Raw genomic sequence first — 72,089 nt, 5'->3', positions numbered from 1 at the left:
GCTAGGCCTCGGGATAACAGATCTCACACCCTCTGACTCCTTCTTCTGGGGTGTGGTACCTAGTAGGGCATCCAAACCGCTTGGAGAGATCACTCTACCAGTACAGTTTGGCACGACAAGCAACTACCGCATCGAGCACATCAACTTTTACGTCACCGACTTCAACACTGCCTATCACGCCATACTTGGTCGGCCAGCTCTGGCCAAGTTCATGGCTGTACCGCACTATGCTTATCTGGTGCTGAAGATGCCTTCGCCTGTAGGAGTCCTGGCCCTATGGGCTAGCCTCTCCATCGCCTACGCCTACGAGACAGGGAGTCTCGCCCTCGCCGAAGCCACCCACCTCTCCATCCAGATGGCCAGTGTGGTCACCGACGCCAAGATGGTGCCCGTCGATGACCTGGAGATCCCATCGCTAGAACCTCCTCGCGCCTCTGCCAAGTCCAAAGAAACCAAGGAAGTAGGCCTCGACCTCAATGACCCCTCCAAGACCATGAAGATTGGGGCTCACCTTGACCCCAAATAGGAAAGCACGCTCATCTCCTTCCTACGTGCCAACGCCAACGTGTTTGCTTGGAAACCTGTAGACATGCTGGGGGTACTATGGGAGAAGATCGAGCACTCCTTGAATGTCTCGCCGACCGCCAAACTGATCAAGCAGAAACTCCAACGATTCACGCCAAACAAGAAGGAGGCTATTAGGGTAGAAATAAAATGGCTCCTAGCTGCCGGATTCATAAAAGAATTGTATCATCCTGAGTGGTTAGCAAACCCTGTTCTCGTTCAAAAAAAGAATAAAGAATGGAGAATGTGCGTTGATTACACTGATCTTAACAAACACTACCCTAAAGACCCCTTCGGTCTGCCTCATATAGACGAGGTTGTAGACTCGACCGCCGGCTATGAACTGCTCTCCTTCCTCGATTGTTACTCCGGCTATCACCAGATCTCCCTCAAGGAAGAAGACCAGATCAAGACGTCGTTCATCATGCCTTTCAGTGCGTACTGCTACACCACCATGTCCTTTGGACTCAAGAACGTTGGGGCAACCTACCAAAGGGCCATCCAGATGTGCCTCGATCAATAGATCGGCCACAACATTGAAGCTTACATTGACGATGTGGTCGTCAAGTCCAAGACCGCTGATAATCTCAACGCCGACCTCGAAGAAACATTCGTCAACCTAAAAAGGTACCGATGGAAGCTGAACCCTTCAAAGTGCATCTTTGGAGTTCCGTCCGGTATACACCTGGGCTACATCGTCAGCGCACATGGCATCGAACCCAATCCTGACAAGGTCTTCGCCATCACCAACATGAAACGACCAACATGCGTCAATGATATACAGAAGCTTACAGGTTGCATGGCTGCTCTCAGCCGCTTTATATCATGCCTCGGTGAAAAGGGACTACCGTTCTTTAAACTCCTTAAGGCCTCTGAGCGCTTTTCCTAGTCAGAGGAGGCAGATACAGCTTCCGAGCAGCTCAAGTTGTTTTTAACAAAGCCTTCGATCATGACGGCGCCTCGACCAGATGAAACTCTACTGATCAACATTGCTGCCACTTCTCGTGTCGTTAGCACAGCTATCATCATTGAGCGCGAGGGGGCTGGGCATGCCTATAAGGTGCAACATCCGATCTACCTCATCAGTGAGGTCCTTAACGAGACCAAAACTCATTATCCTCAAGTTTAGAAACTGCTATATGCTATTCTGATCACCTCACGCAAGCTCCACCATTACTTCAAGTATTACATGATCGCTGTGGTCACCGAGTTCCCTCTGGGGACATTCTCCGCAACAAAGAGGCCAACGGCTGCATCATCAAGTGGGCTGTCGAGCTTGACGCTTACTCCATCGAATTCAGAAGCAGGCCTACCATCAAGTCTCAGGCACTCACTGATTTCGTCACTGAGTGGACCGAGATCTAAGAGCCCATCACCACTACTTTCTCCAAGCACTGGGTGATGTACTTCGACTGAGCCCTCAACATCCACGGTGCTGGTGCGGGCATTCTGTTCATTACGTCGACCAAGGATAAGCTCCGATACATTCTCAGGATACATTTTCTGGTCTCCAACAACGCCGCTGAATATGAAGCGTGTCTCCACGGACTCTGCATAGCCATTGAGCTCGGCGTCAAATGCCTCATGGTATACGGGGACTCCACGCTGGTCATCAACTAGCTCAACAAAGACTGGTCCTGCTCCAGTGAAAAGATGGATGCATATTGCGCTGAAATCAGGAAGCTTGAAGGAAAAATCTACGGTATCGAGTACCACCACGTGGTACGAGATCAAAATCAACTCATCGACCACTTATCCAAGATAGGCTCCTCTCACGCCGTGATTCCACCTAGGGTTTTCGTTCAAGATCTTTTGGCTCCATTCATTAAGGAAGAGAAGGAAGTTCAGGAAATTCCCCCCGTCGAGTAGCTGGTACTCATGGTACCTTCGCCGGTCGCTGATTGGAGGGAACAGTTCATCAAGTACCTCACCAGCGCTGAAGTACCCACCGACAAGACTGAAACCAAATGCCTAATCCATCAAAGCAAGCATTACATGCTGGTGGACAACAACTTGATGAGGAAAAGTGCCAAGGAAGGGATACTGTAGAAATGCATTACCCAAGAAGAGGGAGTGAAACTACTTCTCAAAATTCACTCTAGCTCCTACGGCAACCACGCAGCCTCAAGAAACCTGGTCGGCAAAGCTTTCCAAGCTAGTTTTTACTGGCCCACGGCCATCTCAGATGCAGAAGACCTCGTCCGACGTTGTGAAGGTTGTCAATTTTTCGCTAAGCAAATACATGTGCCGGTACAAGAATTGTAGACCATCCTAGCATCTTGGCCCTTCGCATGGTTGGGACTGGACATGATCGGGCCTTTCAAGCCAGCGCTAGGTGGCTTCCGGTATGTGTATGTCGCCATCAACAAGTTCTCCAAGTGGATCGAGTACAAACCGCTTGTCTCGGCTACTGCAAAGAAAGCAGTCGAGCTTTTCGAAGATATCATCCATAGATTTGGTCTCCCGAATAGCATTATCACCGACCTCGGAACCACATTCACTGGGCATCATTTTTGGGACTTCTGCGAAGACCGATGAATCTCCATTAAATACTTCTCTGTTGCCCATCCTAGAGCTAATGGCCAGGTCGAAAGGGCAAATGGCATGATCCTTGATGCCCTCAAAAAGAGGCTATATCAGAAAGAAGAAAAGCATCCGAGCAGATGGCTCAAAGAGCTACCAGCTGTGGTCTGGGGAATGCGTACTCATGCTAGTCGTAGCACCGGTGTGTCTCCATATTTCTTGGTCTATGGCTCAGAAGCCATACTACCAGCGGACATTGCCTTCTGAGCACCTAGGGTGGAACATTATGATGAAGAGCAAGCCATAGTTGTTTAGACAGAGGACGTCAATAGGGCCGAGGAAGAACGCCTAATCACCTGCGTCCTCATAGCCAAATACCTAGAAGGCTTGCGGAGGTACTACAATCGCAACATCAAAGGTCGTTCATTTGCTGTCGGCGACCTCGTTCTCCGCAGAAAGCAAAAAACCGAAGGGATGCACAAGCTCTCCTCCCCCTGGGAGGGGCCTTATGTCATCAAGGAGGTTACCTGACCAGGGTCCGAACGGCTATGTGACTTGGACAGAATTGATATCCCCAGTTCATGGCACATCGAGCACCTTATACGTTTCTATCCTTGAAACACTCCAGATATGTATTCTCCACTCCATGATGAATAAAGTTTTGGTCGCCATAATTTGTCTCCATTATTTCTCCATTACGATTTAATCTCCACTTACGGTCGCCGACCTCTACTCCTTAACGAACTCCAATACGAGATCACCATAACTGCTCCGCCACGTTTCTCCATATCTCCAACATGAGATCGCCATAACTGCTCTGCCACGTTTCTCCATATCTCCAACATGAGATCACCATAACTACTCCGCCATGTTTCTCCATATCTCCAACATGTGATCGCCATATACACTCCACCGTGTTTCTCTATATCTCTAAAATATTTCGCCGACCATCGAGCAGCACACGTTCTGTTCTGTGCTCTATGGAGAAGACTCAGTCTCTGATCTCTCCCTACACATGCTACGGGCTCCACGCTCTGCATTATGGGTGGTCGGCTGCGGTTCCTTGGTCACACCTATTCCTCCTACATGTGCATGGGCTCTGCGCTCAATGTTATGGAATATGGGCTAGCCAAGGCCGAGAGCTCAGTGAAGAACTAATTGCTCGGACGCCACTTATACTACGTTTATCTCCGAAATGTTTCACCGACCACCGAGTAGCACATGTTTTGTTCTGTGCTCTATGGAGAAGACCCAGTCTCTGATCTCTCCCTATACATGCTATGAGCTCCGTGCTCTATGTTATGGGTGGTCGGCTGTGGTTCCTTGGTCATACCTGTTCCTCCTACACGTGCACGGGCTCTAAGCTCGATGTTATGGACTATGGGCTAGCCAAGGCCGAGAGCTCAGTAAAAGAACTAACTGCTCGGACGCCACTTATATTACGTATATCTCCAAGTTAATTCACCAACCGCCGAGCAGCACATGTTCCGCTCTGTTCTCTATGGAGAAGACCCAGTCTCCGATCTCTCCCTACACGTGCCATGGGCTCCGCGCTCTACGTTATGGGTGGTTGGCTATGGTTCCTTGGTCACGCCTATTCCTCCTACACATGCATGGGCTCCGCACTCGATGTTGTAGACTATGGGCTAGCTAAGGCCAAAGATTTCAGTAATGAACTAACTGCTCGGACACTACTTATACTATGTATAATTGCATTAGGGTTAATACTACAATGATTTCTTCACCGCAATACTTGCAAATTGCATAAACATGCACATGTCAACATTTATACATATACATAAATGTATGTCTATGCCCTTGCGCATTTTAACTATCCTATTCAGTTGTTACAGCATGTTCTCCAAGCAGATCATCGGGCTTCGCCATCGCCGTCCATCTCACCGAACTGGACTATGTCACTGGCTAGCTTCTTCGCCACGTCTTCCACCTCATCTTCCAGCTGCTGATGCTCTATCTCGCCTATCCCTTCGGTGAATCTGGCCCCTATTGCTTGAAGGTCAATGGCTAGGTAGTGGGATCGGGCCACCACAAGGGCATGAGTAATGGCGATAACAATGGCATCGCGGTTGAAGCTCTTGAAGTTCTCCCACGCCGCCTTACACCTCTCGATGATGGTGTCCAGACACAGTGGCCTACCATTGGGCTAAGGAGCCACCTCTAGGTCAATGCAGTCGAGCACCGGCTTGATTCCAGCAACAATGGCGTTGAGCTTGTTTCGCTGGGTCCTGGCATCCTGCTCCAGCACATCAAACTGCGCCTTGACCCTCCGACGGTAGTCTGCAAGAATTACAAGGTTCCATCAGGCAAGGAAATTACTCCAACAGTAACTCCGACCAAGAAGTACTCACCTTTCAGCTCTTCGGCCAGTTTGTCTGCTCGCCCTGACTCCTTCGCCTTCTCCTCTCGGAGTTGCTTGATAGATTGGTGCAGCTGACCGAGCTTCGCATCTTGCTCTACAAGCACAACAATCATCAACAAGAATATGGCTGTTCAATAATACAAAGCACATTCATCGATACGCCATACCAGCTTTCTGCTCAGATACGTTCTTGAGCTGCTCGGAAGCACCCGTCAGCTGCTTGGACTTTCCACGTAGCTGCTCGAACACGGTCGCCAACTACTCGGATAGGACACCCTTCTGGTATTCTAGGTCCTGCACATTGGACTCAGCAAGGTCTCGCTCGCGATGGGCCCTCTAGATGTTCTTTTCCATAAGCTTCATCGCCTCTTTGAGTTTCTCATTCTCCTCGGTGAGGGGCTCCATCGTCTTTATCAGCTGGCGCCACTGCTCAACAGTCCGAGTTATTCCTTCCAAAAACACCAAGATTATGAAGAAGAACAATCTCTGTAATAGAACCGACCAATTATACGAAATTAAGTAAGAAAATCATCTGCCAGAGCAGACGATTTAGCAAACTTAAGCCCGTATAACCCGGTAGTCCATGAAATCATGAAGGATTTCAAACCAACTCACATCCTAGCCAAGATCGTAATAAGTTTAGCGGTCACCATCACATATTACATAAAAGTTTGCATCTTAGATACATCAGAGTTTAAACATAGTTATTACAAAACGAGTTCAAATAGAAGTAGCCGAAGCCATTTGTTCAAAACCACACGCACTCACACGGAGTTCAAATATAGTGCCAGCTAATGATCATCTCCAACAAAAGCATCAGACGAGACGTAAGGAATGACCATGCCCATGGTCCTAAGCAACACCCATCGTAGGATAAAGGCAGTTGATACAGTAGCCGTAATACATCTGCCCATCTGCAACAAGTGGGAATAAAACCCTGAGTACGAGAAGGTACTCAGATAGACTTACCCGACATAACCGAAAATAAGTGACACCAAGGATTATGAAGGCTTTATAGTAGGGTAGCGGACTCATTTGCAAAAAGAAGCATTTTTAGCATTTCCAAGAACCTTTCCAAAAGCATTATTGTCATGTTAATTATTATTAACCTGTCGACTAGATTTGCACCTATACTAGAGAAAACATGTGATTAAGCCAATAACGATAACCAATGATCCTTAACAACTGTCCAAGTGTTCCATTAACATTACTACGATGAAGTAACTCAAGTCAAGTGCTCACTATCCAGGAGCGATGGCGATTCGAATCGATTCCTAACCAGCTGGTGATTTATTCCTTATACAAACCTCACTCACCCACTAAAGTGAAATATTGATCACCAAGTCAACTATCTAGGAATCTCGAGTTTGCCAGGAACCACATGTACCCGGGGGCCGACCGACTGCACTTTGGTCTTATCATCTCGCCTCCATGTCCTACCACACCTGCTCCGGCACAGTGCGCTGCGGGCAATCTACTCGGCCCGAATAATCTCCCAGCTTCACGGTTAGAAGGTACTTTATCCGGCTAGCTAAATGTAAGGCATGCGTTCAACATGACTCGAGGCCCAACAACGGTCGGTCCTTAATCGACACAGATGGAAAGCACTACAGTCCAAAACTCTGTAAGTCTCCGTCCGGTCTCAACTTCATTTAACACTTAGTTATACCATGACTACATAGTTATCCAAGTAGATCCAGGTAATCACCTATAGCTCGTAGGTGACAGGAAATCACCTGACTTCTACCGGTCTAAGCTAGCTAAGCATTGACTCGACTGTGGATACCAGGGTAACAAGGATACAGTATAACAAAGGTAGACAAGGTATAATGCAGCAATGGTTGTAAACAACTCCTGAACATAATGCATCAATTAAAGTAAAGCATTTAATTAATAATTTGCAAACCAGGGAGAAAATGCTCCGGGGCTTGCCTCTCTCGAAGGAGCTCGGGCGGTGATTGGGGCACTCCGGAAGTTCCTCAACGTCCTCCTCGTCGGCTTCGGGCACTTCCTGCGGCTAGGGATGAAAACGGTACGGATATTTTCCGACCGTATTCAAAACCGAATCTGTTTAGAGGGGTTGAGATCTGTCCGTATCCGAGTCCGGATATCCAACATCCGATACCGTATCCGTATCCGAATACTCAAATCGCATATTTATGATGTCGATATCCAATCGTATCAGATCCGACATAGTTGACACTATCCGTATTCGAATCTAAATCCAAACAGAAATATAAAAACAAATATAATATCGGTAATATCCGTCCGTATCCGATCCGTTTTCATCCCTACCTGTGGCTGCACCTCGAGCTGCTCCTCGGGCTCCTCGGGTATGACGACTGGGTTCTCGGTTTACGATCCTATATGATGCAATGTGCGTAAGTGCTTATGCAATCGGTGCATCGGATGAAATGAATACAATGGATATGCTTGAATGCAAGGTAGTCAACATCATCCAAGAACATATACTACAAGCACATGTCATCTACTGCATTCTCTTCTACTACTAATATGCTAAGTCAACACATCTTATTAATTGCTTCAAAGATACACCAAAGCTTCACTAATTTCTTAATCACACATAAAGCCACACTTAATTAAACCCTAATTAATAATAGGTTTGAATAGCAACATCTATTTTTATTGCTTAGAAAAATCTTAGAAAATTACCATAGCACAGTACTACCCTAAGTAGTCTACCATCAGATTTTCATGGTGTTTGAATGAGTGGATTAGCCTACACAAAAATAACAAGCTATGGCATGATTATGAACATGAAAATACTTTGTACTGTGAAAAGTGTCAAACAACAGAGGAAATATTTTTCCTATGTTCTACACAGTAAATAATCACTGCACAAAAATTATCACATGCATGTTTTATACAAATTTTGCTCTCTAGCAAAAATAACAAAAATCAGCCATTAAAGGCACTGGAACTACACCTCATAATTTTTCTATAGCACATGCATGACACATATTTTTTCTAGGAAGTACATTACATAAGAAGATTAACAAACTTGGAATCCTATTTTTCTGAAGCCTATAGGTTTTTCTACATATTTTTTAAGTTATCAGCAATATCAAGGATTAAATAAAGCTCTACAGAAAAGTATCTCAAAAATGACATGCAATATTTTTATCATGTAGATCTGGTAACAAGGAACCTAGAAAAATTTGTTTCAATAGATTTGGAGCAAATTTGAGTATACAAACATTTTCCAAATCATTTCTCTTTCCAAATAATAAAAGAAAACTAAAAAAGAAATCTTCCTATTACTACTGGGCCGGCCCGTGGAAACCAACTGGCCCACGGCCACATTCGGCCCACGCAGACCGAGCGAAGGAGAGGGCGGCGGCCTGGCTCGGGGCTTTGGCCCAAGCCAGCCTGGCCCAGCTCGGCCGGGCAAAGGCCACGCCACTGCGGCTGGGCCCTGCGGGTCAGCGACCGAGAGCAGGGGAGGTGCTCCGTCGGCCGGTGCTCATCGGCGGCAAGCCCTTCCAGTTGCACAGGTGGTGCCAGCGTGCATGCCTTGCTGAGCCGCACCGGCTGGGATGGTGGAGGTGGCCCGGCGGCGTGACGAACTACCTGGCCGCGGCAGCGTGCTCGCCGGAGAGGAAGGAGGTGGCCGAGCTTGGTCCTTACCTCAACAACGACGGCTACAAGCGAGTGGAAGCGAAGTAGGGAGGCTAGGCGGAGCTGCTGGTGGTGGGAATCGGGGAATGGAGGTGTGGGAGGGTATGCCGCCGGAGAGGCGCGGCGCGCGGTGGCGGAGCTCGTGGCGAGTGCGGGCGCGAGCTGCTGCTGCTAGCGCTGTGCCTGAGAGAGCGGGAGGAGGAATGAGGAGGAGGCAGCGTGGTCGGGCAGAAGAAGGCGCGCGCGTGGAGGCGATGCTAGCCGTGGCTGCCACACGGCGGGCGTCGTCGGCGCATGGTCGCCACGCAGCGGTCGTGCCCTGGCGTGGTCGGGACGCGACGCGCGGGAACGGCGCGGCGCAGCGCTGGGGCAGGCCTGACGCGGCGCTGGGCTGGGCCAAATGCGAGGCGCGTGAGCGGCGGGCGCTGCTGCAGGCTAGGCCGGCTTCGGCCGTGGGCCGAGAAGGGAGGCGATGGCCCGTGAAACTAGAAAAGCATTTTTTTCAATTTTTGATTTTTAAGAAATTTCAAATACCAGTTTTCAAAAATCATTTTGAGCAAGAAAATGACTTATTTTGAAAATGGCCCAACAATAAAAGTTGCTTAGAATTTAATCCTCTACAACTTTGCTTTTATGACCAAAGTCCAATTCTAGCTAGATTTTGAATTATAAATTAAAGTCAATTTTAACTCAAAACCCTAATTTTGGAGAATTATTTTTAATGCAAAATTTGGCAATAATTTGAATACAAACTTTGCTCTAAAAATTGTGCTAAATAATTCTAGATGATTTACAATGATAGCCAAACATGTTTTACTAACCTAGCAAGCATAATTTGGGCAAAAACAACTCTAAACAAGTGTATGCAGCATTCATGTTTCACGAGCATGTTTCATATGTTTCGAAGCATGGTTTCAGTTATTATTTACATGATTAGGCATGTATGATTAGGATGCTTGATGATGCATGATATGCATGATTTGCAGTGCCTAAATGCTGGCATAACACCGGGGTGTTACAATCTCCAACATCAAAGATGAACATTACAGATGCAATACTGACCTTGATATGCTTCATCACTACTGGACAGGGCAGACTCCAGCCTCTTGAGCTCCCAGGTGGTGTCTTCCTCCTCAACAACCACCACCTCGTTGCCGCATTTGGGGAGGATTCGGACAGCTTGGGGTCAAGATTCCTCACTGTTTGATCTCTTCCACCTCGTCCTTCTCCGCCAGTAGCTAGAGGCACCACCGGGGGGGGGTTATGGCTGGATAGTGTGACCGACCACGCCCTTCGACTGCCTCAAGGAGCGCCGTCTGCTCCTCAAGAACTAGTAGGTTTCTCCGCTCCTAGCCTCTGACAGTGGCATCGACTGACTCCAGCCTCCACTCCTAAAGACCCGGTGGCTTTCGACGTTGCCCCGGGCACCTGTCAGCCGACCCATCCACTGTCAACGCCAACCTCTCAGCCGCCACCAAGTCCATCAGTAGCGGTGGCTAACTCCTCTGCTGACTGCCGAGCACCCGAGGACTCTAGGATGGGAGCCGCTAGCATTGCCTCCACCTTAGGACTAGCCCCTGACTGCTCATCAGTCTGGGTGGGCGGGGTCAGATCCTCCGCACGCCTCGCACTGCATCAGATTAGCTTGTTAATCGCCAAAAGAGATAAGGGTACGACACCAAGATAATTCCAAGGCAAGGATGCTTACGTGTCGACTTGATGTTATAATTTCCTGAACCGGCGTTGCCTTCCAAAGCCCCTAGGTGTGGCCTTGGGGTTGACTCCTATGCCTTGGGGTGGACGTCTCGCGGTCTCTGTCGTCGGTCTCTCCTCTACCCGTTGCTCCAGGACTCGCTCTAGGACTCCCTCACCTGCTGCTCGGGGACTCCCTTCGCTTGCTGCACGGGGACTCCTGTCGCTTGCTGCTTGGGGACTTCTTCCCCTCCCTTTGATTGCCCCTTCAAGCGCGTGTTGCGCGGACGCGCCTTAGTGCTCGGTGGAGGAGCCATAGGCACTTCGTCATCATCCGACCACTTGGGCATCGTGATGCTCCATGTCCGAGTGGTCCAGTCACTGCCAAGCGAGATGCCACCTAGCTTGAGGGGAGCGGCACCCACTGTCTTTCTCTTCTTCCGGGTCAGCTCGTCTGCCGCTGTCCTCTTCCCTGGACATTCTCCAATGCTGGGGATGGACTCTCTGTCCGACCAGCATTCATGCCTTTGGACTCCGATGAGATGCTGATGGCTCCCTCCTCAGGCTGTGTTGGTGGCCAGGCATCTACTGCTTGTGGCCAAACGCCCCTCGACATGCCTAAGAAGTACACCGCTCTTTCCTACGAATGGATCTTTGCATAAGTGAATCAGTCCACTGCACGACAACGACAAAGGATAAAAATCATCAGGAACACACAATTGAGATATTTACCTGAGGAGGTAGATTCTTGCAGTGAAAGGGTCTCATCTGCCCTAGCAAGTTGAACGAGGCAAGTGGAGCGAATAGCTCTGTGGCCCGCTCTTGTACAACATCCCTCAACAGCATCTCTGTCCTCTCCTGGGTGCTGTCGGTCTCCCCCTTGAACTCAAAGGCTGTGTGGGCCCTCTCCTTGTAGGGCTAGATGCGGCGCACTATGAAGCTCGCCTCCACCAGTCCACCGTTGGTCTTTATGCCCTTTATTAAGCCAAGTAGCTCCCTTACCTGCTCCATATCGGCCCTGCTTGGTTTCTCCGACTAGCTCTTTTGGCTCTCCGGGATGTGGTCGACGTCACAGCGGATTGCAGGGTGGCTCTGCTTCATGTGGAATCACCTACCGTTCCACCCCTTCAAAGAAGTATTCAGTGGTAGAATGATGTACTCACTCCCCATTCCATCTTGGAGTTGCAGATATACGTCGCCGACCACCTTGGAACCACCACCGTCCTTCTTCTTCAACTAGAGTCTAGAACAAGTGTCTAAAGAGGTTGAAGTGCGGAAGAACCCCCAGATGTGCCTCGCAGAAGTGGATAAAGATCAAGACGAGCAAGATGGTGTTTGGGTGGAGATTGCATAGACTAATCACCCAGAACTCCAACAGATCCCTCAGGAAAGGATGAATAGGAAATCCCACCACGTGCCAGAAATAATCCTCAAACACCACTACTTCATCAGTATGAGGCTTTGGGAAGGGCTCACCGCTAGCCGGCCGCCATCCGGCGGTGACTGCGGTCTGGAAGAACGCCCGCCTCCACCAATTTGTTGAGCTCCGCCTTCCCCATGCGCGACGATGCACCCACTCTTTGTCATGGCTGCCTTCGGTGCTTGCCTTCTTTGGGCTCACCTTCTTTGGGTTCATAGCTCCCCTCTTCGGTGCCATCTCTCAGATCTAGGATTGGGGCTGGAGGCGGAAGCTGTGTGCGGCTATGAATCTAGAAGTGCTAGGGTTGAGGAGGAAGATGAAATGGCAAAGTGGCAAAGGTGGGAGTGTGGGGTATGGCAGGCGCAGTTATAAAGCACTCCCCACCTTTTCGCATTCGAGGGTTTTTGGGAAACCATTCCCATGATTTGCGCCTCTCCGAATTCTCTGCAACAGCAAGGTGGGCCGTTACCTGGGCTTTCGCACAACTGCGGCCCGTATCAGCCCATTTATCTCCGCAATATGTTATAGCTCGCTGAATATTCACTGACTTTTTCGCCAACCGTTATGGCTTAGTAATTACTACTGTACAACCATTACTCTGGTATTTTCTCCGCGATTTGTTTTCTCCAAGATTTCCTCTTGTGGCTCGGGGACTGTGTCAGCATTACATTTTGGTTCCTCACCACATTAGGGATTTTCTTCTGTTGATTGCTAGTTTCTGACCCTGGCACCACATGACCATGTCACCTACTAGTCAGCCTCAGGGACTAAGTAGGGCACACTTCACCTTGTGGTGAATGTGCTTTTTCTCATTTCGGGGCTATGCCCGGGGATTGGCTGTCTACTCAGATGGTCTTCTACTTTTCTTCTACTTTGGACCCTAGTGCCACATGACTACATCATCTACTTTCAGGCTCAGAGACTAAGTGGGCACACTTCACCTCGCGGTGAATGTGTTTGTTTATTCTAGAAGACTCCATGCCTCTTGAAGCTGAACAAGACTATCTCTCTTTCTCGTGGCCAGACTCTAAGTGGGCACACTTGGTCCACTGCGAAGAAATTTTCGATTCTAAATTTGAGCTCCTTACACCCTTATGGCAAGCCGTACTTGGGTTACACTGCTCGACGATGGTTCACGCTGCTTGGCAACTGCTCACAACTGCTCGGCAACTCATCACGGTGGTCGGACCATGAGTTTGACTACTCAGCTTTGTTCAGTACCTGCTCGGACAAGCTCAAGACGGCGTTAAAAATGGGTACAAGGCGCTTAGGGACTAGCTGTGGGGGGGTACGACCCCTAGATACCTATGGCAGACCACATGGGCTATGCCCCCAGGGGCGGCCTAGCCCACAAGACTGAAGCCTTGCAGGGCACAATGCTGCTCGATGCCTCCCACGAGACACCGGGAAGATATCCTGAAGATACTACAAGATCTGTTAGGATACATATGATCCCATGATTCCTGTAATTTGTTATTACTTTCTGGTTATCTCTCAGATCTAACCGACTTGTAACCCTACCCCCCCTGAACTATACAAGATGGGAAGGGACCCCCTCCAAACACATGCAATATCATACGATAGCCAATATAATCCAATAGAACACAGGAGTAGGGTATTACATCATACTAATGGCCTAAACCTGTCTAACTCATGTGTCTCTATTACCTTCTTATTCTTGATTACACGCCTCTCTGCTGATCAATCTACCTTCATGGGATACCCCTTAGAGGACTGCCGATGATATTCTGCCGACAGTCACCACGCTCGGGCGCATGCCATCGCCGCGCTGGTAGCTCACGTGTGCGCGTGCTGCCACGCATGGCCGGCCATGGCTGCCTCTAGCCTGGTCGCCACTAGCCTCTACCGCACGGAGCCGGTGCTGTTGCTTGCGTGGTCGTGCGGCGCTGCTAGCTATCCCACCGTGCTGTCGCACTGCCGACCCGCCCCACGCCACGACACAGTCGCTGCCGGATGCCGTCGCCTCACCGTCACAGTCCGCACTTCTCTCTACACCTCTGCGTCGCTGTTGGCCCTGTTCGAGGCCGCCACTACCATACGCAAGTGATTGTGCTCGCTGTCGCCTTGCCATTTATGGCGCTGCGCTACATGGGCCATGGCCAATCGGGGACGCATGTGCTTGTCCTTTTGTGTCTGCGTGCTTGCCTTCCTGGTCGCGCCAAGCACGTCCCGCAAATGTGAGGCCATGTTGTGCCACCTACCGACTGATCTCTCTCTTGCTACCGTAGTCGGAGTCACACCCCACGCAATTGACCATCGAGTGGTTATCTCCTTTCAATTCCGCGCGCCTATGTCTCCGCCATCAAGTCCTCTTGCTGCCCGACCCTGCCCCGCCTTGAATGGCGCCCGGTCGAGCTCCAATTGGGCATTTTCCCGCCACCATGCCGATAAAGCCACGTCCGGCCATGGACGAGGGCAGCCCTCCTACCATCCCTCTCGAACCAATTCACCTGCACCACTTGTTTTGCCTTGCCTCCCTCTCCACCTTGCGCATGCCAGTGGAACCACTACCGCCTCCCCGTCGCCACTGACACGACCGCACCACCACGGTACGCCGTCGCATAGCTCGGCCACACATGGCCACACCTCCTCCACCATCCTCCACCGAAACATCACCTCGGCTAGGTCCATAGTAGTCTACTGATGCTCTCTCGCTAGCCAGTTAGGTTCTCAGGTGCTCTGGATCGTGGGGGCAGCTGCGTCGCCGCTGTGGACGGACGCGCGTCACAGCAGCTCGCTCCTGCGCATCTCGCCGCACTACGTTGCTGCTTAGTGTAGGCGGTTGGACTGTAGTTGAAGGTCAGCCCAGCCAACGGGCCAGCGCGAGCCTTTGGTGGCCGGCACGGTCGCGCCGTGTCATCGCCGCCGTGCCGTCGTGTGCTGAGTCGCTGGCGGTGCATGCGGGTGAATTAGGGAAAAGTCAGGGGGTTAAGTGAGAAGGTCTGAGAGAGGAGAAAATAGTGTTAGTACTTAGTTATAAATTGGGAGGAGTTCGAAGTCTTTTTTTGCAAAATCAGCAACGCGCGCGGGACTCCCCCGCCACCGGCTGCCACGCGAGTAGGTCGGCCTCGCGTGGGCCGCGCTAGCGGGCTGCTACGTGCACGCTGTCTCGCGTTGGGCCACACATGTGGGCCGCGCGGGAGATTCACTTTTTTGTTATCCTAAGGAATTAGAAGTAGTTTTCTAATTTAATTTCTGAGATGATCTTTGGTAATTAATATAAAATCATGTTGGTATCCAAAAAATTATGAAACAAATTTTGTTAGGTTCCTAAAATTGTGCTCTATCGGTTGGTGTATTTAGTTCATGTTTATACATGTTGACATTAGGAGCTATTAAATCATTTGAGGATGCTTAATAATATTAAGTTAATTATTGTAGGATTTTTTGTGGTAAATTGGTGATAGCTTTAGTCCCAAAAATTTTATAGTAGCTTCATTGTATTATTATATGCTCACTGTAAATTTTGTAGCCTTAGAATAGACTAAGCATTAAGGTAGTTAAATGCTCTTTGTTTCAATATACATTAAATCACTAATAGAAATAAAGATTTATCCTTAAATTGCCAAGCTAAAGGTTTGTTAGTTGAACCCAACTCTTTGCTTGATGAAGATGGTAGTTAGCTTAGTACCTTAGTCATTAGAGCTAGCTTAGTAGCTTTGTATGCGTATTCTTGGTTTAATAGTTGTTGTTGCTTGAATGCTAAGTGTTGCATCATCATCGCATGCATGTAGAGAACGAGTTGCCTAAATACTTTTTGATGAGTTGGAAACCTTCATGATTTTGGAAAGAAATTATTAGAACTCTAGGAGATGCTCTAAACTTTTAAACTTTTAACTTATGACTTATGAGAGATGTATAACTAGTACTCTATAAGTTCTAAATTATAAAATGTTTTTGACATTTCTAGATACATAGTTTTTATTTTGTATCTAGACATAACTTCTATTTTGGTGCGTAGTAAAAACTATTAAATCTAAAAAACTAAATTATCTTATAATTTGTAATGCAGGGAAAATATATCAAACAAATAGGGCCGGCAAGTCAAAATCCGTGCGCCCACCGCAGCCCACTCGTCGATTCCGCAGTCTGCATCCGTTCCCTATGCGCCCCACAGGCCCACACCCTCTCGTTTCATGAAAAAAAACAGAACCCCCACCCTGCACCGATCAGCTGCTCCGCTCCCCCGCCGACATCGCTGCCACACCCCTTCCACACCCGCCGCCCGCCGCCCGCCTGTGCCTGCCCCCCACCGACACCACTACCACAGCCCTATTGCCCATAGTGCCCTGTCCCCTCTGCCGCCGCCGCACCATACCTACCCCTGCCCCTGTCCTACCCTACCGACCGCCCCTAGCTATGCCACCAAGGCCACATGGAGGCCCTGTCCGGTACGACGACATTCCCGTCAGTTGTGCATGCTTCCTCTAGTGGCGTAGCCGTGCATGCTCTTGTGCGTCAACGACATCAACGGCACGGCCGTCCGCTGTGCTGCTGTCGGCGGCAATACAAGCGAAGCCACGGAAGCTGGAAGGGAGCACCGACAGCCGTTCATGGCATCTCGGCCATCTACACCAGCATTCACAGCCCTAGCAGCACCCACCTCCAACACCAGAGACTGGACCCGACGTCAACATCGGTAGCGTACAGGAGGTGTTTGACGTAATGCCCATGAGGTAAACATGCACGTCCTTCGGTCTCCATCTGTATGCCATGAATACCTTGGCTAGTCTGGCTATCAAATGTACCAGCACCATATGTGTGTTTTGTTTATTAGCATTTCAGTTTCAAGTTACAATGTCAATTTTTCATCAGTGATCTTATTATCTGTCAAAATAAGGCTAGCATTGATATGAAGTAGTGATTCTGGAAGAGTGATTCTATTAGTTAATATTAAAGGCATGCCCTTCTACTTTCTTGGTGATAAGTAATGCAATATCATTATTCAATACATCTCCCAACTATTTTTTTGTGCGCACGTTATCTTTTGCCACCAGGTATATCTTCCAAGAGTGTTTTTAAACGTTCTTTGTGCAATTCAACATCTCATAAAATGAAATCACATGTTATGTCATTTGAATTTTGGTGTGTGCTAAGTTTGTTTTGCTGCAATTGCCCAACAAACTTACATATCAAACAAGACCTATAGATTAACAAAAATGACAGTTGGCACCATTGTATTTCATTTTCACTCTTGTAAATCATGTTTTTACTATTTCATTTTATTGTTTCCTTTGGGCTAGGGAGTGGTGCCCTCACTTTATGCCAACAAGATCATTTCGATATGTCAACAACATCACTGGCTACCTCCTCATTCATCCATATTACTGATGTCAGGTACGTACCGGAAGCTTGATTTCAATAAATTGGTTGTGTTAAACTATCACATGTATACATCAGTTAATATATACATCCTTTGTGCACCAAATATACATGATATTTTCTCAATGTTCTAATACATACCGTCTATATTTGAGAATGGAGGGAGTATATTTCATATCATGCTTTCTTGGAGATCTCTTGGATGACCAAATTTCTTGACCTATGTATGGTGGGACCTCACCATACGAGAGCAGTGCGTCGAGATCTCATGGGACAAGATGTCGTCGGGGCATGAATTTCTGCATCATCAAGTAGGGTCTCCGAGAGGAGCTTCCTTGAACCTCGCTGAGAGGAGAAGGGCCACCGAGGACCTCACCGAGAGGAAAGAAGTGCTAGGCGAAAGGAAATCCATTGCGGGAGAGGGATCTCTGTCAGATAATCTACTGCTTCCTTGTGTGAACACATAGCAAGGGAAGGCGGCGTCGAAAAGGCTCCCTGCTGTGGTACTGTAGCCGATGTAGAGGCAGGCGCTGAATGGCTCACCCGTCGTACTGTAGCCACATGCAGGGACAGGCGTAGAAGTCAGTCCTGCTGTGTTACCTAGTCACTGTAGCAGCATGGCAGCTGTATTAGGACTAGATGGATAGAGTTGTATAAATTGTTTGCCACTGCAACTCAGTAAAGAGAGTTCAGATTTGCCATCTCCTATACAGGGCTCCAGCCAACGCTGGTGTCTCTGCCATATGTGTATGCTCTGTTCTCCCTCTTCTTCTACCTCTGACCATAGTGTGTGGTCGGACATCGTCTATCGTGCTCGGCTGTGGTCGGCAAGACTGGTGAGTGGTCAACTCACCTAAGCCGGTGATCTTGTGGGCTAATAAGTGGCATTGGAGCCATACAAGCGCTATTGCCGGACTAACCGCTGGCGATGACGAACGGTTCGAAGATGGGCGACAATAGTGGCACTGCTGTGGCTGCCAATCCATGATAGGAGGTCATTGTTTGCACAGTGTGGGAGGTTAGCAGCACCAGTTGGCCAACGTTGACTTGCACCAACTATGGAGAGTGGTCGGTGACTATGAAAGTCAAGCTCAAAGCCCGACGGCTCTAGAATGCTGTTGACAAGGGCATCGGCAATGAGGAAGATGACATATCAGCGTTGGAGGCTATCCTCGCTGCTGTACTAGTGGAGTACAAGGAACCGTTGGGGTTGAAAAGCTCTGCTAAGGAGGCGTGGGAGGCTATTGCGACGATGCGCGTCGATTCTGACCGCGCAAAGAAGGCGACGACCTAGCTTCTGAAGCAGTAGTACGCCAACCTCATGTTCAAGGATGGTGAAATGGTGGAGGATTTCTCCCTCCGCCTGCAGACGCTCATCAGCAAGCTAAAGAGCCATGGTGTCACCATGGACGAAGAGGAGGCGGTCTCCAAGTACCTCCACTCCGTGCTGGCAAAGTACATCCAGATCGCTCTCTCCATAGAGACAATGCTAGACTTATCCACCCTCACCATTGAGGATGTGACAGGCCGTCTGCGGGTGATGGACGAGCGCCTGGAGCAAGCGACAGCAATGAAGGACAGCGGCAAGCTGCTGCTGATAGAGGAGGAGTGGGCTGCTTAGAGGAACTCCAGGGTAGCCTCCTCTAGCCACGGTGGCGATGGCAAGTGCTGCGGCAAGGCTTCTTCAAAGAAGAAGAAGCAGGTCGACCCCAACGCCTGCCAGCACTACGGGAAGATGGGCCATTGGGCACGAGAGTGCCCAAATCGCAAGCAGGAGAAGAAGGCTCAGACTCATCTGGCGCAAGTTGATGATGATGATGAGGCCACTATCCTGATGGCGACATTCTATGCATTGCACGACGTCGAGGGTGAGAAGGGAGAGGTGACGATGGTGGAAGGACCTGGGAAGGCCCTGAAGGCTGTCAACCACAACGAACTGCGCACCCAAGTCCACCTCGGACGTGTGGGCGCCGACCAGGAGCAGCGGTGGTATCTGGACTCTGGTGCTAGCAACCACATGATGGGCTCCAAGGAAGCATTCTCCGAGCTCAACGACGATATTACCGGTACGGTGAAGTTTGGTGATGGCTCACGGGTGGCTATCCGAGGGTGCGACACCATCATCTTCTGGTGCCAGAACAGGGAGCACTGCACGCTAACAGATGTATATTATATCCCGCAACTACGTTCGAGCATCATTAGCATTGGTCTGCTAGATAAGCGTGGTAGCGAGGTTCTGATCAAGGACGGAGTCCTTAGGATTAGGGACCGGGAACAACGACTTCTTGCCAAAGTGAAGAGGTCCCAAAACTGGTTGTACCTACTCGACCTGAAGGTAGAGCAGCCGGTGTGTCTAGCGGCAAGGCACACCGAGGAGCCATGGCTATGGCATGCCCGGTTCGGACATCTCAGCTTTGACGCGCTTGGTCGGCTAGAGAAGATGGTCTGAGGGCTACCCCACATTGAGCATGGAGGCGAGCTGTGTGACAGCTGCCTGGCCGGGAAGCAGAGGAGGCTACCATTCCCAAAGGCGGCCAAGTATCACGCGATGGACACTCTCGAGCTCGTCCATGGCGACCTATGTGGGCCGATCACGCCAGCCACAAATGGTGGTCGGCGGTACTTCCTCCTACTCGTGGATGATTGTAGTCGCTACATGTGGCTGCAACTCCTAATGAGCAAGGACGAAGCGGCGGTGGCGATCAAGAACTTCAAGATGCGCGCAGAGGCTGAGAGCGGCAAGAAGCTCCTCGTGCTGAGGACTGATCGGGGCGGTGAATTCACTTTGGTGGAGTTCGCTATGTACTGCGCGGATCAGGGTGTGCACTACACCACAACCCACCTTTCCTTACAATTATGTGTTGGTAAATCAAGGGTTTTGGCAACACATAATGTGTTGGCAATTCTTTACCTTTTTAGTGTCACTTAAACTATTGGCAATAGTAATATATGGCTACAACTTATATGTCGGCGTTTCTCCTTCCAACACATAAAGTGTTGGCGAAAGTTTTTAGACAAAAAAGTGTCATTGTATCCTACCTAAACCACTATCCAAGTGTCGGCGAAGGGGTAGGCCCCAAAGACAAAAACAGGCTGCCACCCTTGGTTCCTTACTCCCTTTCCACTCACGCAGACTTCAGAAAAAAATAAAACCTCGCTCTTGCGAGGGCGCAGCCGCCGGGTGCCACCACCATAGCTTCGCCGCTGGGCGCCGCTAGTAGGGCTCCGCTGCCAGGCATCGCCAGGAGCCAGTGCTAGAGGCTAGCACCCGACGCGGTCGCCGCCGCTGCATCCCCATTCCTCTCTGCATCTAGGTGCGTCATCTCCGAATCCCCTTCCTCTCATCCCCATTCCCCTGAGTGCTAGGGTTTTGCCACAGCTTAATTTCTTGTATTTTTTTTCTTGGTTGTAGAAAGGAGTAGACGAAGGTGAGAAAGGCTAGAAAGATTCAAGGTTTGGGTTACTTCTGCTGCCAAACTTTCATTCAGTCTAGATCCGCCCTCTCTTCCCCTCTTTGGAGAAGGCTCGATTTAGATTATTAGATGTGATGTTTACTACCTTGGTTGATTTTGCAGAGGAACTAGTAGGATTCAAGATCTTGTACTCAACACAATCAATCAGGTTTCATGTAAGTTTTCTTATGCTCGATCTGTAACTTATTTGTAGTATATGAAGGCAAAGTTCACACTGATGGGAATTCATAGTCTTTTTACTTTGGTCCTTTATGCAAAAAAAACATGCTATGACTGTTCTATATAAAAAGACAGAGAAGGGAATCAATTGAACTTTAAGCTGTAGGTGAAATTATAAGTTAGTCTCGAAACTAATGAAATGCATACATGTCTCCTTGTTGTAAAAATATCAGATCTAAGTATTTCTTTCTTTCTTGTGTATGAAGCTGTTATACCAGTGCCATGTAGCATTGTAGCCACTGCTGTACAGCTCTTGTGGAAATACAAACTTTGACATCTGTGGCATAACTTGCTTGGCATTTTATGATTACCAACATTGTCCCACTACCATACTTGTTGGTAGCTGATCTAAAATGTATGCTGCATGGATGTTTGTGTTTCTCTTTCTGCCACATCTTCTATTATTCTACAGAAAATGTGCCCTACAGATAGTTTACCACAAAGCATGGGGCATGCATATTGGCCAGTATTTAGTTCTAAATATGAGTTATCATTGTTGTAAATCTCTGAAGAGAGTTATCTTCTTTTCTTTGAGACTCTCCTGTGTCCTGTCAGCTAACTGATAATTTGGTTGCATCCTTCTTCATGCCAACATCTAACACTTCTATAGTTTTGCAGTGTATGTCACCTACTCATCTAGAGCACGGTTAGCAAGCCTTATGATAATGAAAATATGTGTCTTGTACTCTTAAATGCTATGCCTGGATTTCTAGTGGTAGCTCTACTGCTAAATTTTTTTCTAGCTGTGGATTCAGAGGTTATTCTTAATCTGTGGCCATTCAAAATATTATACAAATCCTACTGCCAAACAATTGGTAGTTCAAGGTTTGCACTCCAGAGCCACTTGTTGTGTGACAAGAGTACATAACCTTCTTTAGCAGTATAGCTTTGGCAAAACTTAGCCAAGTTTCAGGGTTCCAGGGAAGTCTCATACATTTTCAGTCTAAATAGATGATGTGTGAGAAAATCTCCTAGTGCTCTAATCTCCAATCCCATATTAATGATTGATGAAACCTATTCCCTGGAGATCATATCATGTGGGTGGATTAACATAAAATTTCACTCTACCATATTTTAGTCTTCCATAGAACATGCAGTCCCTATCATATGTGCTTTTGGGTAGATCATGACGAATGCTTTACTTCAAGTTAAAATAACGCATCAGATTACTTGGTTCATAGGAGATGCATGCTAGCTTAGTATACTTAAGTTTACACACAGCAGATAAAATATTTCAGAGGAAGATAAGATGAGATTATGAAACATATATTCATACAATATTTAGCCTCAATCATGTGAGATGTTCAGCTTACAATTTTTTTTACAACCCATCCCATTTTTTCAGTTCAAGTAAACTGCTTCGATGGTACAAGGCCACTAAAACATAGGTATAGATATTTAGTTTTTCATTGGGCTCACCTCAGAGAAAGTGGTTTCAATAAGTAACTAGATAACTGTGTTGCTCCTTCTCCCATAAGAAACACTAAACATCCCATGCTTTTTTTATTAAGGAACTGGAGAACTGAGGAAGCATGTTTGCTCCCTGCTAGCAACACGTATGAACAAAGACATTGTTTTCCTGCAAACTTTCTCAAGACAATGTAAGTTTCTATGCCTAAACTTCCCCATCGACAAAAGAGTCTTCTGAGATGTTCCCTATCCTCATCATGCTTTTAGATTCATTTCTGTGATGTCAGCAAGGTGGCTAGCGTGTTTTCTTTTTTGATATAGCTTTCATGATCAATCTTTATTTTTAGTTCATTATTCACTTAATAGTAATGAGAGAGAGCTATAATTACTGTTTGCTAATCTGCTCTGCCATTCAATCCTCATATGCATAGGTGTGGTGCTATTTAAACACCACATATTATTTTCCTTCATGCTTTGCAAGATTGCTGCTATTGCCGCTGATTCTTTTATGATATCTGTAACGTGTCAATTCTATGAATGACTTACCTCTGTCTAGCCATTTTCTTTTTTCTGTTTCCTAGGATAAAATGGTACTTAGGTAATTATGGTACACCTCAAAAAAGATACCATACAGGGTTCACAGCTATCCATGCCCTTCTTTAATATGCTCTGCCATTCAGCCCTCATTTGCATAGGTGTGGTGCCATTTAAACACTGCTTATTCAAAACATTTTGTTTTTATGTTTCATAGGATAAAATGATACTTAGGTAATCATGGTGCACCTCAGAAAATATACCATACAATGTTCACAACTATCCCATGCCCTTCTTTAATTGATTCTACTGAGCTCTGTTTAGGGGACCGCCTTGGAGATTCCAGTTCTTATTCTGCACCAGAAGTGCTATCCTTTTGGGATGCTAATTATTGCTTCCATGTCTCATGTGTATATGCTGCCTCTGAATTATTTTTATGTGAATTGGTTCGAGGACAGCAGAAGCAGGCCAACAAGTCTGCACTTGCTTCCCAACGGCAGCCAACAACTCTCAACATGATTCCTTTGTGCCATCCTTTCTGATGCAGGTTATTGAATATATACGGCTTTTGCAAGAGAAAGTGCAAAAATACGAGGCAACATTCCCAGAATGGAACCAAGAAAATGCAAAGATGCTTCCATGGGTAATTGCTTCGTTCTCCAAAGCTGCAATGCTTGCTACTATTGTTAGGAAAGGAACAGTCAATTCTTGATTGTGTCTGAATGTAGTTTTACATTTTTGCAGTCAAATATGTATTTTCGATCATTCTGGAAAAATGTACAGGCAAGTGTTTGTTGCTAAAAATGCATTTGCCTTACTGAATCATTAATGTTGTATCGATAGTTTTCAACCAACATCTTATGCATGCTTGTTATTCTTGTGCTGCAGAGTAAAGGCCAAATCCTTGGAGATTCCCCGCCTGACCCTTCACATTTCATGAGAAATGGATCCTCCCCTGGATCTAATTTCACAGGGAAACTCGATGATAATCACAACATAGTGACATCTGCAGCTGCATCAGGGGCATAGGATCAGGCAGAAACTGATCACATGGCTAGTGGGTGCTACAGATCAGCAGATACATCAGCGAATATTACAAGTATGATCAATGGTTCACATATATTTTGCATTATTCTCAGAAGTGCTTTCTGAGACTAGATGCAGCACTGGTTACTTACGAGTCTTCTTTATATGCAGACAATGCTATATCTTAGTCCCAACCTCAATGGACAGGTCCATCCCCTGTGGATGATTCTGCAGTGAACAGGGAAATGCTTAACACCCAGCAGTTGGCGATAGATGAAGGAACGATCAGCGTGTCCAGTAACTATTCCCAAGAGTAAGTCACAAAGAATATAAGTTATTTATTGCTCACTCTGTTCAAATATGCTTGTCACATTTGATTATGCATAGTCGTCGGTGCATTTCTTTGACCAATAATTTCTTCTGCAACGTATTCTTAGAATCCTTCAAATTTATGATATTTTGCTAGTGTTTTTCAATACAACTCTACACATATAACTTGCATACTTGCAAACCAAGTAATTTAAATGTTATTGATGTTTGTTCTTTTTAAGGTTTGACTAAATTTTGTCCTAAACAACATAGTTCTATAACCGGACATAGTACCAGTTGTTTTTCCCCATACCCAAGTGTTTTAGGCCTTAATGTCAATAGCTCTCGTAGTTTTCATTCTTACTGTTAGTCTTTTTTTCCTTTGAGTGGGCCCAGCATTAGTTTTTCCCACTTGAAATTTTTTGCTATTTCGTTTGTACCTAGGTCCTTTCACAATATTGAACTCAGAAAGCACTTTGTGTTTAGGCATGGGCAATTAAGGATTTGTTATCTTTGTCGAAGATAAACGTATGTTGATACATCTTCTTTTCTTTTATTTGTAACAGGTTACTTAACTCATTGACTCACGCCCTTCAAAGCTCAGGTGTAGATTTGTCCCAAACCAGCATCTCTATGCAGATCAACCTGGGAAAGCCAGCATCTCTGTGCCAGCATCTCTTTTGTTTGCACCTACTATCATGTAGGACAAAGACATGGAACTGTTGAATGCCACTTTTGTGCCCAAGTCGTGATCTATTGATCTCTTAGGTTTAGTCATAACCAATTAATACAAGACTTGTAGTATGTCTATACATGTCTGTAACTGACTAATCTATATCTTGGACCTATATGGCTCTATGTACTATGATCATCACTTGACCTGCTATATATATATATATATATATATATATAAGATTTAATATATTATTTATACAAAAATCAAGTTAATTTGTTCAATGTGATGCCTTCTATATGAGGAAAAGTGGATTTGTCAAATTATTTTAATTGTAATTATATCTATGCAGTTTTGTCGATAGTTTTTTTTGGATAGGGTATGGTTTGTAAAATACATTAGAAATGGTTTGGCCAATATACAAACTGTCGGGAAAGGTCTTAACTGTCGGCGTAGGTCTTAACTGCCAACAAAGGGTTAACTGTTGGCAAAGGTTTCAACTGTCGGTGTAGGTAGACTGTTTCCCTACACGTAAAGTGTCAAGGATTCTGTTAACTATCGACAAAAGTTTCACCGACGACTTCTAGCGCGACTGTTTCTAAACTGTCGGCAAAACTACAAAGAATGATGGAAATTAAGTTAGGTCATGGTAATGGAGATCGATTGGGCAATCAAGGTGATCATGCCCCTACGATGGAAATCGTTTCAGTTTTTTCAAAGGATGGACGACAAGGTTAAGGATGGACTAGTTCTAAGTGTCAATTGGTGTTGAAGAGACACTTAGAGTAGTTTAGAACTTTGTTTTTCCTTTGGCCGTAACTATTAAGGGGGGTATGGATGGGTAGCTTGACCTAGGTGAGTCTAGTGAGTTAGGTATAGTGCACACTTGTTAAAACTAGCACTAGGTAGATCCAAAACAGCCCTTAGATCCAATGGAGCAAACTTCATTCACATATGATCGAGAGTTGGAAGTGAATGGAGGGTCAAATACTGATCGGACGCTGGTTCCGGGTTGACCGAACGCTAGCGCAGAGTCCGGTTAGTTCATTTGACCAAGGTGAAATCGTCTGGCGCGACCGGACGCTGAGAGGTGAAGTGACTGGACACTGAGAGCCCACGTCCGGTCGACTCCAGTAAGGTTCTAGAGAGGGAAAATCATGACCGGACGCGTCCGGTCACACTGTAATCACTGGAGTTCGGGGTGTACTGACCAGAGCGTCCGGTCACCCCGTAGAGGCACATAACAGTTCGTTTTATAACCCATGTTATAAATACCACCTCTATTCATGTGTGGGGGTACTTTTGCTCATTCCAACAGCTGAGAAACACCTTAGAGAGTGCCAAGAAGAGCAAGGTCCTAGTGAGGTGATTGAGATTTGAGAATCCCAAAGAGAGTCCTCATTAGTGAGATCAAGAGTAGCAAAGTGTGCATCCACCCTTCTCATTAGGCTTGTCATGGTCAAGTGAGAGTTCGTGCTTGTTACTCTTGGTGATCGCCATCACCTAGACAGCTTGGTGGTGATTGGGAGCTTGGTGATCATCCGGAGAGCTTGTGGATGACCCAACTCAAGTTGTGAGCGGTTGTGGGTGATTCACCGCGACAGAGTGTCGAAGAATCAACCTGTAGAGAGCACTTGATCCTTGCGCGGATCAAGGGGAGCTACACCCTTGCACGGGTGCTCCAACGAGGACTAGTGGGGAGTGGCGACTCTCTGATACCTTGGCAAAACATCGCCGCGTTCCTCCTTCTCTATTTACTTTGAGCATTTACTTTGAGCATTTACTTTGAGCAATTCAATTCTTGTCTTTATATTCATAGAATTGCTATGCTAGAGTAGGATTGGAACTTATGTTGTAAGTCTTTTGTGCGGTAGAATAATTAGAAACACTTTCTAGGCATAAGGGGTTAATTGGGCTAACCATAGGATTTAATTATTGCAAAGAAATTTAGAATTAGCCCAATTCACCCCCCCTCTTGGGCATCTTGATCCTTTCAATTGGTATTAGAGCCTCGTGCTCACGTATTTAGGCTTAACCGCCTAGTGAAAGATGTCTCACGAGGATGGACCTCCTCCTATCTTCGAGGGGGATGTTTGAAAATCCGTATGGAGGCGTATCTAGAAGCTCTAGATGTTAGAATACTTAGAGCCACCTCACAAGGTTTCCCAAAACCTTGGGATGCCGCACACCCACAAGGCGATGAGTTGAACTACGAAAAATAGAATGCAAAGGCTAGAAACACCATATTTAGAGGCATTTGTAAAGATGTGTTCAACCGGGTGAGGAACCATAAAGATGCCCATGCACTATGGTTGAACATTTGTGCGCTCCATGAGGGAACAAAGAGTGAGCGTGAGGAATGCTATCATCTTGTCATGAAAAAGCTTAACTCTTTTGAAATGCTTCCCAAAGAATATGCTAATGAAATATATTCACGTTTGAATGTTCTTGTAGAGGAAGTCAATGGGCTTGGACTCAACCAAATGCAACCATCTGATGTTGTAAGAATGATCTTGAGTGTCCTCCCCATTGACAAATATGGGCATATTGTGACCATGCTACATCAAGGTGATCTTTCGACCGCTACACCGACACAAATCTTGAGAAAGATCAATGCTCATGAGATGTACATGCACATCACACCTCAGGATGGCTCATCCTCTACAAAGAAGAAAGAAAAAGATTTAGCATTCAAAGCTAGCCAAGAAAAGGGCAAGGCAAGGCTTGAGTATGAGAGCTCAAGTGATGATGAATTTGATGATGTAAGCCTTGCTCTCATGGTGAAGAAAACCACCAAGATGCTAAAGAAGCTCAACAAGAGTGGCATCAAGTTCAATGGCAAGAAGAAGTTCTTCACAAGCTCTAGAAGGAAGCCAATCTCCGAGATGGATTGCTACAATTGTGGAGAACTTAGTCATCTAGCACACCAATGCACCAAGCCCAAGAAAGACAAGTTCAAGAACAAGAACAAGGGCAAGAAAGATGACTCAAGCAATGAAGATGAAGATGAGAAGAAAAAGAACAAGCCATACAAGAAGAGAGATGGCAAGAAGAAGGACTTCCACAAGAAGAAGAAGAGTGGAAAGGCTTACATCGTCGGTGATTGGCTCACGGACATTGATTCATCTAGTGGATCATCCGATGATGATAGTGACGACAAGAAGGTGGCCGCTATTGTTATTGACTCTTCATCATCTTCACCGCCACCACCGCCATCATCCTCTACACACCTATGCCTTATGGCCAAGGGTGAATGCAAGGTAACAAATGATGATGATAGTAGTGGTGATGAACATGCTAGTAATGATGATAGTGATGATGATGAATATGAGTCACCTTCTTATGATGATCTTGCTAGATTGCTCAAACAATACACTAAGATCATTATAAAGACTAGAGTTAAGAATGAAAAGCTAGAGGCTAAGAATGATTCCCTTTTAGCTAAATGTGATATAGCCGAAAAGGCTAGTGTTGAGCTTAGAGAAGCAAATGAAGCTGTGTCATCCAAACTCAAGGAGCTCAAATCTTCTAAGAAAGAGCTTAAAGATAAACATGATAAACTTGAGAGGATGCATAAGGAGCTCATCACTAGCCACAACAAGCTAAAAGAAGAATATACCACTCTTTAGATTAATCATGATAATCTTATCATTGCTTAAGAATTTTTATCCAATGAGCCACATGATGCTACTAACCATGTTGTTAAGATTGATATAGCTACATCATGTGATGACTTGATCATTGAGAGCATTGAGCAAAGTTCTAGTAGCAAGGGCAAGCAAGTGGTTGAGGCCGATGATTATGATGAGTTTGTCAAGCTCAAGAATGACAATGCAAAGCTCAAGAAAGATCTTGAAGAAATCAAAAGCCACAACACTATTGTGCTAGAAACTCTTGATCATGATGGTGACTTGATCCTTGAGAATGAGAAGCTCAAAGAAGAAAATAAGAAGCTCAAGGAAGAGAAGAACAATGATGCTCTTAAGGAAGAGAATAAGAAACTCAAGTTGGAGAAAGAGCATCTCAAGATTGGATTGAGCAAGTTCACTAGAGGCAAGTATCTTCAAAGTGAGCTACTTATGAACACCGTCATGAAGATGGGTAGAAGTGGCATTGGGTACATGGCAAACCAAGAGAAGAAGGCTCAAGGTCAACAACAACACAAGTCAAAGCCAAAGCCAAAGAGATGTTTTGAGTGTGGACAAGAAGGCCACTTTGCTCATGAGTGCCATACTCCACCACCACAACCCTTGCCTAAGCATGCTAGACCTTTTGCCTTCAATGCTCACTACATGCTTAGAAAGGATTCTAGTGGGAAAATGAAAGTCATGTTCTTAGGACCTCCCAACAAGAATAGGCCTAAGAAAATTTGGGTTGCAAAGTCACTTGTTGAGAAGGTGAAGGGCCCTCAACAAGTTTGGGTTCCTAAAGCTTGATCTCTTATGTGTAGGTGAACTACAAGACCGGTGGAAGTCATTGGGTTATTGATAGTGGTTACACACAACATATGACCGATGATCCTCGTATGTTCACCTCACTAGATGAGGAAGTAGATGGACAAGAAAGAATCACATTTGGAGATAATTCAAAGGGCAAGGTTAAAGGATTGGGCAAAGTGGCAATATCAAATGATTATTCAATTTCAAATGTGCTATATATTGCTTTATTGAGCTTCAACTTGCTATCCGTTGGACAATTATGTGATCTTGGCTTCCAATGCTTGTTTACCGAGAAGGAAGTTGTTGTATCTAAGAAGGATGATGATCAAGTGATATTCAAAGGATTTAGATACAACAACCTATATCTAGTGGACTTCACCTCTGAAGATGCTAACTTGAAGACTTGCCTATTCACCAAAACAACACTTGGGTGGCTATGGCATAGAAGACTAGCTCATGTTGGGATGAGCTCACTAAAGAAGCTAATGAAGAATGATTTGGTGAGAGGGTTGAAGGATAAGAAGTTTGAGAAGGACAAGCTTTGTAGTGCATGTCAAGCCAGCAAGCAAGTTGCAAATACTCATCCAACCAAAGCTTTCATGTCAACCACAAGAGTGCTAGAACTCCTTCACATGGATTTATTTGGACCAACAACATACAAGAGTTTGGGAGCAAATCTTTATTGTCTTGTGATTGTTGGTAACTATTCAAGGTATACATGGGTATTCTTCCTTCATGACAAATCCGAAGTTGCATCTTGCTTCAAGAAGTTTGCCAAGAGAGCACAAAATGAATTTGAAGTGAAGCTCAAAAAGATTAGAAGTGACAATGGGAAGGAATTTGACAACACAAACATAGAAGCCTATTGTGATGAAATTGGAATCAAACATGAGGTCTCCGCAACATATACTCCTCAACAAAATGGTGTAGTTGAGAGGAAGAACCGAACATTGATCACTCTTGCAAGAACAATGCTTGATGAGTACAACACCCCTGAAGCTCTATGGGCAGAAGCAATCAACACCGCATGCTATGCATCCAACCACCTATTCCTTCAAAAGTTCCTTGGCAAGACACCTTATGAGTTGCTCAATGGGAAGAAGCCGGACGTCTCCTTCTTTAGGGTGTTTGGTTGCAAATGCTACATCTACAAGAAGCGGCAACACCTAGGGAAGTTCCAAAGACGTTGTGATATTAGTTTTCTTGTTGGTTACTCATCAAAGTCCAAAGCATATAGAGTATTTAATCATGTCACCGGCTTGGTTGAAGAAACATATGATGTGGAATTTGATGAATCTAACAGCTCCCAAGGAGCACATGAGAATCTTGATGATGTAGGTGATGAACCATTGAGGAAGGCTATGAAGAACATTCTGGTTGGATACATCAAGCCTAAAGATGATGAAGATGATGTACAAGTGATTGATCCACCCTCTTCATCAAATGTGCCACAAGATGGTGAAAAAGATGGGGGAGTTGAAAATGAAGACACTTATGTCTCCCATGAGCAAATGGTGGTACAAGCACAAGATGTTGATGCTCCACAACCTCCTCCTCAAGTGGTCAATAGAAGAAATACACCTCTACTACAAGATCATCCACAAGATCTCATCATAGGGAGTCCATCAAAGGGTGTAATGACTCGCTCACAAAAACTTGCTTTATTTATTGCTTATCACTCTTTTGTCTCTTGCTTTGAGCCTACTAAGGTAGAAGAAGCTCTTCAAGATCCGGATTGGATAAATGCCATGCATGAAGAGTTGAACAACTTCACCCGCAATGAAGTGTGGACTCTTGAAGAGCAACCTAAAGGTGCAAGAGTCATTGGAACAAAGTGGGTGTTTCGAAACAAGCAAGATGATCAAGGTGTAGTTGTGAGGAACAAGGCAAGACTAGTAGCAAAGGGGTTCTCTCAAGTTGAAGGTTTGGATTTTTGAGAGACCTTTGCACCAGTTGCAAGACTAGAAGTCATTCATATCCTCCTTGCATATGCATCTCATCATGATATGAAACTATATCAAATGGATGTGAAAAGTGCATTTTTAAATGGCTTTATTAATGAACTAGTCTATGTTGATCAACCTCCCAGGTTTGAAGACCCTAGATATCCTAATCATGTTTATAGGTTGTCCAAGGCATTATATGGGCTTAAGCAAGCCCCAAGAGCTTGGTATGAGCGCCTTGGGGACTTCCTCATTGAGAAGGGCTTCACCATTGGGAAGGTCGACACCACACTATTCACCAAGAAGCTTGATGGGCATATCTTCATTTGTCAAGTGTATGTTGATGATATCATCTTTGGATCATCAAATAAAGATTCTTGCAAAGAATTTGGTGAATTGATGTCGAAGGAGTTTGAGATGACAATGACTGGAGAGCTTACATTCTTTCTTGGTTTTCAAGTCAAGCAAATGAGAGAAGGGATTTTCATCTCTCAAGAGAAATATACAAATGATCTTCTCAAGAGATTCAAGATGGATGAATGTAAGCCAATCAAGACACCAATGCCAACTAATGGACATCTCGACCTAGATGAGGGAGGTAACAAGGTTGATCAAACTCTCCACCGCTTTATGATTGGTAGCTTGTTATATTTAACCGCATCTAGGCCCAACAACATGTTTAGTGTGTGCATATGTGCTAGATTTCAAGCTAATCCTAAGGAAACTCATTTAATTGTCATAAAAAGAATCCTTAGGTATCTTAAGCACACACCAAGCATTGGCCTTTAGTATCCCAAAGGAGCTAGATTTGAATTAATTGGCTATTCCGATTCGGATTATGCTGGATGCAAAGTTGATAGAAAAAACACATCCAGAGGGTGCCATTTGCTTGGTAGATCACTTGTGTCTTGGTCCTCCAAGAAACAAAATAGTGTGGCCTTGTCCACCGCCGAAGCGGAATACACTGTCGCGGGTGCTTGTTGTGCACAAATACTTTATATGAAACAAACTTTGCTAGACTATGGTGTAGTTCTAGAGAAGGTACCTCTTTTGTGCGACAATGAAAGTGCGGTAAAACTTGCAAATAATCTGGTTCAACACTCTCGCACCAAGCACATAGATATTCGCCATCACTTTCGTAGAGATCATGTTGCAAAGAATAATATATCATTAGAAGGTGTAAGGACCGAGGATCAATTGAAGGATATCTTCACTAAACCGCTAGATGAGGCTATATTTTGTAGATTACGGAATGAGCTCAATGTGCTTGATTTTAGTAACTTCACCAAAAGATGAACTTGTGTTGTCCCGTGCATTGCATTGTAATATACAACATGTTTAATTTTTGGCAATGCATATAGGGCTTGTCTAACATGGTTAAGCTAACCACCGAAAAGCATGTGAAGAAGCTTAACCTTGGATCAAACTTGACAAGCAACTAGATTTACTTTCAAGTATTGCATTGCATATGCATGATTGTTGTTTGTCGTTTATCTTAAATTGCCCTCTTATTGCCTATCTTCTTAAAAAGATTTATAGCCTAAGGCAAAATATTTTTGAAAAATATGAGGGTTTGAGAGAGGTCACTCACATCAGTCCCAATTGGTGTTTATTTGGATCTTATTTGAGTTGGGACTTGATTGGGAACAGGCAGCATGAAGAACTTTAAAGATTTGCTAGAAAAGGAGTGACCGGATGCTGCATCGGACTCTAAAGTCCAGCGTCCGGTCAGTTCACAGGAGGTGAACAGCTACCGAGCAGGAGTGACCGAACTCTGAAACAGTGTTTTCCCAATGTCCGGTCAGAAGGAGGTTCAGCGTTCGGTCAAGCAAGAAGGCGTCAAGGCAAGGTGACCGGACTCTGGCTGCGTCCGGTCGTTATTCCAGGGGTTTTGGACCTCTCTGGAATCGACCGGACGCTAGGTGGCAGCGTCCGGTCGCTACCACTGGAGCGTCTGATCAATAGGGGTCGTGTGGATTTCAATCTCCTTTCTTCTTTCCTTATCCAACTCCGTCGGGGGGCCCTTTTAATCGCTGCACTGTCGTGCCTAGCTCCGCATCCGTGCCTAACCCTAGCCGCCGATTTCGTCGCGCCGCCCCGAGCTGCCGTCTCCAGCACCATGCATCCACGCGCCACCGCGCCCTGCTTGCGTCGTGCTGCTCCTGCGCGCCGCCCGTGTCACCTCCACCGCGCCGTGCTGCCCTGCTCGCCACACAGTCGTGCTGCTCCACATGCCCCATGCACCACCAAGCCCAAGCCACTGTGCTGTGCCGCCCTAGCGCCGCTGTGCCCACACACTGCCTCTCCAACGCCATCGAGCCACTGCCCTAGTGCCACCCTCACCACAGCCAAGCTCCAGGGCCAACATTGCATTGCTCGGCCATCGCACCTCGCCGTAACCCTAACCCTAGCCTCACGGTTTGGTGGTTCCCCACGCGTTGTTCCTTTTCTTCTTGGATTGCCGGTTCGTCAGGTAGCAAGCCCACGTCTCAATTTCATACCTAATTGCTTGCTCTCTTAGGATTTCGTATCTCTAGATGCATAATTAAAATTATTTGTATATCCTATCTATTCTATCGTGCAGCGAGTCGGTGCCGTTGAGGTCTCAGTGGTAGTTGTCAGTCAAATTGGGGCCAAGTTTGTGAGTACGGATCGAGGCCAAGCCTCAGAAGTGACAGTCGGCATTTGTTTCTAGTCAGCGGCAGTTGGTCTTTTTAGATCCTTCAGATGGCTCATGTTAAGAACGCCAGAGGTGGTCCAGGTGATGAGGATCCAAGGCGTCCGCCTTGCTTGCCTATAGATCTAAAAGGCAAGGCGACGAAGAAGACTGCAACAAAGAAGCGCAAGTACCCAGATGCAGAGATAGCTAGAGCAGTCGCAGTTGCAGAGGCCGCAGAGCGTGCCAAGAGAGGAGGTGCTCGCAGTGGTGTTGTCATTGCAGACCATCTTTCACCAGAAGTAAGAGCTACACTTGAGCAGGTTGAGCGCCTTCATGGTGGTCTAGTTGGGACTCTCATGATTAGAGGACGACGTGTTGCCATTGATGAGGGTTAGCCTCAGGAGGAGTCACAGCAGCAGGCACCATTAGCAGAGCAGACTTAGGAGGGATAGCAGGCCGAGGAGACAGAGTAGGCACCTCAGCCACAGCTTCATCGCTCTGGTCATACCCATGCTCCAGTCACACCGAGGGTAGATACACAGCGGAGGGGTTCTCGTCCACCGCCTAGACCACAGGGTCTGCCTCCTATGACACACTTGGACTTGAGGGCCGCCATGGCCAAGTAGGTGCAGCAACTTAGGTTTGTGGACTTTGAGCAGTGGTTCCCGTCGAGGAGGGATGATAGAGCATCAGAGGGCTTCTGCACACCACTCTAAAAGGATTTCTACAATGCGTATCTTAACAGTGGTGTTGTATTCAGATCTCAGCGAGTGTGCCACATTGACTCCATTGTAGCAGTAGCCGGAGAGCACATTCGCCAGTACCTTGCATATCTGCTAGGGCTGACATACTTGATTGGACAGACCGGATTATATGTTCCATCTTGGGTTCATCAGTTCTATGCTTCTCTCTAGATTGACCCACATCATAACTATATTCACTTTGCATTCAGAGCCAGAGATTACTGGCTGACGAGCACTAGGGTTAGGGAGATACTCAGGCTTCAGGAGCAGCCTATCAGATTACATGACGTTTGCTATGGACAGTCAGCACCTCCCAAACGCCCTCATGGTGGTTTGGTGCCAACTATAGACTTGGTTCACCACTACTTCACAGAGCCCTTTGGCGAGGGGTCGCGCAGGAACCCCAGTGATCTTACTGCTACTGCTCGTGTGCTTGAGGCTATCATGAGGAGGACATTGCTTCCTAGGATGGGATACAGAGAGGGCTTGACTCGCATATAGTTGTGGCTTATCAACTCTCTGATGCAACAGACAGTATTCGACATCTGGGATCTTCTTCTATCAGAGATGGAGGACACTATTGCAGAGGGCTTCAGAGGTCACAGGCAGCTGCCATATGCCCACTGGATCACTTTTCTTATTCATAGGGCAGTTACTATGAGGCCACTAGAGATGCTTGCTGAGTACTGTGGTGCTACGACGGAATTCCCTGCATATAACATGACTCAGATGATCCGTCACAGCACACCACAGGCACCTAGCCAGTCGTGCTGTCGTCCTGATGTGCCAGAGTCTACAGCCCAGCAAGATGATATTATCAGGGGCATTGCAGCTACAGAGGAGGAGCAACTTGCTTAGAAGGAGGGGATGGTTGTGAGCGACCCCAGTGACAGTACTGATGATGACTACCAACCTATTCCTTAGATGCCTCCATGACGACATGATAATGAGGCCGGTAGCTCTAGTTCAGCGCCACCTACCCCATAGATAGACCCCGCTCTCCTTGCTATACTTGAGCGGGCAGGACCAGGCACGCTAGGCTCAGGAGACAGCTACTACATTTGCATAGTTTTAGACTCGGTAGGATGAGTTCTAGCGCCAGCAATAGGCGATCCAGCAGCAGCAACTGGCTATTCAGCAGTAGACGTAGGCTCTACAGTAGGAGCAGCAGGCCATGCATCAGCAGCAGATCCTCATGTAGCAGCAGCTTCTTGGATTTATGCAGCATGTTGTGACTGCTATTGGGGCTCCACCGCCATAGCCTTTGCCCTAGCTTGGTCAGACTACCACTACTTCTATGACTCCAGCGTTATAGCCTAGTGGGCTCAGAGTCAGGGACAACCACCAGCACAGTTTGCTTCACCCACAGAGAAGGTGTCCCAGTATTTTGCTTCGCCAGTGCTAGCCCCCTAGTTCACACCTTTTCAGACGGGCTTCACACCAGCTGAGACTTCCTCGCTGCTAGTGCTAGAGACTATAGTGTCTAGGAGCCTTGGTGCTTCATTCAGTGAGTTGACAGGGCAGCCTACCCCTCCATATCTACATGTCCTAGGTCCTTCTACCATTGCACCTATTACTGGGACTACAGAGATGCTCCCTTCCTCAGTGGCATCATTAGAGCCGGCTGCTTCAGTCATACCAGCACAGCCTACAGTAGCTCCAGTCCCTGATCCGACCTAGACTACTACAGCATCACTTCTAGCTATAGAGGGTTAGACAGCTCAAAGCTCCAGATCAGATGATGATGGCACCTGGTTCCAGCTCGCTCCTCGTACTTCAGTGCCTGGCTCGTCCGCTGTAGCCCCACCGACCGACCCTTAGGTTTTGGTGTTTGACGCCAAAGGGGGAGAGGGTTCAATTATGTTAGCCTTAGTGGGAGCGACATATCTAGGAGGAGCTTAGTTATTATATTAGCTTATCTATTACATTTGGAGTTTTTATGTGTGATAAACTATTATGCATTCGTCATGTGTTTACTTGTTATGCATTAAACTATATTTATGTGATAGTGATATCTACGTGATCGTGATATATGACATGTGTGCTCTCTACTTTGAATTATTTATGTCATATCACTTGTGCTATGCTCATTTGCTTTTGCTTCTTTGTTTTACTCCAATGCAAATGAGCTTTATTACTTGTACTCCTGCTTATTTCATATCATTTGAGTACATCATGTTGGCTTGGGTCATATAAGCTTGCCTAACACTTTTGTTCTTATTGCCAAAAGCTTATATGAACCAAGCATGTTAAAAACCTCATCTCTTTCACATACTCGAGGTAGTATTGTCATCAATCACCAAAAAGGGGGAGATTGAAAGCATCTAGGACCCTAGTTGGGTTTCGGTGATTAATGACAATGCGTGATTACTGTGACTAACGTGTGTTTTATAGAGGCAATTGAGTTAGGTCACGGTAATGGAGATCGATTGGGCAATCAAGGTGATCATGCCCCTATGATGGAAATCATTTTGGTTTTCAAAGGATGGACGACAAGATTAAGGATGGACTAGTTCTAAGTGTCAATTGGTGTTGAAGAGACACTTAGAGTAGTTTAGGACTTTGTTTTTCCTTTGGCTGTAACTATTAAGGGGGGTATGGACGGGTAGCTTGACCTAGGTGAGTCTAGTGAGTTAGGTGTGGTGCACACTTGTTAAAACTAGCACTAGGTAGCTCCAAAACAACCCTTAGATCCAATGGAGCAAACTTCATTCACATATGATCGAGAGTTGGAAGTGAATGGAGGGTCAAATACTGACCGGACGCTGGTTCCGGGTTGACCGGACGCTAGCGTAGAGTCCGGTCAGTTCATTTGACCAAGGTGAAATTGTCTGGCACGACCAGACGTTGAGAGGTGAAGTGACTGGACGCGTCTGGTCACACTGTAATCACTGGAGTTCGGGGTGTACTGACCGGAGCGTCCGGTCAACATGACTGGAGCGTCCGATCACCCCGCAGAGGCACATAACAGTTTGTTTTTCAGCCCATGTTATAAATACCATCTCCATTCATGTGTGGGGGTACTTTTACTCATTCCAACAGCTGAGAAACACCGTAGATAGTGCCAAGAAGAGCAAGGTCCTAGTGAGGTGATTGAGATTTGAGAATCCCAAAGGGAGCCCTCATTAGTGAGATCAAGAGTAGCAAAGTGTGCATCCACCCTTCTCATTAGGCTTGTCGTGGTCAAGTGAGAGTTCGTGCTTGTTACTCTTGGTGATCGCCATCACCTAGATGGCTTGGTGGTGATTGGGAGCTTGGTGATCATCCGGAGAGCTTGCGGATGACCCAACTCAAGTTGTGAGCGGTTGTGGGTGATTCACCGTGATGGAGTGTCGAAGAACCAACCCGTAGAGAGCACTTGATCCTTGCGCGGATCAAGGGGGAGCTACACCCTTGTGCGGGTGCTCCAACGAGGACTAGTGGGGAGTGGCGACTCTCCGATACCTCGGCAAAACATCACCGCGTTCATCCTTCTCTATTTACTTTGAGCATTTACTTTGAGCAATTCAATTCTTGTCTTTACATTCATAGAATTGCCATGCTAGAGTAGGATTGGAACTGAGGTTGCAAGTCTTTTATGCGGTATAACAATTAAAAACACTTTCTAGGCACAAGGTGTTAATTGGGCTAACCATATGATTTAATTATTGCAAAAGAATTTAGAATTAGCCTAATTCACCCCCCTCTTGGGCATCTTGATCCTTTCAGGTACCAAGGCATACCGGCTCTACGACCCATGCAGAGACAAGGTACTTGTCTCGTGCGACGTCGTGTTCGACGAGAAGGCGGCTTAGGACTAGAACAATCTGAGCACGGGGGAAGCTGGCGGCTTCACCCGCACTTTCGTCGTCCAGCACCTGGTCATCCACGGTGGTGGAGACGCTAGGGAAGAGGTGCTGAGCACTCTAGCAACAGAGTCAAGCACTCCTAGGAAGTGCCGAGCACTTTGGGAGGGATGCCGAGCACGCCAGGAGTGGTGCCGAGAGGTTCTGTAGTGGTGGCGACCACTCTAGGACGGGTGCCGAGCACTCCTGTAGCGGAGCCAAGAGGTCTTGTAGTGGTGCCGACCACTCCAAGACTGAGGTTGAGCACTCCTGTAGCAGTGCTGAGCACTGTAGGAGTAGTGACGAATAGTCCAGAAGTAGTGCCGAGCACTACAACCGGTGTGCCGAGCACTCCGATGAAACAGGGAACTCCATCGATGCCGATCGAGTTCCCTCACCTTCAAGTGACATAACTGAGTTCATGGACGCCTTCCATGAAGGTGAGGAGGTGTGGTTCCGTAGGCTGGACGACATCGTCGGCGGCACAGGGCCCTCAGGCCTAGCTGGTCAGCTATTCAATGATCAAGAGCTACTACTCGTCAGTGCTGAGGAACCACCCACATTCGTGCTGGCCGAGCGCAATGGAAACTGGCGATGGGCGAAGCTGGAGGAGATGAAGGTAGTCGAGGAAAACAAGACTTGGGAGTTCATCGATCCACCTCCAGGATGCCGTCCGATCAGTCTGAAGTGGGTGTACAAAGTCAAGCGGGACAAGCTCGGTGCCATTGTCAAGCACAAGGCGCGGCTCATCGCCTGAGGCTTTGTTCAGCGCGAGGGCATCGACTTCAAGGAAGTCTTTGCGCCGGTAGCGCGCATGGAGTCTGTCCGTTTGCTACTAGCTTTGGCAGCAACAAAGGATTGGCGCGTCCATCACCTGGACGTTAAATCGGCCTTCCTCAACAGCGAGCTAGCGGAGACGGTCTTCGTCAGGCAACCTCTGGGTTTCGCCGTCAAGGGAGCGGAGCATAGGGTGCTTCGACTGCACAAGGCGCTCTATGGGCTGTGGCAGGCCCCACGAGCATGGAACGCCAAGCTTGACACCACACTGGGCGAGCTTGGGTTCCAGAGGTGCGCAACCGAGCATGCACTCTACACGCGGCGACGGGGAAGGAGGAGCTCGTCGTTGGCGTGTATGTGGACGACTTGATCGTCACCGGCGCGCGTGCGGAGGACATCGATAGCTTCAAGCGCGAGATGGCGGCTCATTTTCGAATAAGTGATCTCGGCGCACTCTCCTACTACCTCGGCATTGAGGTGAGACAGGGGAAAGAGGAACTCACGCTCGGTCAGAGCGCGTATGCCTTGAAGCTGTTAGAGCGGAGCAGCATGGCTGAGTGCAAGCCATGCGTGACTCCGATAGAGGAGCGGCTGAAGCTGATAAAGGCCAGCACCGCGGCGAAGGTGGATGCAACACTCTACCGGAGCATCGTTGGTGGTCTACGCTACCTAGTCCACACGAGGCCGGACATTGTGTTCGCCGTGGGCTACGTCAGTCGCTTCATGGAGGATCCTAGAGAGGATCACTAGGCTGCAGTAAAGCGGCTACTGCGCTACATCAAGGGGACGGTGGATCACGGGATCATCTTTCCTAAGACCAGCGGGAGTAGGCTACAGCTCACTGTGTTCAGCGATGCAGACATGGCGGGGGACATCGACGGACGACGGAGCACCTCTGGCGTGCTCGTCTTCCTTGGGTCGGCTCCAATTTCATGGCTGTCGCTGAAACAGAAGGTGGTGGCGTTGTCTACGTGCGAGGCAGAGTACGTAGCGGCGGCCACAGCGACGTGCCAAGTTGTGCGGCTGCGCCGACTGCTGGGCGAGCTGACTAGTGTAGAAGCTCAACCACCAGCACTGATGGTGGATAACCAGCCTGCCATCGCCTTCGCGAAGAATCCGGTTCTGCACGACTAGAGCAAACACATCGACGTGAAGTTCCACTTCCTCAGGGACTGTGTCGATGGAGGGCAGATCGTCATCGAGTTCGTCGAAATTGGTCGGCAACTCGCGGACATCCTCACCAAGCCGCTCGGACGTCTTCGACTCACGGAGCTGAAGGAGATGATTGGCATAGACGGGGTATAAGGGATAGCAGTAGGATTAGGGGAAGAATTATCAGATAATCTACTGCTTCCTTGTGTGAACACACAGTAAGGGAAGGCGGCGCCGAAAAGGCTCCCTGCTGTGGTATTGTAGCCGCTGTAGAGGTAGACGCCGAACGGCCCACCTGCCATACTATAGCCACATGCAGGGACAGACGCAGAAGTCAGTCCTACTGTGTTATCTAGTCACTGTAGCAGCATGGCAGCTGTACTAGGACTAGATGGATAGAGTTGTATAAATAGTTTGCCACTGCAACTCAGTAAAAAGAGTTCAGATTTGCCATCTCCTATACAGGGCTCCGGCCAACGCTGGTGTCTCTGCCGTGTGTGTATGCTCTGTTCTCTCTCTTCTTCTACCTCTCACCATAGTGTGTGGTCGGACAGCGTCTGTCGTGCTCGGCCGTGGTCGGTAAGACTGGTGAGTGGTCGACTCACCTGAGCCGGTGATCCCGTGGGCTAACAATCTCGCCCGGTAGAGGAGTCGTGTGGGCGGAGTGGAGAGTCAATGGTAATGACAAATGAGGAGGATGTGATTTTAGGAGTTCTCATTTTTTAGGGCTCTAAACCGGCCCTAATGGACCTGTGTTTTTTTTACCAGGGACCAATAGAGCATGGGGATCTAGCGCATCTAGCTGTCTAATAAGAATTAACATTTTATAGAAAATGGATGAGAATCCCCCCTCTACGTGTCCGCACATAATGTTTATGATATTACATAGTTTCAATGATATTGCTGATAAATCAAGGGAACATAAAATGCCAAAACTATGCATGATTGGGTCTATTATTAAATTTCCATCCATGAGAGGTGAATAGCTCCAACATAGTGGTCTCTAATTTCCTGCTCGCTAATTGGAAAGACTCATTTGTATCATCATCATGCTACAGTAGTGCCCAAAACCACATCCATTGCATATTATCCTAAAAATGGCTTGCATAAAAGATGTATATTTACAATTTTCAAAGATTAGATCATTGCGACATTTCCAAATTTGTCAACATTATGCGGCTACCCTAGATTATATTTCTTCTCTTTTAAAACAAAATTTGATAACCAACTCCATAACATGTAGGATACATAGCTGAGAGGGGTTAACCCAGTATCTATATAGACAGATCTCTAGATTATCTTGGCATGATGGCAATCAAAGAAAGATGTTTAATGGTTTTATTATAGTTAGAGAAATAACACTTTTGATCCCCTTTCCAATTCCTCTCAGTTAGATTGTCCTTTGTTAAAATTACCCCTTGCTACAGATACCACAGGACAATCTTGATTTTTAGAAAAAAATTTAACTTCTAAATCAATATACGAGAGAAAGACTTGAAAGATGAACTAAAATTGTTGTCTTGATAAGAATTAACACCATGATTCCAATTGCCAAAACAACATGGTTTACAATATTTTGACTATCTGATGGCAAAGTTTATAATTTTTTATTTTCATATCAAGCTTTCTTGGAGATCTCTTGGATGACCAAATTTCTAGCCCTATGTATGGTGGCAAGGAACAGGCACACGTGCTCCTCCAGCTCATCGGTGAGTCTCTTGGAGCTCGAGCAGCTGCGCCTGAGCTCGTTCACCATCTCTAGCACCGAGCTCCTCTCGTCCGCTCTCTCCGCGCACCACCTCGCTATGGCGTTCTCCCGCTCGATGGCATCGGAGAGCCGCGCCACGAGGTTGCTGACAGTGTCGAGGTCCTGGCCAACGACGTAGGTGCCCTTCGCCGCTGTGTCGAGCTGCTCCTGCAGCTGAAGCAATGACGACATCGTCTTGCTGGACGGCTTCTTTGTACTTGCCCTCGCCGCGAGCCACGTCTTGAGCGCCCCCGTGGTCTCCGTCCCGATGAGGAGGAGACCGAAGAACAGCAGGTGCGCCCCCGTGCCGAAGGCAGCCGCAGCAGCCGCTCCGCCCGCCATGACGACCAAGGCACGCGAGAGCTTCTTGACGGCCTTCACCATCTTGAGCTTCCTCCCTACTCTCCTGTGGCTCGACCTGATCCTCTGAAGTATGCAGGAGTACTTGTCCTGGATCGGCCTCAAGTTGCTTCGTGGTGTGGTGCAGAAAGGGTTGTTGCTTGTGAAAGCAAAGTCAAGTGCATGGGAAGCTGAGATGCTAGCGAGGAAGCTGTCCATGGATTGGTAGTTGCTTTCGGCGTCTTTGATATTCTGGAGGAGCTGCCTGCACATCTCTAGGGCCTCCGTGGTAGCGTCGAAGTAATTTGCCATTGCGAGCTCAATCTCTCAAGATGTTCTTCGGTGCACCATCATGTTATGAAGCACCGGAGAGATGATGATCTCCTGAGTCTCAAGAAGAGCTTCCATCTCCTTGGATTGTGAGCGCAGTGTGCTGTTGTACTCCTCTTCAATGTCCTGGGCCTTCTCAGCGCACACAGCCGCCATATGTATCTATCTTTGGATGGAGATAATCTTGGTTCTTCACGGAGCAAGTAGTAGTGCAGAGCTGTACTGGAGTATCTCCTGCTGCTTTGCTTGGCTTAGAATGGAGGGCTCCAGGTCTTATATATGCAAGCAGCATAGCCTCAGGATTAGGCGGTTTCAGCCGCGTTCTTGCTTGCATGACCAAACGTTATCTTTGGCTCTGTCCTTTCCCGGGCGCAGCGTGCTGGAGTGATGCAAAGCTTTTTTTGATTTGGTGTTTGCTGCTGTTCCTGTGACCCCGAGAGAATTTTGCGACTGTTCAGGTATTCGTACGCGTGCTGCTAGAAACACCTTCAGCTCTGATCAGCATGGGCAGCACCAATATAATGCATTTTCACGTGCGTATGTAGTTGGGTTCTTCTTGAACATCTTTTCTTCTTGTTCACAAGAGTCCGTAAGAAGTCCTGAAACCCAAAGAGAATTTGGTGCACTCACTTCACAGATTGTGGCTAATTCACGTGACAAATGTGAAGCAAACAGATGGACGCCCTTTAAGTGTTAAAATAGGTATAAAGTACTAAATTACGAAATTGGATGCTGGACTCCCCTCCAACTGTTAAAATTGACAAATTTAGGACTAGCTGTTTTCAAAGATGGTTTAGTATCCAAAATCATAACTAAATTATTTCAAATCAGATAATCAAGAAACAAGTACATTTTTTCTAAAAAAAATGTTATCTATTTGTTGGTGATCTATTTTCAGAACTATGCACGTCATATAACAAACAATTTGCCCACCTTGTGAACCATGCCCGGAGTTGAAGAGGTAATATATAAACAAGAGAGGAAATTGGTATATATAGCTCCTACTGGCTTATTAGCTTGTTGGAACCTATTGGCCTTCAATTTGTTTAGTTTCTTTTATTTCATGCGGTGGTACTTGGCCACATTGGAAATGCACTACTCTTGCTTCCACAAGAGGAGGAGCATCTCTTGCCCAACACACAAACGAACAAGGAATCCCCAACAGAAAGCTTGTAGTTGTAACATTGTACTACAAGACATCATCCTTTATATCTCCCGTACATCGTCACTGGCTCACTCCAATGCAAGACAAGCTAAGCACACTTTGTTAGAACTTGTACAACCTGAACTATTGTAAAATAGCGCACTTTACAAGCATGCATCACATGTGTTAATTGCAAGCTTGCAGGCTTCCGCAGGATGAACTACTGTGGCTAGCTAATAACATGTGACAAATGTGGAATAAACCGATGTAATACACATTTCAGAAACTTAATCAGAGAACAAGAATTTTATCAAGATTACGTAAAACTGTCCTAGAAAATTGATGGAAGACACAGATACTAGAAGCCCTCCAATGGTTAAAATGAATAAAGTACCAAACTACGGAACATGGTCCTGTACGACTTCTAACTGTTACCGAGCAAATTTTGTGATCTAGTTGTTTTCAAAGGTGATTTAATATATAACTAATTTTTTTCTAAATCAGATAATTAAGAAACAAGTATTTTAGAAAAATATGAGCTATTTGTTGATGATCATAACTATCTTTGATTTAAGAAAAAGTCTTTGTGAAATATTTGAGATTAAACCTGTTTTTTTTATTATTTTTAAGACTCAAATTTATGGTTTGCAGATTATCTGTCATAACAATATGTGGTTACTATCATGTTTCTTAGTGGCATAGGTGGATACTTTAAGTATAGATTCATGGTTTACTTTAACTCAAAATCATACGTTGGTATTTATTCAACCATTTCTAAACCTCATCCCATCTCTATTATAAAACAAAATAGATCCAATGACTTTTATTAAAGGTTGACCGGGCAATTTAAAGAGAGTCCAAAAGTTGACTTTTTGATCTGTAGCTCAGATGGATGATTGGAGGCCATAGAAGCATATAGTTCGTCGAATGCATTTCATTTGAGTACTTATAGACATTAATCAAAATTTGGATCACATAGTTATGTTACGTGTGTCGCAAATCCCTAGAAAATAAATGCTACGTGGCCGCGAGGGCTACAGTTACCGAGTTGGACTATTCTTGTCGTGTTTTTTCTTCTTTTCCTTTCCTTCTTAACTAGGTATTGGTCCGTGCGTTGCTATGGACAACAAGTATTTCAATTCATTCATATTCCAATATCGATTCATTCCTATTCTGATAATTACCATCTACGTATGTATCTTCCCTTGTCTCACACCTTGATATCAGTAGCCCAACAATTTCTATGGACAAAAATTGTCCGCAGAAGATCCAGGCAACAAATTTAGAATCCCACTAATATCAGTTGTCCAAAGCCATACTACTACGAATTAAGATAATTTGGTATAATTCTCACATGCAAATCTTCACAGATCATGCAGCTCTTTTCTCATTTTCCCTATAAAGCCAAACAACTCAAGGTCATGCAGTATAATGCAGGTTTTTTCCTTTTGTTTTCACAAACCCTGCTCAGACAATGTCACCATGTCACCAGGTACTGTGCTTACTGCAGAGAAAGCCCAGCAATTTCGTGCACCTTTATTGGGCAATTTTACAAGCAACCATAGTTCTTTGTTTCTTGCAAGAGACATCATAGAAGGTCTCAGCAAGCTACAATACAAGACGCATAGCAATCGTCACTACAGGTTCGATAATACTACAAAGAACATACTTTCCACTTAACATCAAACTGGACATGCTGTCTGTGCATATACGTCACGATATGTGATAGCCCAAAGAACACCAAAATAGGTTTTGTGCAAAATCTGGTTTAAGTACCCCTTAAAAAATAGGTTTGATGCAAAATCTGGTTCAAATACCTATCAAAAATAAGTTCACATGATTACATATAACTGTAGCCATCAATATACAATAAGAGCGGTAGCTCAATATATATAACAGAGTAGTGCTTTCTTAGTTACCGGCATAAAACTTTGAAGAAGTATAGATATCTGAATGTCCTGAGTCCCTCATCTGAAGAAGTGGATGTCTGAAAGGGAAAGCAGTAATATTCTTCTGCACACAAAGGAGATAAAGTGCCATGAACGACACTCTAACGATCCCACCGCGCTGACGTGCCGTGAGATGCCGCCTTGCTCCCCACAAACTCTGGTCGAGGACCTCGTCCCGAGCGACGTCGTCCAGCTCCGCGTCGGGGACTGGTACCCGCTGACATCCGTGTCGCCAGGCTCCTCACGTCGACGCGGCCAACCTGCAGACGTAACTCCCTTTGAATTTTGTAAGCTTTGCGTACACACGTGTGTATATTTGCATGCTTTTCAGTATATGGAGGACCGTGATCCATATGATATATTCTTGAGTATGACACATCCATGCATCAGAATAGATAATATGTAGGCCTCCGTGAAGCAGAGTAGCAGACAGGAGTCGTCACCGGGCGATCCAGCATGGCGTTCGCAGGAACACCGTCGTCAGCGGCTGGGCACCCGCATAGCGGAGAGGCGAGCGTCAATGATCAATAGCAGCGCAGCCTCCGTCCAGGCGGTGGTGGCCTCCACCTCGTACTCGTCATCGGTGTCCTGATCGGGCGCAGCAATCTTGGCGGCGTTCTCGCGCTGCCGGATGACCGCGCCGAACGCGACGTGCCCACACACGTCGATGTTCATGGCCAGCATGTTGGATCGCGGTGCCAGTATGTTCGTCCACCCCGCTGAGGCCACAAGACGAGCATCACGACGGTCGGCGGCGCTGTTGTAGGCTAGGCAAGGTCCAGCATCTGGAGGGCGACGCAGGGGAGCACCACGGGGATCCCGCCCTGGAGGCGGTTGGTGGAGAGGTCGAACACGCGGAGGCGGCGCCGTGTCCCGATCGTACTTCGTACTTCATATAGTAGAGATGAATGGTAGCCATCAGAATTAGTGCACCCTTCGCTCATACCTAGTAGTCCTAGCGGCCGTCTTGCATTCTTCATGCAAAGAAAGAAAAGAAGCGAGAAAAAGAATGAGGGGGCACTGCTGCGCTCAGGATTTGTAGGGGCGACTAAAGAGGATTTGTATGGACGGTTTTGTCGGCCACTCTTACCAAATCATTGCTACAAATGGTCAGTTTATAAGGGTGGTTGGACAGCTACCCTATAAATCAGATTTGTAGAGGCGGTTTGTAACACCCGCCGCTCTAATAATTACCATTTGTAAGGACGATTACATCTAAAACTGCCCCTACAATCTGTTTTTCCGTAAAAAAAAAATCAAATTTAAAAATTCAAATCTAACCACACATATGCATATATAATTCACAAGCACATTATATCAACCGTTAATTCATAAGAAGATGTATACATATATAATTCATAAGAACATATATAATTCATCATTACATTCACATAATTCACAAGTCCAACAGTTCCACAAGTCCGATAACATTATCAATGTTACATTGTTATCAGCGGCCTGAGCGTAGCCTTTCCCACTCACGCAAATATTCGTACTGAGGATTCCTACCTAAGTCGGACGCTGGGTCATGGTAAGTTCCTCTGACGTGTACAATCTGGTCTATTATGAAGTTGCAAAGATCGCCGACGAGCTCCAAGATGTTGTCATCTTTGTGTGGATCATTTCTCACACCTTTCTCATTTTGCCACTACAAGAAAACAAGTTTACGTTTAGTATTTGTAACATATGCGTGTGTTTTATACCAAGTTTCTATACTACGGGTGTAGATGTTCAAACTTACCCTACAGGGGTGTCTCCTGTAGCTAGTGGTGTTACTCATGATACTGCATACATACTATCCGCAATGTAAATTCCCGGACTTCTGCTTAAAGCACTGTGTGTTTCGCATATAATAAAAATCTTAAGCAATGCTTTTGACAGCAACATAATGGAAGTATCAAAGTAAGTTACACTTACCACACATCTTGTTTTGACACACAAGTTTTCCTTCCTTTGTGGATCATGCCTCCCTTTGTGTTCGGTAATGTAGTACCTGTACGTCCTGTTTGAATGAGTTTAACAAATGCAACTTGTTAGTATCCAAAAGTGAACGTTACAATTATAAGCTAATGAGGATTGCCAGTATGTATACGTCTTGAGAATCGATACAAAATCTTTGTATGTGCTCGGGTCCTTATCTATTGAATCAAAGACCCACGCCATGCCCATCCCGACATCCATGTCTATAACAATCCAGTGGCGGCTGCATGAATTTAATCATAGAAATAGATAAGCTCTTTTGCATCGAACAAAATAATTTGTATTCTTAAAGCTTTAAGTATACAATTGAACTTACTCGAAGTTGTATGGCAACCATATAGAGGAGTTATGTTGGAGATGTTTAAGAGCTAGGGAAATGTAAGATGCAACCTTAAGAGACACCTCCCTTATTTCCTTCTTCCGGATTTTCTTTCTCAATGGTCTTTCCAGCAGCTAGCTCTTTGCCATCCAGTTCCCAGGCTTTGGCATAAGTAAAGTCCGTCTGTGCTATGCATTGAGGGTCTAAGTACCCATCTCGCACACTTGGCATTTATTTTGAAAGGTGTACTTGCATTCTACAAATCATGGCGTCGGTTAGTTATAACAACATCCAAAGATTAGAATCATATCATATTAAGAGGGCAAGGACTTACAAGCACCACGTGCGAACTAGATTCATTTCCATTTCTCCGAGGTGAAAGGCTGTATGCATGTCAATAAAGTCAAAGACAATTTTTCCTTTTGGGTCTCCAAATATGTTGAGGGGAGCATGCTTGTATGAGTTCTATGGTCGTCGGGAGAGCACGCGAGTACCAATCATGGAACCTTTTATTTCCAAGTGGTAGCGCCAGATGTTCCGGCTTAGTTGGAAGGGCTTGCCTCTTTTAAAGGTTTTTGGGCAATCATTTGACCGTTTGATGGCATCAACATTTGGATACCTCTTTGCCGGTTGCCGGATGCGGCTAAGGGCCTCCTGGGATGCTGGGAGTTCTTTAACTTGGTTCTCAGGCTTGAATTGGTCATGGGCATACCACTTGCACATCGATGTGACGTCTATGCTCCACTGCACGAATTTAGACTTCATGGTATGCACCTCAACCCTAGTGTAGTCCGGCGGGATCCTATTATTGTGATGCAAGCCACTAGGAGGATGTGCCACACCCATTGCCACCTCTATCATAGTGTTTTGCCTACTGATCAGAACCACCAAGGTGCAACTAGTTGGTTCCCGTATGCGATCGGTGGGGGTTGTGGCTGTAGAGGAACCTTCGCTGCTGGGAACTTCCAGATGGCTACCAACTAATGCTAGTTCTCTCAGTGGCACCATTACTGTCTGTAGCTCTATAGACAGTCCTTGCTCCTCCAGCGCCTTCATAACTAGAGCCTTAACTTGGAGCTTAAGACTAGCCTCCTAGTCTCTGCCTTGTTTCTTGTATATGTGTCTGTCCTCTTCGAATCCATACTTCCAGGTCATTCTTTTCCCTATCCCCCTAACGCGGCCTTTGTGCTTGGGGTTTCCCAAGGCAATGCTAAGCTCGTCCCTCTCTCTGGAAGCCTTGAATGAGCCCTTCTGTTTCTCTTCACCATATTTGAGTATCTTCGATACTGCCTGTTCAATCTTTAGGTTATCAAACTTAAGCGCGCTGGATGCTTTTAGATTCCTTGAAAGGATCTAGTTCCTTGTGCGCTTTGAAACCCCTACAAGTTGTATGCCCCGGATGCGGCGGCCTCTTCCTCCATCATCCTAAACACCTCCTCCTTGCCATAGTAGCCACTGGGACCTAAACGCTGGCGGTGCATGTTCTTCTTCGCCAGCTCGGTGTTACGGGCACTGAGGGCCAATGCGTCCGGTGTAGGCTTCTGAGCCACGAGGTCCTCCCATTGGCAAGGAATTATGTTGCCGAACTCGTGGAAGGGAGTTAACCCCTTTCGGATATAGTTCTTGTTGAGGCCCAACTTCCAACGTTAGAACAACTCTCCCATTTGCTTAAGAGTTGCATGTTTTACTCGGTCATGGGTTCCCTCCAGAAATCTAAAATTGACTATTAGCTTCCTCTCCCATAGGGCTCTCTTTGTCTCGTCTGGTATGTCTTTCCAGGTTGGGACTATTGGGTTCAACTCATCTCTTACTAGTGGCCCGATCGCATTACAAAATCATCCTCAGAGATTCATCGGCTAAAGGATCTTCCCTACTGGCCCGACCTCTGTTATCACATACAGTGACTTATCTGGGTATTCATTCACTTTTCTGTGCCCCCGTTTCCACTTTGGCTTTTCACTTGATTTCGTGGCTTTGGGTTGTGGAGCAGAGGCGCCAGTGTCCAGCTCTATGGCTGTTGCCCCTGGTCCCCCTTCCTCTATTCTGCCTTGTCTGGCGAGATGTCGTCGACATTGTCTCTTTCAAATTTTAGGAGGGGCCTATTCGGGAGGTCAAAGTGTTAGTAATTATAACATGATCAAAGCTTTAGCAAAATTTACAAACTAAGGCTTCATCCCTACCTCCTTGTTTGGGTTAAAATCCTTCTCTAGCTCCTCCGTTGCTTTAGGTAGGAAAGGATCCTCTAGACTTTCATATGCCTCTTCTTCATCCTCATCATCATCGTCTTCATCATCATCATCATCTTCTTTGCATCCAGTAGCCTCTCCTACTCTTCCCTCTTCTCCCCTTTCCTCTCTTCCAATCTCATCAGCCTCCTTATCGAATGGCTCCTGAGTAAGCATCGCTGCTATATCATTTTGTATCTCCTTGTTGAACTGCTCCTTAGTAAGCTCCTCTAGTTTTGCCTCTTCAAAGGTTGCCCCATGCTCAGGGGTTGCATCGTCTGTTGTTTGGGTCATGCAAGAAATTTGACTTTAGAGATGCCAGAAAGGCTATGAAATCATTTAGGTATTTGCTCAAATATTTACTCTCAAATTAGCAGGTTGTTGCATTATACAGCCATCCACCGCTCGTTGGTGATCACTGATCATAGACTAACATGACAGTCATTAATATGAGATTAGGCCTAGGAGAAGCTTTTGGTCTAGGAGAAGCTTAGGGTCAAACTTATGTCTTCTTCTACTACTTCTACTTCTACTACTTCTGTCATGTTGTCTCACTACAACATTTTTTTTATCAACGAGCCAAAAATTAATTCGATAAACACAGCAATAGATCACAAAACGAGTAGTAGCAGTGGTAGAGGCCTCAGAAACATATCAATCATCATTTGATCATGAACTTGGAGCATCAAGGCATCATAAACATAGGGGACCATATATATAAACAGTGAGCATATAGAAAAACACAGTAGGGGCAGCTAGTAATGATGCAAAGTTGCTCATAAGTTCTTGATAATCATCTCATATTCTAGATAACATATGGAGTTGGATGATTTCATCGTAGGTAAAAGAGGGGAGAGGAGGTGAAAGTTTGCCCAAAAAGCAGCTACTGGATGTAAAAAAATAGAGCAGCTATTGACAAACATAGAGTAGAGAAAAGGAGAGGAGTAGTAGTAGAAGTAGAAGTAGTAGACATAAGTAGTAGAAATAGTAGTAGTAGGGAAGTAGTAGAAGTAGTAGACAGAAGTAGTAGGGAAGTAGTAGAAGTAGTAGACAGAAGTAAATGTAGTTGGCAGAAGACAGAAGTTGTAGACAGTAGTAGACAGAAGTAGAAAGCAGCGCAAAGTTATCTAATAATTCACAGTCTGTGACCAAATGTGCAAATGAGCAGCAAGCAGCGAGCAGAAGTAGCAGTGGTTTTGAACAAGCTTGAAAACACACTGGATTCAACAAATCATCATTGCATGAAAGCCCTTTGCCTCAGTTTTGAAGTGACATTATTCATCTCATGAGCAGACAGAAGAAATAAAGAAAGTTAGAGATGAGAGAGAGAGAGTGAGGAAGGTTCTAGTAAAATCTTAGATTGTATTCTTAGTTGGCCCCAGGACTACTAGGTCCTACCCCCAAACTAAAACAAAGTAAAAGACAACTCATTGGCTGAACTAGAAGTAGTAGAAGCAATTTTTGGGAGGTGCTCTCCAATTAGTAAAAAAATCATCACCGATAAAGGGCTTGTGCTCAGTTATACAAAGGCAAGTTATACATAGGCAAGTTATGCATTGTTTGATTTGTGACCAGTATGGGCCTGGTCGATAGACAGGAAGGAGGGAGCAAGAACATAGAAAAGAAAAGAGAACAAGTGCATTTAAATTCTAGATGGAGTTACCTTACAACCAAAATATTGCTGTCAATATACAATTAGTGTTATACAAACTAATAGGCCCAGACACCATAATTAAATCATCATTCAATAAGAGATGGCCCCAATTAACTAGCTAAAACTAAAGCAAGGAAGAACAACAACATCAATAGAATAAGCGGTGACAATAGATATGCATCGGTGATAGAAATGGATTAATTACAAAAAACATCAAGACATTGACCCAGCTCATCGACCATCTCATTGTGTCATCACAGGCCTAAGTATTGTAGTTGCATTGGCTTCTTGTGGATAGCCTCATCCAAAGTCTAAACACCATCACCAACAGACTGATAATCACCACATTCTTCCAAGAACCAGTCTTACCATCAAGAGAGGGGATGCTTTCACAACAATCAGCTGGGAGCAACTTAGGGGAGGGAGTTGCTGCTCCAACATAGGCATTGAAATCTCTAAGTGCATGCTCATAGTTGTTGTACTTCTTGTATATAATATTTTTGAACCCAAGCACTTGTTCACTACACTCATGCCAAGACATGTAAATCCTAGGTTTCTCCCCCCTTGAAAACAACATAGCAAGGGCCCATTTCCTTTGAAATCAAACATTGTCTTAGCCTCAGTCAAATATAAGAATATGAACTGTTTTGACATCATAGGCAAATAGGTCACTGCTTAAGTTTTTAATTAGATGTGTGAATTAGACTGCGCAAAGAAAACATTCAACACAACAACTGATTATGGGCAAAGACAACCTAAATATCATTTGCTCAATTTGAGAAGCAAGCATCTAATTATAGAACTCAAAAAAATCATCATCACAAACATACAAGAATCAACATGTTTCTCTGACTGGTTCAACTGCTATGAGTGGCATCAGCCATCAAGCACACAAACAAGCTACATTGACAAAAGAGGAAATGTAGGGTAGAGGGAGTTGGTGTATCCGAACCTGTTGGGTGTAGGGGAAGCTGTGGTAGACCAGACACAGACATAGGGGAGAGCATAGGTAGCCGAGCCGCCCGCTGGTGGGGGAGCATGAATGCCGAAGACCACGGGCAGCCTGGCCACCCACCGGTGGAGGAGCGCACGGACGCTGGAGAGCACAGGGGCTGCTCGCTAGGGGAGGGAACACGGATGTCGGAGTGCATGAGCACCGATGGCACGGTAGGGCGAGGAGCGGGCCCGTAGCACCTCAAGGTCGATGATGAGGTGGCTGTAAACCCTAACTTTATTGGTGGCCTAAGGGATGGAGCGGGTGGGCGGAGCTCGAGGTCGAAGATGGGGCGGCAGTGCCTAGTCGAAGATAGGCCATAAACCCTAGCCACTAGGTCAGAGATGGGCCACAAACCCTAGCTGCCATTGAAAGGTCTTAAATGGCTAGAGGTTGAATAGCCTATAAAAAATCTCTACAAATACACTAGAGCAAGTGGCTAGTAACCTAAATGGTGAAATGCAATTTTGCTCTAGCTCCACAAGGGTTGCAAGCCACCTACACCAACAATTCAATTTGATTAATGTCTCAAGATCACACAAGGCTATGTCACTAATTCTACACTAGTGAGCTAGTGTCGGGGTTATGATACTCCGAGTATCTCAAGGCATCGATTAGATAGCCGCTCGGGTGGCCCACGATATGCCAACTAGTATAAGCCCAAGCGATCAAGGCCTAGCTAAGCTAAGCATACTGGGCCGAACGCTAAGGCCAGGGTCGCCATGACCCCTCCATCTGCCTCAGCCACATGCCACACGAGGACTCACGACCACTCCACCATCCCGGCCCTTGGGAGAAATAGGGAGAGATCGAGTCCAACCAAGCATGCCTGCTCTGGCAGGAGCAGACATGCCGCACTAACCCCACAAGGATTGAGGTGACATCAGTCACCTTGGTCTGGTCAGATACCATCCCTATGCCATGCAAGAGAGAAAAGACAAAACCGCCAAGAAGTGACGGCAGGTACAGAGAACCACTGTCCAAATATGGCCCGATAAGACGTATGTACAATCCCACCCACTATGGGATGGGATCCACGACGATGGCCTTGACTTAGAGGCATCCAAACCAACATGGGCCATGACCTCAGAGCTTAGGATCATGGCCACCAACTCTACAAGTAGCAAGACGATCGACGATCTAGGGGCTGCTATCTACTCTTGTATGACAGCCTCGGACGATCAGGAGGTGATGACGAAGACCACAGCAAGACCACATCGTGTAGGACTGCTGGTGAAACACCACCATGCCCATAGTACTACCATGATGAGCACTATGGCACCACATCATGCCATGCCACAATTTGAGCACAAGACCATGACGACAGCCACTCCAAGGTGCACTCCACAAGATGACATTACTTGCAAGCCAAGTTAGCTAGGCCTCCTCCCTCTAGCTCATGACCCTTCAGTCGGGAGAACCTCCTTCTTTGTAACCTATCTCTAGACTCTATATAAGGGCAGCTAGGGCCTCCTTTTGGGGCTCTTAGACTCTAATCCAATCATTCTCATTCTCACTAGGCTCTTGAGGCTCTCCTTTGGGTAGCCCTTTTCCTAGCTCTAGCTCTCCTACCTCTTCCACTATTCTAGTGTCTTTTGGATGCTACTGTCGTCTTCCAAGAGCAGCATGACATTCGTATAAATTTACTAGTCTGGTTTACAAAACACCGATAGTTGGTGCGCCAGGTAGGGGACAGTCGCGCACTCTCATTAGTTGAGAAGGAAGCGATGGCTCCTCGCACCGTCGGTGGATTCACTCATAGAATGGCCCACGACGGCCACATCCATCACAAAAACCATGATTTCACCGGCATCGAAGGGCCAACGCCCACGTCCACCTTTAGCTGTGGCCCGGACCTCCATCCAGGAGAACTGGACTCCGTGGCCTCTCACTTGCTCACCGTCATTTCATGTCCATCTTCATCTCCATGGACCTCTCATTTGCTCCATCACTTGGTGTGTACTAACCTATCTCATGACCACACTTGATGACATAGGTTAGTACTTAGGTTTCATTAATTATCCAAAACCAAACTAGGGCTTTCAATCTCCCTCTTTTTGGTAATTGATGGCAACCTCTTCACAAACATATTCAATGAAATCTTTTTGGATTCATGTTGCTTGCCCAAGCATTTTACCATGTGTAAAGGATATGGACAAGTTTCATAAACCTAAATTGGTAGCATTAACTCCCCCTACATACGTGCTAAGAGTTTGGATTTGAAAGCTTGCACATATACATGGATTTTGAAAGAGTGGGAAGTAATGTCTACCAAATGATGCTAAGGTGTAAAGAATGGACCTTTGAAGCATGATACCAATCGGAGTTGCCAATAATACCATCCTTAACACCATGGTTAGTTAGATATCACTTGCAAAACACAAACACTAGATACCTCGTGAGATCAACATTATAAGTAAGGCTCTAGTACCACTTGTAAAGTAAGTAAGGCACATCTAACTATCATCCTATGCATTCTAGTTTTGCATTTCATCAATCAATCCTACAACTAGCATACAACACACAAGCATGGATATGGAATTTAAAAACTTGCACCATGCAAGAAAGCATGTGTAATGCACATTCAAATGCATCAAACAAGTTTATGATCTTGGTCCCTCTACTTGTGTGCTTCAAATTTTTAATTGATCCCCTTCCATTACCATTTCATTTGTTTGCTCCCCCTATATTACTATCTTTGTGAATCTCTCCCCCCTTTGTCATCAAGGACCACAAAAGGTGAGCTCAAATTTTAGATAGGTTGGGGTGAAACCATGTAATGTTAGGATCATTTTCCCATATTTGGTTCAATCTAGACCATTTGCAAAAGATATTTAACTCGGTTTAATCCAATGGAAAGCTTCTTCACATCTTATTTCAAGGGTTATCTTGACAATGTTGAGTTAAATACTTATAGCTCATTTTCTAGATTAAACACTAGGTTCACAAGCCCACAAACATGTCATATGCTACCACTAGATCATTTCAAACATAGAAGCAATAGTAGTACCATACAAGCATCAAATCCATTTGATTTTCATGAATGAGCCTAAGACATGATAAGAATGACTAGATGCACTAAACAAGTACTTAGCAAAAGATAAATGACATGTCAATCAATTTTACCTTGATTTACTTGAAGGATAGTCATGTCATATAATGGGGGTGCATCAACACATATTTGAGAAGTCAAGTATGTTCAATTCATTCCTTAACTTGCAAAACCTCTTCTCATCAAGAGGCTTGGTGAAAATATCAGCAACTTGATCATCGGTGCCCACACTCTCAATGCAAATGGACCCTTTTTGTTGATGATCTCTTATGAAATGATGGCGGACATCTATGTGTTTTGTTCTTGAATGTTGAACCGGGTTGTTAGTGAGCTTCACGGCACTCTCATTGTCACATAGCAATGGCACTTGTTTGAACTTGATTCCAAAATCACTCAAAGTAGCCTTCATCCAAAGTAATTGAGCACAACAACTATCGGCCAAAATGTACTCCACTTCGGCGGTTCAAAGTGCTACACTATTTTGCTTCTTTGATGACAAAGACACAAGTGATCTTCCCAATAGTTGACATGTGCCTGATGTGCTCTTTCTCTCAACTTTGCATCCCGCATAATCGGAGTCCGAATATCCACTCAACTCAAATGTTGCTCCTTTAGGATACCACAACCCAACATTTTGTGTATGCTTCAAGTGCCTCAACATTCTCTTAATTGCCTTCAAATGACTTTCTCTTGGTGAGGCTTTAAATCTAGCACACATCATAAACTAAACATCACATCTAGCCTTGATGCGGTCATGTAGAGTAGGCTTCTAATCATAGACCGATACATCTTTTGATCCACCATGTTGCCACTAGCATCACTATCTAAGTTTCCATTTGTCTCCATTGGTGTACTAATAGCTTTAGCATCATCCATTTCAAACTTCTTGAGCATGTCTTTGATGTACTTGCCTTGACTCACAAATACACTATTCTTCATTTGCTTAATTTGAAGACCAAGAAAGTAACTCAACTCTCCAATCATGGACATCTCAAACTCATTTGCTATCTTGTTTCCAAACTCCTCACAAAAATCTTGATTGGTTGATCCAAATATGATGTCATCAACATAGATTTGCAACACAAACAAGTCATTGCCTATCTTCTTGGTGAAGAGAGTGGTATCAACCTTGCCCATCTTGAATCCCTTAGAGAGTAGGAAATCCCTCAACCTCTCATACCATGCTCTTGGTGCTTGCTTCAAACCATACAAAGTCTTCTTCAACTTGTAGACATGGTTGGGTTTCTTGTCATCTTCAAAACCAGGAGGTTGCTCAACATACACAAGCTCATTGATATACTCATTGAGAAATGCACTCTTCATATCCATTTGGTACAACTTGATGTTGTGGGCACAAGCATAGGCTAACAAGATCCTAATTGCTTCCAATCTTGCAACCGGGGCATTTGTTTCCTCCAAAGTCAAGACCTTCAACTTGAATGTAACCTTGAGTCACTAATTTTGCTTTGTTCCTTACAACTATCCCATCTTGATCTTGCTTGTTCTGAAAGACCCATTTGGTTCCAATCACATTATGATCCTTAGGCCTCTCAACTAACTCCCATACTTGATTTCTTATGAATAACTTGTTTAGCTCTTCATGCATAGCATTCATCCAATCAACATCCTTCAAAGTTTCATATGTCTTCTTTGGTTCAATGGATGACACAAATGTGAAATGCTCACAAAATTATGTCAATCTTGATCTAGTTTGCACACCTCTTGAGATATTGTAGCACCTGATTTTAAGAACAAAACCAGATACACACCATATGTGAGCTCGGGAAGTCAAATCTCACATATAGCTATAAATAAGGGTAATATCAAAAGACAATGCTCAATACATAACGTACTTAGTATAAAGGATATAACCTTAAACATCAAACAATGGAAAGACAACTTCGATCTTCGGGTGAAGACTCCAATTCCACAGGGACAACTGACTGGTTGATCACAAGCCCAATTCCTCCAAACTCTAACAATCTGGTACCCATCCGGGATTTTTATCCAAATAATTGAAAAATAAAGCAAGCGTAAGTACATGTCATACTCAACAAATATATCATGGGGTTCATGAGACTCAAAAGGCTGACACTGGTTTAACTACGATTAGCTTTTAATTGTTACAATTTTAGCATAGGAGTAGCAACAAGTTTATCATAATCCCATATAAACACATGATCTGGTACACATGAATAATTAATAGCATAAACAATTAGCCATTAATGAGCATCTTTATCATCAGTATCATCAGTGTTCATCATCTATTCCATGAGGGTCCAAGGTCGCTCGTGACCATGAGCATGGCTGATATACCAGTTTTACACTCTACAAAGATTGTACACTTTCAATGTGAGTCATGATTTACCCTTTTCACCCGAAATGATTAGCCTCTTGACCCACTACCAAGGAAGGTCAGCAGGGTTCACTATGAAGCCTTTCAAAGGTTCGTCTAACAAGTTAGGGCTATTAGATTCACTCGACAAACATATGTAGAGCCCCTCGTCCCGATGGCACAATGACGCGCATCTTATACACAAGGGGACAGAGGCTGCGCTATACCTGATTCGTCAAGCCATTCTTATGCCAATAAAGTTAACCACTAACAAGCTAGAAAATGTTCTCATACTGAGCTAAAGCCAAAGCCATGTAGCCCTCACAGCTATACTGTAAGTCCTGGATGTTCGCTTACAGATAAGTCCTTAGGGAGAGTAATCTAGAGCACCATAAAAATAGCCCAATGCTCTAGCCCCCTTGTTCCATTTTGCTAAAAAGCATCTTTTAGTGTTTATTGCATATACCATTAGTCAAGTTACAAGATCATGGTTATAGTTGAGCACTAGCATCATACTACCCAATGCAATACCCCATAGGTATCAAGGCATAAGGTACAAAGTACTAGGAAATCCTTAGTGGTAGTCAAGGTAGACACATGTAGTATGAATTAAATTATTAAAGGTGTATAGGACAACAAGGAAGATCTCATGCTATACTTGTCTTAAACTCAGATCCTTCTTTTATTGAATTGTAACCTCCAAAGGACTTCTTCTATTTCACCAATGTACTTCTCACCGACTGGACATGATCATAAAGCACCACACAAGCATCCATGCAATCATACATGAAGCAAACAATAGATATAAATTAGAATAGCACACCAACCATAGAATCAAGATGAATAGTTTGTAAAAAGAATCTATGTCTCACTATGAACATACAAACGTGAAGATCATGAAAATCAGAGCTGTAACAATGAAGTTATGAATTAAACAAGATTTCCTTTAATAAAATAATAGATTAAACCTAACCTCAAATTTCAAAGTTGAAAATATATTTAACAGTAGCTTGAACATGTAGATTACTCAATTATGAATCTAACGCAACTTGAACAGATCAAATCAGAGTTAAAACAGAGATTTTATGGCTAAAATAAGATTAGTGGCAAAACTGTAAATAGATGAAAGCGTATTTTGGATCTAACCGAAGAAATTATGTTTTCAAAAGAAGAAAACATTTTCTGGAAAGTTGCTATGGACTGCAGGTTAGATTATTCAAAAGTCGAGGGTCTCTTTAGCAAAAGTGCATGGACAGCGGGTTAGAACTTAAAATCTTGCGGGGGCTCTTTTTGCAAACTTGCTAGGCGAATCGGTATGTTCTAATCTTGGCCCTTGATCTTGGATTGGACGGATGGGAGGGGGATGGCATGGCTGGCTAGCCAGAACAGAACCTAGCACGGTGGTGCCATGGCCGGAAATCAAGCAAGCTCGCCAACTTAATTGCATCTAGGCCTATGGGCTATGGCGGGATGAACCAAAGACACTAGGAGATAGAGAAGGAAACGGCGATGTCAACTAGGTGGCTTACTAGAGTGCGGAGTGATGGAGAGTGATGCGGTGCATGGCGAAGTAGGCGGCTCATCGATGGCTAGGGTTTTGGTGGTGCTACGGCTTGGGGTGAGCCGACAGCTTGCGATAAGGGTTGGGAATGGGGCGGCGCAAGCTCGGCTACTATTTAAGGGGGCGGGTGGCATGGAGAACATGGCAAACAGCAAGGACAGGGCGGTGATGAAGTCCCGGCGGTGGTGGAGTCCATGATGCACATAATGGCGAGGTAGAAGAAGACACTGACGCGCGGGGCTGGGCTGACAGCGACATAGGGCGCGGAGAGAGGGGCGGGGATGCGGCCTGCGCAACGCTGGCCTTCGGCTAGCTTGCCGGGCCGGCCCACGAGTGGAGGCGCAGGGGAGAAGGGCGCGGGCGACATAGTGCTGGGCTGCTTGCTGGAATGGGCCGCAAAAGAGGAAAAGGGGGAGACCGAGGGCAACTCGGGCCAAAAGCATGAAAGGAAGAGAGAGAGTTTTATCTTTTTCTTTTATTTCAAATGTTTTTCAAATCCATTTGAATCATTTTGTATTTTGGTCAAAACCACTCACCTCAATAAATCAAATGCACCAGCATGTATGCACAACAATGTTGCTACATCCTATAATAAATTTTAATTTAATGAAAATTATTATTTTTCCTATGTTTTCAGGGCACAAAATGCCATAATTAAATCTTTTTAACCCTATTTCAAAAAGTGCAATTTTTAGGGTGTTACAGATATCACCAATTATAGAGTCCAATGGATGATCTCTTGCGATATTGGTTGGTTAGAACACTTGCACTTGATTGATCATTTGGTTGAGATGATATACTTGCCACTTGTTGTTCTTGCTCTTTGTCATCACTTGCACTAGCTTGACTTTGATCATGAGAACCACTAGCTTGCATATTTGAGTTAGAGATCACTTGATTCTTGTCATCTTCAATATCAATCACCTCTCTAGGCATTATGTCACCAATGTCCATGTTCTTCATTGCATTGACCAATTGAGTGTCTCTCACATCATCTAGATTCTCATCTTCCTCTTGGGAACCATTAGTGTCATCAAATTCCACATCATGAACCTCCTCAAGAGTACCACTAGACAAATTCTAAACTCTATAAGCCTTGCTAGTAGTGGAGTAGCCTAGCATGAAGCCTTTATCACACTTCTTCTCAAAACTTGCTCAATCTAGTGTCTTTCTTCAATATATAGCATTTGCAATCGAAAACCCGAAAGTATGCAATATTGGGCTTTCTTCCATTCAAGAGCTAATATGGTGTCTTCTCCATCATTGTGTGAAAATAGAGGTGGTTGCGATAGTAGCAAGCCATGTTGATTGCTTTGGCCCAAAATGAATGACTCACATTATACTCACTCAACATTGATCTTGTCATATCAATCAACGTTCTATTCTTCCTTTCAACTAGGCCATTTGATTGTGGAGTGTACTTGGTCAAGAATTAATGTCTAATTCTAAACTCATCACATAACTCATAAACTCTTGTGTTCTTGAACTCACTACCATTGTCACTTCTCACTTTCTTGATGGTTGTTTCAAACTCATTGTTTATTCTCTTGATGAATGTTTTAAAGGTTGCAAACACATCACTCTTATCAACAAGAAAGAACACCCAAGTATATCTAGTGAAATCATCCACTATCACAAATCCATATTTGTTTCCACCAATGCTAGTCTATGTGGTTGGTCCAAACAAGTCCATATGCAATAACTCAAATGTCTTAGATGTGCTCATCATGGTCTTCTTAAGATGTGTGTTATCAACTTGTTTTCTAGCTTGACATGCACTACACAGATTATCCTTCTCAAATGTGACATCTTTCAAGCCCCTTACTAGATCATGTTTAATCAATTTGTTCAATTGTTTTATTTCAATATGACCAAGCCTTCTATGTCATAACCAACCCATGCTCAAGTTAGTGAGCAAACATGTTGACAATTGAGCTTCTCTAGCATTGAAATCAACTAAGTATAGATTCTCATATCTAAATCCTTTAAATATCAAGTTAGAACCATCAACACTTATGATCTCTACATCATCCACACCAAATATACACTTGAAACCAAGATCACACAATTGAGCTACCGACAATAGGTTGATGTTCAAGCTTTCTACTAGTAGCACATTAGAAATGCTCAAGTCATTAGATATTGCAATCTTACCAAGTCCTTTGACCTTGCCTTTGCCATTATCACCAAATGTTATACTAACAACCCCATTGCTATCATTTGTGTTGATTGAACTGAACATTCTTGAATCACCGGTCATGTATTGTGTGCACCCACTATCAAGCACCCAATGTCTTCCTCTGGCTTTATAATTGACGTACAAAAGAAGATCAATTCTTTTTAGGTACTCAAACTTGCTTAGGTCCTTGAAGGTTAGTCACTAAGCTCTTTGGTGCCCAAATGGCTTTCTTCTTTAAGCCCACAATTGGTACCCTTGGTAAGCAAATAGCAAGAATCAAACTTAATTGAGGATACATTAGCATTCTTGTTCTTGTTTTTGCAATCTTGCTCTATATGCCAACTTGCTTGCATCTATTGCAAAACCAACCATTGCCCTTTGCAAAACTAGTCTTGTGAGTGACAAAGGCTACCTTGCCTTTCTTGGGGATATAGCCTAATCCCTCTTTGTTGAGAGAAAACTTTTGGGTACCCAAGCACTTTAGAAAGTTGGCATCTCCACCATAGGCATTGCCTAAGTCACAAGTGAGCTTATTGACCTCCTTCTTGAGGGTCTCATTCTCAACCATTAGTGAGGCATCACAAGTGAAACCATCAGTAGTAGATGAGGTGGAAGTGAAAGTGCTACAAGAAGGGTTAGTAGGAGCAACAACAACAGGCTCAAAGAAAGATTCATTGAGTAGATCACATGTAGAGCCCACGTCACAAGTCACAATGACCTCCTTCTTGGCTTGCTCAAGGAGAGAGGAGTGAGCCTTTTCAAGCTTAGAGTGAGCTTTGCCAATCTTCTCATGGGCTTCCACTAGCCTCTCATGAGTGGTATTGAGCTCATCAAAGGATTGCTCAAGAGATTTGACCTTCTTGCACAATTCTTTGTAGTCCTTTCTGTTCATCTCAAAGCAAGTATGAACTTGCTCCAACATGTCCATGAGTACTCCTTATCATCATCATCACTCTTATAATCATCACTTTCACAATCATCATTATCACTCACATTATATTTTACCTTGATAGGCTTTGCCATAAGGCAAGTCGATGGAGTATCGAAGATTGAAGGCTTGTTGTTGATGGTGATGCTTGCTAGTGCCTTCTTGTCATCATCACTAGAATCATCATCATCCGATGAGCCATCACTATCCTAAGTGACAACATAGCCTCCATCCTTCTTCTTCTTGAATGTCATCTTCATTTCTTTCTTTTCCTTCTTCTCCTTGTTTTCTTTTTTCTTCTCATCCTCATCATTGTCACTATTGTAGGGACAATCCACTACAACATGATCCTTGCTCTTGCACCTGTAGCATCTCCTCACATACTCCTTGTTGTGATATCTTCTTTTTGTTGCACCATAGCCCTTCTTCTTCATGAATTTTCTCATTTTGCGCACAAAGAGAGCCAAGGCCTCATCATCAATGTCATTAGCATCTTCATCACCACTTGATTCTTCTTTATTTGCTTTGCCCTTGCTCTTGGATGAGGTGCTAGCCTTGAATGCTACACTTTTCTTCTTCTTGTCTTCATCCTTCTTCTCATCTTGGTCAACCCCCTCCCTTTCCACACGGTGTGTCATGACATCACCTAGTACATGGTTAGGGGTTATGTCCTTCAATCCTCCTCTTATGATAATCAATCTCAATGTCTCAAATCTTGGAGGTAGGTACATCAAGAATCAATGAGAGACATAATCATCATTTATCTTCTCACCCAAAGCCTTCAAGTCATTGATGATCACTTGCAATCGATGGAACATATCCGAGACGCTCTCATCATCCTTCATCTTGAAGCTTGTCAACTTGTCCTTGAGGATGTACAACTTGGCACTCTTGACCGCCGGTGTGCCCTCATAGGTTTCTTTCAATCTCTTCCATACTTCACTAGCTCTATCACAATCCTTGATCTGCTCAAACACCTTGGAATCAATGGCATTGTAGATGGTGTTGAGAGCCATTGTATTGCATTGCTTGTTTGCCTTGTCTTGGTGGTGACATTGGTGGGATCAAGAATCACATAATCACTCTTGGTCACATCCCATACTTGATCATTGATTGAACCAAGATACATCTTCATCTTTCTCTTCCAATAGTCATAGCATGTGCCATCAAAGAACAGTGGTTTGGCCCCCACATGGTTGAACACAACTTGTGCCATCTTTTGACACCAAGGTAGTTAAGCCTTCAATCAAACGGTGACCATGGCTCTGATACCACTTGAAAGGTCCTAAATGGCTAGAGGGGGGGTGAATAGCCTATAAAAATCTCTACAAATACACTAGAGCAAGTGGTTAGTAACCTAAATGGTGAAATGCAATTTTGCTCTAGCTCTACAAGGGTTACACAACTAATTCTAGTTGATTAATGTCTCTAGATCACACAAGGCTATGTCGCTAATTCTAGACTAGTGAGCTAGCTAACTAGAATAGCTAATTACACTAAGCTACACAACTAGCTAGCAAGAGAGCTACACTACACTACTACCTCTACAACAAGTATGAAACAAAGTAGTACAAGGAAGGGAGGTAGAGTGATTATACCGTCCGAGACAAGCACTCAATCAATCAATATGAATACCAATGAACATCAGGAGATATCCAAAGAGACAAGAGACACATGATTTTTCTCCCAAGGTTCATGTGCTTGTCGGCATGCTAGTCCCCATTGTGTCTTGGTGGTTCGGCGGCTAATAGGTGTTTCACAAACCTAGCCCAACACTTGGGTGCCACAAGAACCTAACCACAAGTGAGGTAGCTCAATGACATAAGCAATCCAATAGAGTACCTTTTGGCTCTCCGCCGAGGAAAGGTCAAGAACCCCTCACAAGTAACCGATCGGAGCCGAAGACAATTACCAACTGTGCTCAACAACCTTCCAATTACTAGGCCATCTAGGTGTCGGCAAACATCAAGAGTAACAAGATCATGACCAGCCCAAAGCTTCCACCTAGTGCCACAAGATGATGCAACTCAATGCAATGCACTAGAGGTTCATCAATCTCACTCAAATGATGAAATCAAGTGTGCAAGTGAGTGGATTGTGTTTGCTCAGCTCCCAAAGGGTGTGCACAAGTGTATGATCTACCAAGAGAGTGGCCATGTCTGACCACACCCTCTATTTATAGCTACACAAGAAAATAGAGTTGTTATACCTCTTGGAGCTTTTCTGTGTGGGGCATCGGACAGGCAGCGGTGGCACTAGATAGGAACCGGCGGTGCCCCAACGGTCACTTTCCAACGGCTTGAAACTAGCCATTGGTCACCGACAAGGCATGGCGGTGGCACCGCCATGGGGGTGGCATTGACCATCTGAGCCAAGTCCTAAAAACCTCACTCTCTAGAAAAATAGGGCGGTGCATCGCCGTTTCTATGGCAGTGACTAGGGCAGTGCCCCCTCAGCCCAAACTCCAATTTTGTTGATCTCGGGAAAAAAGTGGCGGTGGCACTGGACAGCCTATGGTGGTGGCACCGGACAACCTATGGTGGTGCACTGCCGTGCCAGGGGCGGTGCACATAGCCATGTCCAATGACCACCCCAACTGCTGCTTCTCTGCCACGTCCAGGTGGGACCACCATAGGGGTGGTGGTGCATTGGACCAGGGGTGGCGGTGCCACCCAGACACCACCACTTGCTCTCCAAGTTGCAAACTTTGTCTTGAATCGGTCCTTGGTAACTCGAGGAACACCCCACAAGTGATGCTAACTCTTAAAGTGTTTTCTCAAAACATGTTAGAGCCAAGTTAGCATTTCTGAAAAACATTTTCAATAAATATTTTCGCTTGCTCTCCGATTGCACTCTAGGCCAAAATGCAATGCATGAAGTCCAACACCTAGTGCCACTAGATGACCAAATTGTCCAGTAGAGATCCCTTCATAATAGTATAACCATCTATCCTAAACATGATCACACTCTCTATTGTGTCTTGATCTCAACAGGGTTTTATTTTTCTCTTTCTTCTCTTCAAGTTGGAGCAGTTGATCACCATCATTTCATGTCCATCTTCATCTCCATGGACCTCTCACTTGCTCCATCACTTTGTGTGCACCAACCTAGCTCTTGATCACACTCGATGACATAGGTTAGTACTTAGGTTTCATCAATTATCCAAAACCAAACTAGGGGTTTCAGCCATGTGGAGATGGGGCGGCGTCGTGGCGGCCTAGGGATGTCGAGCTATGGCCCAAGGGTGTGGAGAGGGGGGGCCAGTGTCGGGAGAGGTCAAGGAGGCTGCGGTGGTGGTGGGCACGGGGGAAAATTGGGCAGCCTGACAGCATACAGACAAAGAAGAGAGCGGCCAACACTTAGAAAAATTTAGACCCAGCGCGCTGATGTATATATACCTGGGACCATTTGTCGAGAAGTGCACAAGCTTGCCCCTTGTCCTTGTTGGAGCCCCTCGCAAAAACAATCCCTCGCAAGGGCCAAGCTCCCAGTCGAGTTACTCCATGGATAGCCCTAGGCCTTCCCCACGCGCAAGTGGGCCCCCGGTGTTTCTCTCCCAGACCGCTCCCCGCCGTCTTCACTATCAAGCTTCCGGCCAAACCACCGCGGGCCTTGTTCCCTCTGGTACACGGTGGCGGCCACACCACAAACACGGTTGGTGTGATCTCGCAAGACTACAAGCTCCTTTGATGTACAACAATGGTGCGCACAAGCATCGAGTGGTAAGAGGTATGCAAACCTCACTAAACACTAGGTCTAAACCTAGAGCAAGCGCATAAGTGGTGGTCTAATCAACCTAAGCACTTCGCAAAGCACCTACGCTAATTACCTAATAAATCACTAAGCACTATGCAAGTGGAGATCACTAAAATGGTGTATCAACACCTTTGGTATGTTTCCTTTGCTCCACTATCCTCAAATGGCCAGTTGAGGAGTCATTTATAAGCCGCACTAAGAAAACAGCTGTTGGGGATGAAACCCACTTTTCTGGTACTGATCGGACACTGCTTTCGTCCTGACTGGACACGTCCGATCGTCCCGACCGTTAGAGCATGTGATCAACTAATCGGACGCAGCAGTTTTTGTATCCTGTCAATTTGCCACCAGCATACAGTCAGTGCTGAATGTGTTGTCGGGATGATGAACAGTGCCACCGGTGCGTCCTGTCATTTTTAGTTTTCAGCGTCTAGTCGCTGCTGTTGATGCCTGCTATTACCGAGCAACTGATCGGATGCATCCGGTCCCTATAAGGGTTGCGTCTGGTCACTCTGCCGAGCATGTTTCTTCATGATCTTGCGTCCACTCTGTCGAGCATGTTTCTTCATGATCTTGCGTCCAGCTTGGTTCCTATTTTCATGCTTAGACTATGCTTGATATCTTGGGTCTTCTCTTGTGCTTCTAGGGTCTTGCTTATGATGTTGATTCATCGGATCATCACGTCTCCTTCATCCAAGTCACGTTTTTCACCCTATTGAACTACAAAATAATCACTTGCAAATTCATTAGTCCAATTTAGTTGTGTTGGTCATCAAACACCAAAATCCAAAGTAAATGGGCCTAGGGTCCATTTTCCTTACAACATGCCCTTCTCCACCATGTATACTCCAACTTTTAGTTTGGTACCAAAACAAGTTGCTTAACAAAATTTGGAGAACCCGGAATGCCAATGTCGAAGCCGATGAATTCCGGACTTAGAATATCTTAAGTGTTGGAAACTGCAACAGATTCAATCTTGTGACCTTTGTTTGTCAAACTTAGATATAGATTTAGACTTGGGTCCTTAAACAAAGTTTGTAGCACACAAACTAAACTACAACTTTTATTTAGGTTCTAGTGCCATGCAAACAATCTAAGCCATAGGTCAAACCAAGTCAAAGTAGCATCATGATAAAGCTTAAATTATCCTTTTTTTATCTATTGAAGCATTTTCTAGCCACTTGCTCAACATGAACCCTTCATGATTTTTGTTATAGAATTCAATTAGAGTCATTTGGGTAAGATAGCAAGGTTTGGTAGACATCTCATATTCCCATTTACTTCATAAAGCAATCCAAGAAAGATTATAACTTATCATTTCATGTGACTTCTTGATTTCAAACTTCATGGAACTTTTCCACTGGTCAAGATGGATCATGTTGATGTAATGTATATGAAATAAGCATGTTTAACATTACTCTTGCATAATCTTAACAAGGGTCAACATGTAAGTAAGGGTGTGTTGTCCAAGTTTAAGTTGGAGCTCACTCTTGTAGATTTGATCTTGACACCTTCATCACCACTTAACATGTCATGTTTGAGCTCAAACCCATTGCTTAACTGGTGACAAACACCAGGGGTGTTACACACACCCTCTCTTTCCATGAAAGAAAAATAGAATCCCCACCCTGCACCGATCAGCCGCTCCGCTCCCCCACCGACATCGATGCCACACCCCTTCCACGCCCACCGCCCGCCTATGCCATGCCCCCGCTGACACTGCTGCCACACCCCTATTGCCCGCAATGCCCTATCCCCTCTGCCGCCATTGCACCATCCCTGCCCCTACCCCTGTCCTGCCCTACCGACTGCCCCTAGCTACGCCACCAAGGCCACATGGAGGCCCTGTCCGGTACCCCAACATTCCTATCAGTTGTGCATGCTTCCTCCAGTGGTGCAGCCGTGCACGCTCTTGTGCGTCAACGACATCAACAACACGACCATCCACTATGCTGCTGTTGGCGGCAATACAAGCGAAGCCATAGAAGGGAGCACCGATAGCCGTTCATGGCATCTCGACCATCTACACCAGCATTCACACCCCCGGCAGCAACCACCTCCAACTCCAGAGACTGGACCTGACGTCAACATTGGTAGCGTACAGGAGGTGTTTGATGTAATGCCCATGAGGTAAACATGCACGTCCTTTGGTCTCCATATGTATGCCATGAATACCTCGGCTAGTCTGGCTATCAAATGTACCTGCACTATATGTGTGTTTTGTTTATTCACATTTCAATTTCAAGTTACAATGTCAATTTTTCATCAGTGATCTTATTATCTGTCAAAATAAGGCTAACATTGATAGGAAGTAGTGATTCTGGAAGAGTGATTCTGTTAGTTAATATTAAAGGCATGCCCTTCTACTTTTTTGGTGATAAGTAATGCAATATCATTATTCAATACATCTCCCAACTATTTTTTTTGTGTGCAAGTTTTCTTTTGCCACCAGGTATATCTTCCCTGAGTGTTTTTAAACGTTCTTTGTGCGATTCAACATCTCATAAAATGAAATCACATGTTATGTCATTTGAATTTTGGGGTGTGCTAAGTTTGTTTTGCTGCAATTGCCCAACAAACTTACATATCAAACAAGACCTATAAATTAACAAAAATGATAGTTGGCACCATTGTATTTCATTTTCACTCTTGTAAATCCTGTTTTTACTATTTCATTTCATTGTTTCCTTTGGGCTGGGGAGTGGTGCTCTTAGTTTATGCCAACAAGATCATTTCGATATGTCAACAACATCACTGGCTACCTCCTCATTCATCTATATTACTGATGTCAGGTATGTACCAAAAGCTTGTTTTCAATAAATTGGTTGTGTTAAACTATCACATGTATACATCAGTTAATATATACATCCTTTGTGCATCAAATATACATGATACTTTCTCTATGTTCTAATACATACCATCTATATTTGAGAATGGAGGGAGTACATTTCGTATCATGCTTTCTTGGAGATCTCTTGGATGACCAAATTTCTAGTCCTATGTATGGTGGGACCTCGCTATACGAGAGCAGTGCGTCGAGATCTCACTGGACAAGATGTCGCCAGGACATGAATTTCCGCATCATCAAGTAGGGTCTCCGAGAGGAGCTTCCTTGAACCTCGCTGAGAGGAGAAGGGCCACCGAGGACCTCACCAAGAGGAAAGAAGTGCTGGGTGAAAGGAAATCCATTCCGAGAGAGGGATCTTGCCTGGTAGAGGAGTCATGTGGGCGGAGTGGAGAGTCAATGGTAATGACTAATGAGGAGGATGATTTGAGGAGTTCTTATTTTTTAGGGCTCTAAACCGGCCCTAATGGACCTGTGTTTTCTTACCAGGGACCAATAGAGCATGGGGATCTAGTGCATCTAGCTGGCTAATAAGAATTAACATTTTATAGAAAATGGATGAGAATCTCGCCTCTACGTGTCCGCACATAATGTTTATGATATTACATACACTACCTGTTGATAGAATATCGTCGGCAGTCCTCCGAGGGGTATCCCATGAAGGTAGATTGATCGGCAGAGGAGCGCGAGATCAAGAACAAGAAGGCAACAGAGACACATGAGTTAGATAGGTTCAGGCCATTAGTATGACATAATACCCTACTCATGTGGTCTGTTGGTTTGTATTAGCTATCGTATGATATGCCATGATTTTAGAGGGGGTCCCTACCTGCCTTATATAGTCCGGGAGGCAGGGTTACAAGTCGGTTAGATCTGAGAGATAACCGAAAAGTAATAACTGATTATAGGAATCTTGGGATTATACATATCCTAACAGATCTCGTAGTATCTTCAGGATATCTTCCCGATGTCTTGCGGAAGGCGCTGAGCAGAGTCGTGCCCCGCATGGCTTCTTCTTGTGGGCTGGGCCACCCCTAGGGCATAGCCCATGTGGTCAGCCATGGGTATCCAGTGTCGTACACCCCACAGCTAGTCCCCGAGTGCCTTGTACCCATTGTGCAACATCGTCTTTTGCTTGTCCGAGCAGGTGCGAACAACGCTGAGTAGTCAAGCTCATGGTCCAACCACCATGCTGAACTGCCAAGCTATGTGAGCCATCGCCGAGCAGTGTGAACCATTGCCGAGCAGAGTAACCCATCGCCGAGCAGCATGACCTATCGCTAAGCAACGTGAACCATCGCGAGCAGAGTGACCAAAGTACGACTTGCTATAAGGGTGTAAGGAGCTCAAGTTTAGAATAAAAAATTTCTCCGCAGTGGACCAAGTGTGCCCACTTAGAGTACAAACAAAATTGTAGGAGTCAATCTTCCTCTATAGTCATGTAGTCTTCGAGAATAACCCCGCACACTCACCACGAGGTGAAGTGTGCCCACTTAGTCCCCGAGCCTGATAGCAGATGATGTGGTCATGTGGTGCCAGGGTCAGAAACTTGAAGAAAAGTAGAAAACCAGCTGAGCAAGAAACCAGCCCCCGGGCATGTCCCAGAAAGAGACAAAGCACATTCACCGCAAGGTGAAGTGTGCCCACTTAGTCCCTGAGCCTGGCAGTAGGTGGCGTAGTCATGTGGTGCCAGGGTCAGTAATAGAAAAACAAATAATCAACCAATGGAATAGACCGCCAGTCCTCGAGTTGCAGGCGTAGTTATCAGAGAAATCAAATCATGGAAGAAAAACCGGAGTAACAACTGTTCAGTATCAGTTACTTAGCCTCAATAAATGGTGGAGATGTCGGTGATATTTCGGCGAGGAGCAACTGACGGTAGAAACAAATGAGCGACGTGGGCTAAGGTTGCGCGGAAATCCTGGTAATGGCCCATTAAGTCGCATCAGAGAATTTAGAGCAGCACAGATCGTGGAAACGGTTTCCCAAAAACCCTTGAGTCGAAAAAGT

The 72,089-nt window shown here is 45.4% G+C and overlaps 1 pseudogene; it reads right to left on the bottom strand.

Moving 5' to 3' along the window:
* Positions 1–42,339: 42,339 nt before the first annotated feature.
* On the bottom strand, positions 42,340–43,314 carry LOC136495785 (putative UPF0496 protein 2; annotated as a pseudogene).
* Positions 43,315–72,089: the final 28,775 nt, after the last annotated feature.

The sequence above is a fragment of the Miscanthus floridulus genome, chromosome 12 (genome assembly GCF_019320115.1).
Source record: "Miscanthus floridulus cultivar M001 chromosome 12, ASM1932011v1, whole genome shotgun sequence".
NCBI classification, from domain to species: Eukaryota; Viridiplantae; Streptophyta; class Magnoliopsida; order Poales; family Poaceae; genus Miscanthus; species Miscanthus floridulus.
This window is presented reverse-complemented; position numbering and strand designations above follow the sequence as displayed.